At 37.4% G+C, this 57,402-nt stretch overlaps 1 protein-coding gene across 3 annotated transcripts; it reads right to left on the bottom strand.

Annotated features, from left to right (window-relative positions):
• Positions 1-12,916: 12,916 nt before the first annotated feature.
• On the bottom strand, positions 12,917-48,262 carry LOC104167339 (cAMP-dependent protein kinase catalytic subunit beta). Of its 3 annotated transcripts, none has more exons than XM_009707570.1 (10): positions 48,076-48,262; positions 31,089-31,150; positions 30,000-30,128; positions 26,159-26,257; positions 25,066-25,148; positions 24,404-24,530; positions 22,039-22,134; positions 20,627-20,749; positions 18,119-18,283; positions 12,917-13,975 (listed from the first exon to the last, which is right to left on the bottom strand). In XM_009707570.1, exons 1-10 carry the CDS (start codon positions 48,260-48,262, stop codon positions 13,850-13,852), a joined length of 1,197 nt encoding a protein of 398 aa, XP_009705872.1. In that variant the 3' UTR covers positions 12,917-13,849. The 3 variants fall into 3 exon arrangements, with proteins under 3 accessions (XP_009705872.1, XP_009705874.1, XP_009705873.1); XM_009707572.1 differs by lacking the exon at positions 48,076-48,262 and adding an exon at positions 39,522-39,531; XM_009707571.1 differs by lacking the exon at positions 48,076-48,262 and adding an exon at positions 36,111-36,120.
• Positions 48,263-57,402: the final 9,140 nt, after the last annotated feature.

The following is a 57,402-nucleotide window of genomic DNA, read 5'->3' as shown; positions in this document are numbered from 1 at the left end:
TGGCCCCAGGAGAAGAGAGGAGATGGAGACGGCGATTCCCGGGGACAGCTACTTCTCTTACTCTTTTAAGCACCATACCTTACTTCACAAGGAAACCCACAGCCTGGCCCACTGGCAATAAAATCTCGGCCACAGAGATTAATAAATACATTGGCAAGTTTCTCCAGCAATTGCACTTTTTTTCTTTATTACACTAATTTTTAATTTCTTTTTCTAAAATTCCCTTGATTCAGGATGTTTTCTCATGCCATAGAAGCATTATGTGGATGCCACACCGTCAGCGCTAGGGAAATTAAGCAAGCAACACCAACCAACCAACATACCCTGCCTTCCCCATGTACGGGCTTTGCAGGCTTCCCCTCAGCACCAGGGCTGCGTCCCAACCACAACTCAGATGCTGTGACCTTTTGACCATCCTTAACAGTCTGGCTTAGTAGAAATTTGTGGGATGTTTTACTTGCAGAATTTCCTTCTGAGTCAAACCACCCCAGTTACACCCTCGCTGTTCACTGCGAGGCAAGGGGGACATTACAAGATACCTGGGGATTCAACAGAACCAACTGGTGACTTCTTAATAACAAGACATGGCTCTGCGACAGAAGTGCCCCAGCGGGCACTGACAGACAGAGTGGGTGCGAGGGCCTGTCCCAGGCACCATGCATCTGTCTCACTCCCAGAAGGAGCTTACTGCATCCTGGCTGCACGTGTGAACAGAGATCCGAGCCACCAAACTGCTAACCGGACACAGTTACAAGCACTAACATCACAGGAAAAGTGCGTTTTTGTGCAGAGGACTGTAGATGTGACTTCCCCAGCCATTTCATTTTGCCTGACTTACATGCTGCCAAATAAATAAACAAAGCTCGCAAAAACTATGCAAATAATGGGACTCGGGTATCGATAGGAGTGTTGAGAACGGGGAGCAGTGGGAGTCCTCACTGCTTTGCATTTTACATAAACATGGATAAAGTATTAAACATACTGCACCCTAAAGAAAACCCTCTTTACTTCACATCCCAAAGCGTACTGTAAAATGTGGCATATTTGTGCTGGACAAGTAAGCCGCACAAGGCAATTCATTTTTGTCTCTCAAGAAATAAGCATTCTAAATGAGGCCATAATGACTTTTCTGCATCAGCTGGTTTCTAACTTTGGTAATGAACTGACATTTGAGGATACAAATATAAACCAGCTATTTTACTCACACTCTCTCCTTCCTTCCATCATATTCTTCAATTAATCCTTAGAGTATTTGAAGTGAGGCTCAGACAGTGTGTGTGTTCCGTCTAAAAGACCTTGAACAGCAGAGAGAGGAATTTTAAGAAAACGGGCTGTGGAAAAATTCAGTGTGGAATATGTTCTGTGGTTCGTATTTTCATTCATTGGGGTAAAGTAATTTAATTAAAATGAGATTATGTCTGCAGGGAGACAAAGCAGGAGAGTGAATTAGACTTTTGTTTGACTATTTGCATCCTGCTTCTGGCAAAAAAAAAAAACGTTTCCAGGCCTTGTAGGGAACAAAGTGAGACGAGGGTTGGTAGGTCCGGGTTAAGGGGTCAAACCTGCCTGTTTCTGAACTTCTGCTGTTACACAAAGAGAAACACGCAGAAGTCCGTGTAGGTACTGGACACCAACAGACCCTGTTTTCTGGCTATTAGAAAACTCCAGTTTTCTACTGAAAAGCTATTTTTTTTTTTGTCCCTGGAAGCGATAGCAGTACATGAAGACAAAATACATCACACGCGTGGCAAAGGAGACCATAGCACCTTGTTAGCTGTGCAGTGGGTACTGAATTTCAGCTCCCCAAGAGCAAAATAAAGCCCTTTAAACCTTTGAAATTCCAGTGTCCTGAGTAAAAAACATGGTTAGACATGTTCATAGGGAAAGTGAAGTGAGAAGACAATGTAGGACTTCTGTGGTTTCCTGTTGAGGGAAGCTAGGAAAGCTCCTCTGTGCAAACTAGTCTTACGCAGAGTAGAATGGATTATAGCCCTGTATAAAATACATATTTCTTTGTCAGCAATGACTGAACGTTTTAGAGTTACCCCCGGGCACAAAGGCAAGCGCTAGGTGCCCAGACGGCGGGCTGTGGAGGGCAGGCCCCACGCAGGACCGGCCGCCTGTCACCCGCCCTGGCCGCGAGGCGGCAGTAATGGCCGGCGGGACGGGGACCGTTACCAAGCGCCGGCAGCCGCGAGGCCTGCTGGGAACTGAAGTCCCGCAGGGGGCCGCCCCGCAGCGCTGCCGGAGGCCTGCGCCTTCCTCTCACCGGCGCCGGTGGTGAAGAGCCTGGCATGTGGCTTTCAGAGCGGCTAGTTGCCGTTGCTAACAGAACTATAGCGTGGAATAAACGTATAGCATGGGAAGGTGCTATGCTTTTCCTCTGGGTGCTCAAGGAGACACTTCGGGGCTGGCACTGATCATTTGTGGTTCCTGGCGGCCAGACTGGAAATGCTGATCACTGTGAGGAAGAAACTAAACCAGAGATAGCCAAAATGACTGGAGATTTCACGCAAGTGTGACTCACGGCCAAAGATCATCAACTCCTTGTAATGTGCACCACTGGGGGCAGGGGAAACGAACAGGGGGCACAGGCTGTTTTTAAGTAATTCTTGTCACTTGGAAGTGACACAGGTTTAAGATGACTGCTTAGCACCTGAACTGAATTAATTTGTAGCTGTTTCCAGTCTATTAATAACAGTAGTCTAAAAATCCCTTTTGCATCATTTCCTTCCTGGCAAAACAGGCCTAAAAAGGGACCTTCCAGGCCATGGAGTCTGATCTCCTGCCGCCACAGGCAAACCCTCACATCCGCATCTCGTGTTGCCTTTGAGCCCACAGGAATCTCACCCCACTCCACCAGTCAGAAAGCCTGTGTCAAGGTCCACTTTACTGGTGGTTCAGAACTTTTAATTTACAACTTGAAAGACATGAACATTTTATACCAATTTGTTCCTGTAGTAATATTGTTTAGTTTAATAGTTGACTTCTCTGTTTCTCTGGTATTTACTTGCTTATAAAGACTCAGCTGTCTGAATGACTACAGCCCTTTCAGGCTCTCCGTAATAAGCTCTGCATTTTCTGAGCTCGTTCCTCTTTCTCTTTGTGTACGTCCGCCTTCCAGGAGCAGACATTTGGAGCTGCACCCTGGGGTGCAGTAGGGTCTCAGCAGTAGCTTCTACCTTCCCTGTCTGCTCTGAATAACCCCTAGCTCCGCACTATGCTTGTGGAGGTCTTTTATCACAGGTATATGGCACTGGTGATTTTAGATGTCCTAGGACTGGAAAGTACCTCAGGGTCTTTTCCACAGTCCCTGGCAATTACTATACACCCAGAAAGAGGCAAAATCCTTGTTACTGATCCAGGTGGCACCTTTCCAACACTTTTCTCTACTCTCAGAAAACTGTCTTTCCTCAGTTAAGGTCTTTTCCACTCCAGTCCATATTCTTGAATGGAATTTTGCCACTTACCTCGCTCCACAGCATCGACAGCTTAATACCTGTTGTCCTGATCTCCCTTGCCTACTTTGGCACAGCATAGAGGAATGAGGGACAGTTCCCAGCCTGGTGCTCCAGCCCGCCCACGGAGTCCAGCAGTGAAGCACCTCTCTTTGATTCCTGCCTTGGCCAGGAAGGTCATCCAAGAGCCTTGCTGTGCCTTCTTCACAGTCCCCTTCTGACCTGCCAGGGTTTTCTGCATGGCTGAGCATTGTCATGTTGCTCTGAAGTTCTGCATAAAGCCTAAACAAAAGGCCAAAGATAGCATTAGCGTAAAGCAAGTGTGGAGGGAAGGAAGACAGAAAACCCATGGCAAGAATACAGCAGGGTGACTTGTACCAACCTGGCATGCCTTTCTAAGGCAATTAGGTTGAAGTGCATGTTTAAGTAACTATGTCAGAGCACAAGAGCCAGTCAGCCTCAATTTATATTCCATGCAGCTACCTGGGTTCACTCTTACAAGGTAAAAACCAGGGTCCATAGATGTGCAAAAAGTTTTGTCAAAGCTCTGGGTTTCAGGATCAATGCATGGGTTAAGAGCTCTGCAGGTGCACAGCACCGAATCAGCAGCACAGCTCCCTTGCTGCAAGCCTGGAGGGGAGGAGCGCTACTCAGCTTGACTGACAAGGCAGTAATTAACAGGATGGCAAAGACTCTCAGTTTTGTCCTGATGGGGAGTCCCTTAAATCTGTATTTTATTATGCTAAGGTCCTTTTTACACAATAAGCATTATCCAGCCTTTTGGTTTTTTGTAATCATATGAATCTCCAATAAGATGACTAGAGTTGCACCCTCTTCACACCAGGCCAAAACTGGATGTGTACAGCAGCTGACTACAATGCAAGGCCAGTGGTACCTTTCTGCTTTTGCTTCCTCTGGTTTCCAAGACTGAATTGCTTAAATAAATCTTCCTGCATGTGAATTATATCCACTTCACTGAGAATTTCCCGCCCTACTTATTTTGTTGTGATCCTTCTTATTCTGGTAGCTGCTCATATTTAATAAAGCTACTGTCCAGACTTAAACCCTTGTTATTTTAAAGCTTATACTTTATATCGAAAAATCGTTATCTAAAACACAACTCATTCTGCCCATCCTATCAGTAGTACTTGCCATATTTTGCCTAGCTTGTGATAATGTAGCAAGCAGCTTATAAAAAGTATTCCTATGAAATACCAACATTGTAAAATGGAATCCAGCCTAATGAAAATATTTTTATAAACATAGCTTAGACGTATCAGTGAAATAGCTGTTAAGCCTATGGGAAATCGGAAAGGTAGCACTTTGGTTGTATGAAGTGAGACAAATGAAAAAGCACAACATGCTGATGCGCACAAAACCAGAAGAACACAGTTATAGACAGAAAAATGTCGATAAAACACAAGCAGAAATCTCAACTATATTTCAAACACTACATTAAGAATTCAGTGCTAGGTTTTTTCCCACTTTGCTGGGAAGCTTTTTTTCCTCAGTAGCAAAGAACCTGCCTATCACTGAAAAACCATCAAAAGCCTGATTTCAGCACCTTGGCAGCCCAGTGACCCACTTGGTGTCTCGTGCCGACAGTGCGATTCACAGGTGTTTTTGCTGCAGGGGAGGCAGGAACCTGACTCCTGTCAGACAGCTTTCCCCTGCAGTGGTCTTGGGGTTGGCATGGTACACTTCTGCTCCTCCTCCTCCTCATTCTCCAGACAATATTTACAGGGGTAAGGCTGCCATCTTCTTAATAACAAGACAGTCCTGGCTGTAAAGCTGACTTTCGATACCTTGTCGGCCTCCTGTTTGAGCTTTTACTTCTCTGGACACTGTGCCTGGGAACTGGGCCCAGTACAGACCCCTGTGGAAGCCAGCATACCTATGAGTCCACACAACTCTCACACAACACCTTTTCAATAGACAGAGGAGAACTGCACCCAGACTGGGGGAACATCCATCATAGACACCTAGTCCACAAGCTGGAAAATATTTTCTGTAGGGACAACCCCACATACCTCTTCTGTTTCTACACATTATTTTTACAATAGCTAAGACTAACATCTAGTTTCCTCAGTAGCCACCTGACAGCAGCAATCAAAATGTTCCAATGCAGTTGTACTGAGCTCTCCGTTTTCAACGTGGGGACATTAAGAGCTTTCTCCACACCTGCCCATGAAGGTTTCTGCTCAATCCTACACAGACTTTCTGGAGTGTCGTGGATTGCCCCTTAAAAGCACTGTTGTAACATTCTTACATCACCTTCCCATCAAGAGGTTTTCTTAGAAGCCATGGTCAGTAAGATTCAGGTCCATGTATACACTCACTAAAGAAAAGAGGCACAGAGGCTTAGTCACAAACCCACCTTGGTATCAGGAGTCCAGCTGAACCAGTCTGTTCCTTTATGGTTTTCTTTCAAAGAAATATTCTGAGCATGCACAGAAGTCTACACAACACTTGGATAGCGGCAAGCTCTTGAAGGGTGTCTACCTTTGCTAACCATAGCCATTTTGAGGAATGATCATATTTCAGAGGTGTTTGGGCAGACCATTCAGTGAGTTTCTAGGGTGGTGAAGTTCTTCCACCAGATAATCCAGTAGGCAGGCAGAGTTAGCCAGCAGCCAGCAGTTTTAGCTTGCTTTAGAAACATGTAGATTTCTAAGATTTGTAAAGAACCCATGTTCTGGTAAATACTGGCATCTTCTTTACACGTTACAGGTAGAACTGCCAGAACTGATACCAGGTGTGGAAGACCAGAATATTGCATTTCTTCCATTGATCAGCCATAGACAATGTGGTTCCCCAGCCCACTGAAAGCACCACAGACCCAGAGAAGGGTGGTTTCTGCAGCTCTCAGTCACTGGTGCCGGGGGCGGGGAGGAGGGAGGGGTGCTTATAGCTTCTCTAGTTGCTCATAGGCACTGAACTATGAGGACACCAAAAGAAACCACGACAAGCCTATGCTTTGTGTATAAATATGAAAGATCAAAGGATGCCCATGTTGTTTGGCAGACAGCGGTTGCCAAAACTACCACTGACTGCAAGAAAGGAACCACTGTTACAGCAGGGTAAGTGTTCCAGATGCACATTGATGACCCTGTTTCCCCTCTCTACTCTCTCCTTTGATATAAAACATGTAAACATGAGCAGATGTGACATTCAAAAGTTATGCATTAAAGTTATAGCAGTTAAACTGACCTTTTAAAAATTTGCTCAGCTCTAAATTGTTTGATGAGGCTCTGATCAGAGATACTTTCAAGAACAGGTTTGCTGTAACATAACTTTCTCTCCAGCTACTCTGGGCATATAATTCAGAAAAATACTGAACAATTTTTTTTTTGCCTGTAAACATTGTAATTATGATCAGTAGAGGTACACCTAAATTTGATCAGCATCCAACTCTAAAAATGTATATCCCCTCTACTATAAATACTATGTATTTAATGAACCAGCTTAGAAGCACTTTTTTTTTTTTCTTTGTGACAATCTTTGGTTAAAAGCAGTCTATTTCTGAACTTTCAAGTGCACATAACACAGAAATGTGATTGTATGCTATTAAAATAGACCCACCAATTCTGGCCTCTAATGAAAATAGGATTTATCAGTCAGGGATTTTTAGTGGAATTTTCATACAGCTTGTGCAACAATACATATTATGAAAAAAATGCTTTTGTTCAAATCAGCATCAAAAACTCCGTTTTTGCTGATACTGATATGAAAAGCAGTAAAAAAAATATTGCAAGTATTAAATCCTTTTAGAGTTAATAATTAAGGCAAAATCTACTAATATATAAAAACCAAATACTCATAATTGGTATTGTGTATATTATCTGACATATTATGTGACTGGTACAGACCAAATTTCTCATTCCCTACTGCTCTTAAGTATTTTCTGAGTCTCTAGTTCTTACTATGCTCTGCAGCTGCCGTTTCTTACACACACTATTCCACACCATATAAATGTGCCATCTCCTGGCAAATGAATGCAACTAGAGCATTTTGTTACGGAGGAGCTAGCTGAAGGTGGAATCATGATTCATTTTAGTTTACAGGAGTTTGTAGTAATCTGGAACATAAAAAAAAGTTCAAGAAAAGTCAGAGTTGAGTTCTATTAGTCAATAAGTAGTTGCAGAATTAAGACCAGTTTAATAACTTCAGATATATTATAAGGAATGCCCTAAAGCATAGCTTTGGGTTGTACAAATCCCAAGCTAAAAAAGCATTTGTGTTGGTATTTTGTTTCCTTGTGTGGCTTTAAGAAAGACCAACTAATTTATGAGACTTTGGGGAATTACTGTTTCCCCCAGCATTCACTGCAATACTTTTCTTGGCAGAAAACGTACCTTGCAGCCAACTCAGTCCCGGTCTGAAATTCCGTTCCAGAATGAACAAACTATGGGTGCTTTGGCCATGGGAGGTGGCTCTCTGATGTGGATGTCCTTCTGGAGCCAAGTCTTCGGGTTATGTCCTAAACCACAGAGCACATACGTCTATAGAAGTAGAATCACACTCTTAACGTGAACAAACTTGCTAACATCAACAACCTGTATCACTACATTATACACGTTATATCATGTACCCCTTAGACTGACTGATTCTGCCACCACGATCTTGTTTCTGGTACAACATAATGTTTTTACTAAGTTTACCTGCTCAGCTCCTCTCTTGTTTTTTCCCCACTGGTAAGCAAGCCTGCCAGATGCATACTTCCAGATATACATGGTAAATGAATAAAGGGAAATAAAGATAATGTATTTACTGGGAACACGCATTATATATATATTTTTTTTTTTAGGTGGGCAGCTGAAAGTGAGATTATTTTATAAACTCTGGGCATTTATGAGTTAACTAAATATTGATTGCTTAACCTCAGTTAACACACCTTTGAGATAGGTGAATTACATTGTTTTACTCATCCAAGTTGTTATCTATTATTAATGGAGTCCTGATGCCTAGGTCCCTACTTCATGCAAATATCAAGTAGAAACATGACAGTAAAGATGGAAGAAATTGAAAGGACATCCCAACCAAGCATTCATTTTGTTGGAACTATTACTTAGATAACTATATATACATTCAAAGTAGCAATATAGATAAACAGTAAAGAACAATACTTCCAGTAGAAGACCATTCTTGTGATACTGCTGTGTAGACCAAAGCACTGATACACCAGTAAATGTAAATGAGAATGTGCTGTTTTTTTTTTTTTTAATTGAATCAAATTATCTTCATGGAAGAATCTCAGAAAGTTGTATCAGGCCTTCCCAGAAATCCAGTTTTCTTTTTATTGCCCTAATCACCAGCATTTTTTCCTGGAACTGACTGGAGACACTCAGAACCTACCATACTACATGTTAGGCTGCCGAGACCTTGCTCCATTTGTGTCAATACACCTACAGCTGTGTCCTTTCCAATCTTCCACAGCATCTTGGAAGCAAAGGCAAAGGAAGAAGTCTCTGACCTCTACCTCCGAGCAAAGGGAAACATCTGTTACTCCGGTTGTGTATGTATGGGAACAGATCACTGACCTCTGTCCTCAAACTTCTTCCAACTAGAACAACCTTTTCATCATAAAGAGCTTTTGTGCGGCAACCATGTCCGTGTGTTGCACCAAGTGTTTCTTGATCTTGTCCTTAGGAAAGACGCCTCATTCTCAGGCAGGCTGCTTCTCAACACAAAGAGCAGAATTTGCTGTTAGATACAAAATTGCTACTGTGTTATCTACCAAAATCTAAATGTTGTAAGCTGAGCAGTAATAAGGAATGTGCAAGTTTGTCACTGGGGCTTTCTTACGTGCTTCACTGACCACGAGCTGATGCAAATGAATACCACAAATATGTTGGTTTTAAAATTTAAAGCAGAGCCACATAAACACAATTTTTAGAAATACAGTTTTGCAAAGACATTTGTATTTGAGTCTCTGAGGGAGGGAACAGGACAACCAGAATGTAAGGATTCTAATGGAAATTCTGTTGGCTTTGAAACAGCCTATTGGAAACTCAGCCCAATGATTTCATGGAAACTTCAAGCTGCTGTCATCCCACTGAAGCAGGAACTTTTTGTAGTAGCTAATTATAAGAATAAACTACATTTTCAATACATGCAAGTTTCCTTCAGGCAGGCAGCCCTTTTTGTAGTATACAAAAAAACCCACAAAAACAAGGACAAAAGGTCAAAATGCAACTAGACCTCAGATTTAATTCAAACTTTTATTCATCATCAAATTCAAAAGTTAGGAAAGGAAGCTATCCTGAGATCCTATCTTGCCCCGAGATACCTGTCTTATCCTTCCAAAATACCCAACACTTTACATAATTTCTATGTAAGATGACAAATATTTACTATCTATGAGACATTTACACACCCTTGTGGAGCTCTAACCCATTTACTGGAAGTGATCACTGCCCAGCCTGACATTAGACACTCATATTTTACCCCTTCTGTCAGAGACCTCAAATCAGTTGATTCCTCAAGCTCTTGGTTAAAAACATTTTTAAAATGTGTGCAAGACCTACATTTGTAAAACTACACTGCTCATACAACTCTTTTTTTTTTTCATTTTTCTTCCTGTCAAACACATCCAGATCAGCTATACACACCCCAGCTGGCAAATGAAATTGTCCTTTTACCAGTTTCTTATGGAATGGTTCTCAAATTCTCATCTGGGATAAGTCCTCCTTATGTGCGGCAAATTAGAAGAGATTTGAATGACACCTTCAAACCTGCTGCTCAACATGCTGTTTGCATGGGAGCTGTAGTGAAAGCAGAAGAGAGTCTTTTTGCAGTTTCTTAGCTCAGCTTCAGAAAATGTACACGGGGTCTAAAATGTAATACAGGGTTTGTACTACGAAACCAAGAACACAAAACCAGTCAGTAGGCGTACAGCAGCAGAAGCAAAGAGCCCAAAGCTCCGCTCAGAAAGCAGGAAGAGGAGGAGCTGCGCTACAGAGAGCAGGGACCAGAGCCTCTCCGAACACCACTTGCAGAAAAAGCCTCAAGACAGACAATGCCAAGACCATGAACAGTCTTTACTTCTATCAGTTGTTTCACAGCACAAGAAGACACAGCACAAAGTCTGTACAGCGGGATCTGCAGACAGTTTAAAAACAGGCAATTATCTTTAATAAAAAGCATTGAATCTGATTGTGAAAATATGAAGACAAACAATATTGCAGCTAACGATCACCTTGCTTGCTTTTGATTAAGAAGTCCAACTCACTGACTTCTCATAGTGCCTTTAATGTTCTCTACACCATCTCCTCCAAACACCCTAGTTAAGTGTAAAGCTTAATGCATCCCAAATAGTAAGTGTGGTGTGTTTTATAAACTTTTCCTCTTGCTTTCAAACCCTGTTTGCAGTGTGTGGGGAGATGCAATGACTCTCACCATACAACATTCTGATTCACAAAGAAGCAGCACAAGTGTTGTACATAATTTAATTTGCACTTCTGTATATAAATGTTTACTATATTGCACACTATTGCAGCACTTAAAAACATCTAATTATTTGCAAAAATTAGTAAAATACTTTAAAGGATTTAAAAATAAGGGTTTTAATGCAACTGACAAGATAATAAAAAAAGCAATTTACTTAATGAGATACAATCCTTTATGTTGGAAATGAAAGTTACATACAACTAGAGTACAATTAAAATATACCATATAGTTCAACACTTAATTCCTCAAATGTGTAAAATTAACAAGCTTCTACTGTCATAGATATACAATTTTTCCATATTGTGAAAAGGATTTTTCAAATTAAATACAGGTAACATAATATTCTGTAGTTATATTTTATGACTGTGTTTAAATGAGAGGGTTGTATAATACTCACATTGTCAAATGTACTCACTAATGCCTTGGAAATTGCACACTTCCCCTCTTCCAAAATAGAATCTCATTTCCATACTGAAGTCTATTATGCCATATTGGAAAAAGTATTTTACTTTTTAACAGGTTTTTCATAAAATCAAAAAATAGCATAATATCATGGCATTAAGATGACTTTTCCACTTATGCCCATGTAGAATTTAATCTGGATATCAGACAGACATGTCAGAACCAATTTCCTAGACTTTTGTCTTACTGTACACGCAAGATGAATGATTACAGTATTTTACAAAACAGAAAAACCTCTGAATCTTACTAGAATTGTAAATGTAATGATTAAAAATTAAAATCATAACAGAATCAAATTGTGATCTCCAACATTTATTAAAATCTTTTAAAGTTCATAAACGACAACAAAGTTACTGTAGAATTTATCGCATACAGCTAGCATACAGCAGCATGTCCTTGGTCTAAATGAAATACAAAAGATTTTAACATTTTCATACAAAGGATTTCTTTAAATTTATTAATGTGACGATATATCTTTGTTACATAAAATTTGCTACAGCAAAGTATCTTATACTTTTCTTGCACTTATGTAAATATGGGTGGACAAAGACTGCATTCAGTGTCAGCCTCCTAATGACGTTGTGCAAAAATGCTCAACAACCTAAACATACAGAATGTTGGATGGTACGTTTCATACTTTTTTGTAAAATGTCTACAAAGGCTTTTCTTAAAGGAGTGTCATACAGATTAAAAGGAAGGAATGCCAGTGGTTTATTTGCACTGACATTCAACAAATACAATGGCTATGTATCAATATAGCTCATTTTTTAAAAAAAACAATTCATCCTTGTATGCCTGTAAATTTATCATAAAATGAGTCTAGTTTAAACTGTTTAGATGTGCTGTTTTAAGACAGGTCACTGAGACAGCCAGAATCAAGTGTACAAATAAAACTACTATGAATAAGTTTAAAAGCAACCCCCAAAAAAGTGCTGAGCCACTGATTATTAACATTGAAATAAATGTGTAAAAGTGCCCAAAGCTAGCACATGGTAGCAGTATCTTTTAAGTCAGTTGGTGAGAGTATACAAAACATAATTAAGCCCAAATACTTATATCTGTGTGACCATACATTCTGTTTGATTGAAAGAAAGTAGGTTAGAAATGAAGACACAATGCAACTAAAATAAACCCAGATGTTGCAGTTTTTAAACTTTGTCTCTTTTCTTCGTGAATGAAGTGCTGTAATTAAAAAGAAAATGATTGTAGCAGTACTCCATCCTCAGTTTACTAATATAGTATACCAGAATAAAAACTTGGCAATAACCTCTTATTCTTAACAGCTAACAAAAAATAACCGTGTTCATCCAGCGATGCATCTAGAACATTATTTTGCATTTGCTAAACCATTTGTTTTTCATAGCTAATGGCAGAGCGCATTTTGTTTTTTGTGGTGTGGTGGTTTTTATTTTAATGGATGCCTTTTTAATCAAAAAAGGCTCAAAACAAGGAATACTTTGGGAGCCCAAACACTGGCTTTTTAAAAAAAAAAAAAAAAACAACACACAAACAAAAAAAACCAAAAAAAAGAAAATGTGAATCAAAATGAATCATATTCTCTACAATACTGACCAAAACTTCCTTTAAGAGTTTAGGGTTCATGCTCTTAAAAAAGCCATTTCATACCTGCCAACTGAAATGCTGGTAAGTTGACTTGGTTAAATATGGTCCAAAATCCAGACCAGGTGGAATTACTCCCTCTCACGAGACTGTAAGCTTTCCATAGTACAGTCTGGTTATGGCAATTTACCTACTGCCTAGGTGGGAAATACAAAGGAAGGAGGCAGTGACGAAAACCGCAGGGATGTAGAAAACCAAGGCACGGGGTCTAGCTACTGTCCCCTACTCAAGCCATCCAATTGATTCTACTGAATTTTGGTCAGTCTCCAGGAAGAAATGTTTTTAAGTTAATTTAGCAGACATTTATATGGCGATAAATACTACCTTCAAAAATGCTAAAAATGTTGGCTAGGTTTAGTCTGAGCTACTAAAAAATTATTATAAATTGTAGCATCAGACACAAGACAGACAAGAATTATTGGCTGGCACAGACTAGAAGCAACATTTATCTTTCACTTCAGTCTAAATCACACTAGCCGCAACACCTTCCGTTTCACTCACACAAATAATACATTATTCAAAATAAAACGGAGCATTCTTGGGTAAAAAACTACTTCATTTTAAAGGGGGGAAATGAACAATACACAGAAACAAAGAACGACAGAAACCAAAGTTAAGTAGGAAAGTGGTCTATTATTCTGTGTTACTGCACAAACAGTGCTTGCTTAATTGTGCCTAGTTAGAAGGGTTGGTGCAAACTGCACACATGGAAGATGGCAATAAAGACCTCAGTCAGCTTTGTGGAATGAAGTAACTAGGTAACTGTTTTGACATATGATGGTCTCAGCTCCACCTCATCTGTTAACAGAGTGCAAAGATCCCAATGTGAGCCCTGATGTCATCTTGTCCTCTTACTCCTACTAAAAATCAGCAAATTCTTTTGCACATTTTTCTGTTAGAGACGCACGAATATCTTCTTCTTCATAGTCATCAAAGTTGCTGGTATCTCCAGGGCCTCTGCACTTTGGTATGAATGGAGCTTCTACCTGTATTTGGGGGGGAGGGGAAGCACATGAAATGTTATTGGCCTAATACCCTTAGATTTAACATTGTGATAACGAGCACAACAATATTCCCATTACTCGTAAAATCCTGCCAAGAAGCCACGTATTACAGCTTAAAGTCATGGCACATAAACAAAACCAGCCTAAGAAGGTGCAGGCCTAGATATATGAACGTAAGTTGAAAAACACTAATATCTCACTGACAAACATCAATAAAAAATTACTGCCACTTCAAAACAAAGTTTAATTCTCTTCTTGCAGAAGAGACCCTGCTCTCTTCAGCTCATCAGCTGATGGTGTGGCTCCCAGCATGGCAAGGGCTGCATGTAACAGTCGCACAGTCATGGCGGAAGTGGAGTAGATGGATTGCCATCAACACTACTCAAAAATCTTAGGGCAGTTTGAAACCCCTCTCCTCCTACTTAACAATCCTCTATTTCCAAATAAAAACTGACCTAATGCAAGTTTAAAACAACTTATTCTGCATCTCCTACAAAGTTCCTCCTAGGACCTAACTGTAAGTGAGAAGTGAAAGCTGCCTTGAAATTAGGCCACAACTGAGAGACAAGCAATGACTTGAAGGGATCACTATAAGACTGTACAGAAAGCCAGTGCAGCTCAAATTAATGATGGAAAAACCCTTCTGGTAAAGCCTACCTGCACATCCTCTCAGATCCACATATATACTCCATTACCCTTGAGATTCAGTGCATTTCATGTCAACTGTATGGTAGTAAGCCATACGCACTCAGGTATTGGAACCAGCTCTTTTCCAGGATGCTCTTAACTGCTGCTTCTTAAAGTTGAGGGAACCTACAGCTTTTTGAAGTTGACCTTACAATAAAATCCTTGGGTCTGGCTACAACTTAGCAGTCTCAATCTTCCTGTCCCTACTTTCAGCCTCTACTGATCTTGGAAGTTAAACTGAAGATGACACTAAATGAAGATATGGGTCTGCACAGGGACATACCTGCATTTTTACTGGCTAACAGCTTATGCTGTCCCTACATAGTCGGGGGGGCGGGCTGTGGAGAAAAAGGAATTGTTGCCAACTTGCAGATACTGAAATGCTATTTTAGGGATCAGACTACTAAACTCTACCTTCCCTCAGCTTGTATTAATTCAAATCTTAATCCTTCTAGTCTATCACATCTCATAAAGTTCAAAATTAAGCTTAATTACTTTTAAAAATAACTGAAATCTTAGAATCAACTGCATGCTGAAAGAAAGAACAGGCAGGGTTTGGGGTTGATGGGAGGCAATTATGAAGAATGGATGGTAAAGAAGGGACCAGAGAGAATGGAAGACCAGGGAGGAGGAGTGATGCTGTACTACAACAGGTCTAGCACAAAGTGGAGTGCAAGGCATGATTATCAGTACCGCATTCCTCTTTTTCATTTGACAGGTGCTTGACTTACATACTTTTACGGTAAGCAAAATTATTGAGGTGATGCAAATTTAAACCTGGAAATGCAAAGTAATCAAACAAGTATCTCCTTCTGGGATACCCCAAGGAGTATGTGTGCCAGAGGCAGCAAGTGGGGAGGCAGATAAGCAGGGCAGGCATGGCTCCAGCTGAGGCAGGGGATCAGATCACACTGCGCAACCACAAACTGCTCAGTGCCTCAGGTAGATTACTAATGGCACAGGGGTGCGTGTGTGGAAATCAGTAAGAGCTACAGCACAGACTAATACAAATTAAACTCTGCTGACTTTGGGCAATAACACTATGCACCCCCAAGAAATAACAGTAACTTTCTACAATCATAGACTGTGCTACAATTGTCATGTGTGTATCCTTTTGTTCCTAAACCAATATACGTGTTCAGGTGATTTATCCTGAGAGAATACACTGTCTATATATACCTAGCCTACAGAGCCACACATTTACCATTATCTGAATTCTGTCTCTGTGTTTTCTCAAACTGATTTTCAATTACTCTCTTACAACAAAGCTCAGAGCACAAGAAATATCTTACTCATGCTGGAATTTCAGAGCACATTCAAATGAGACAACTCAGACTTTTTCCTATTATCTCAACTAAGGAAATTGCTAAAAAGAGATTGCAGGGGATAACTCTGGTTTAGAGTAGAAATACTTGTTTGGCCCTAAATTCAACTATATTATCAGACAGAAGTTTAATAAACAGCTATGCAAGCACACAAAGAAAATAAGACTTGAACTTATCTGAAATATTAAGTAATTGACTGGTTCACTTATGACTGTAGCATACAAATTATTCACATTACATTAGTTGCCAAGGAACACCAGTTTTATTCAGGAAAATCCATGCTGTGGTAACAGCCAGTGTAAAAAGCTGGTATAAACCCAAAGTTTATTGCTGTATTTCTATGACTGTTTAAATGATACTACAATCCATACTGTTGTTTCGGACCCTTAGTATTACAGTATTTATTCTTTACAACTAGAAGCTTCAAATCTATTCAGCATCAGTTTTCACATCCTTTAAAACTAGCTGTTCTGACCGTATTACTAGTTCACATTTTAAAATATTTCTTGCTTCTGTGAAAGTAATTCTCTACAGCAGTGCACTAGCAATACTAAGAATGTTTCAGCACAGTATTAAAACATTTGATTTAATATTACGGGGCCTGGGTGTCCGCAAACAGCATACCAACAAATGAAACTCAGTACCTATAAATCTGCCTTGTAAATAGGCATTAAGAAAGCAAAGAACAGATAACTACAATTCTGCAATGGGTAATCTTTTTTTAAAACCACCTATACTTAATACAAAGAATACAAGATGTGTTAATTGTACCCTGTCTTCTAGTAATTAATACATTAGTGAATACTACAACTACTCTACTGTCAGTTTGTGTAGCCAAACAACCAGTTTCTTTTTATAAACTATTGTTAGTATTTAGGTTTGGCCTTTAAAATACTGCTGTTACAGCAATAAGTTCATGCCTCTATAGTCAAGACTGTTAGCATCTCAACAATGTAAATGAATTCCTTCAAATACTATCGCTTAACTCTAACCTTTTAACCAAAATCTATACACAAATTATTTCTCCACCTGAGTCTTCTGGGACAACACCAATGAAGTTATTTTAGTCTTTTATTGTTGTCTATTGAAGACACAGGAATTCAGAGATTGCATTTAAGAGAACAAATAATTTCTTAGGAATCTGTTTCTAGAAACTCACCAATCTACAGATATTTAACTTTGATGCTACCTTCAGGGGGAGAGCATGCTTTGGAGCTACTGGAAGACAGACCTAGACTGAATTGTCATCACTGTCATCCCTTTTCCCAGCCTCCTCTCCCAGCTCTGCTTCATTCACCCTGGCAGCCACTAATATGCTCCCCTCTAATCAATATGTTAATGGCTGCTTGTGCTCTAAAAATATTCCCAATTGTCTCTGTTGCTTTCATTCTTACACAGGTCCAAAACTCATACTGCAGACTGAGCACAGACCACATTTACAAGTCATGTTGGTCAGGCAGGTCTAGAAAACCATTCTAAAAATGACAGGAAAAAAGCATTCAGCAGGGCTCTTCACATTGCCGCAGCTTATGGAACTGCAGTCAATTAAAGTGTAGTGTCAGAAGACAGAAACTCCTCGGTAGATACTTAGGATTGAGTAGACACTCTCTGCATCTGATCCTGTCCCAATCACAGATAAACGAAGAGCAAGAAGTAGGGAGTATACTTCCTTAAGAGAAAAAGAAAAGCTCTAGCTTTGGCGAGAGCTTCTCCACACTGAAGCACAGTCTGACTGCTAAGAACTAGCTGGAAAGGAAAATAGATTCCTCTCTTCTGTGGAGGAGTATTTATAGATGCCACTATAGCAGGGGTTAAACAAAAAGCAAGAGGCAGCAGATTGCTCATTCTGAGATATTCCAGAAATAGACTAAAGCACAACACCTGTTAAGAGAACATGAATGTACACAGAGGTCCAGAATAAAATACCAACAAGAAACAAATATAATTCAATCTATATATAGCCTTCAGAGTCTTAGAGATTAAGCTACTTTCACCTTTTCTCAGTTTAATTAAAGGTGACAGATTTAGGAAAGCAAAAAAGAAACAAAATCATTAGAAATTTTACTTCAACCCCTTAAAGACTTGTAATAGTTTTGATCAGGAAGGGTCTTACCTTTCTCTGGTAAATGGCAATCCAATCTGTAGTTGCAAACCACTTGTGATTCTTTATGTCATTTACACCATTCTTGAGATTTCCATATCGTTTGGTCAAATCTACCTGGAGTAAATTTCTTAGAAGATCCTTTAGGTCTGAACTGAAGTGTGACGGGAACCTTACCTAAAATACATCCACAACATTAGAAAACAATGCATAGATTTAATTCTTTGCCCTGCGAAGTAAAACAATGTTCATACAAAAGGAAACATTTGGGCCATTTTCTCTTCTTCCTCTAAAACCAAATCAAGTAGGAATGCATGAAAAGAGAGACGATTATTGTTGCACATGTATTTCTGTTTCACGGAGTCTTTATCAATAGCGTTACCTTGTCCATCTAGCATTTTTTAAACTGCAAGTTTCTAGATTTGAGTTGTGGAAAAATATTAATTTAACGTAATAATGATGTAAAAGCTAAAGTTAATGGTATCTCACCAACACAACATAATCTCAAGGCATTCTCAACTATTTTCCAGGAATAAATTTTTAGATTATATTTTTATATATATGTGCACACACAGGAGATACAGTATAGTATAGCATATATACAGCATATAAATACATAGATATGCTCTGAAATAACTGAACATTCAGCAATCATATATGAAAATTCAATCTGGAACTTTATGCTGCACTATAATCCATTTCTGATAATTAAATACACCAAAATCAAAAGTCTTACATAAATAATACAGCATTATTGGAAGATGGCACACAAGTGACTTGCCAATATAATTAATTCAAACGTGGCTAAGAAATATTTGAAGATGATTCATGGGATGTAATTACATTGGGTTTTACTAGCAAAAAAAAAAAATAATCTACTGACACCAGATGAGATGGCAAAGAAGAAAACGGAAAAGAATAGGCAGAAAGTTGTATTTGTCATGCCTATAGTCTCACACACGACACTCCCTACACTCAGTGAATATTGACACTTCCTGGGTTCAGCTGATCAGTTGTGATGTACATGCAGAACATGGAATTATTTAACATAAAAACACGTTGCAATATTCAAGGACACTATTTCAGTTTACCTGTCAATATGGCTCTGTTGTAGTACATGAGAAATTCAAGGGTTTTAATGAATGTAATACCTAGACTGCTGAGAAGTAAGGAACTAAGTCCATGAGGTAGATTAAATGAAAGACTTAAGTTTATAAAGGAAACACATTGCTAGCTGAGAAGTGAATGTTAAGGGTTTCCAGAGTTCACACTCAGTGCTGTTTCTGTAACCATCCGTCCATGGACTCAGTAAAAAAGGTAGATGATCAACAGTACAAACGTCGGGCAAATTAGATACAACTGCAAAAAATGCCCAAGATTTTTAGTTTACAAGATAAATATTTCTTTAAAAATGTATCTTTGTAAATGAATTCCCATCTATTCATGGAGACAGCTGAAGGGTTTTACAGCCTTTCAAAGAGCAACCACGTTCTTGATTTAAATAAGGTCCTAGACAGGAATCATTCTCATTGCAGTGTACCACAGGGCCTATTGAGGCACATCCCTAGATTAGAATTACGGAAATATGTTAAGATAGAATCATAGAATATCTCCAGTTGGAAGGGACTCATAAGGATTATCAAGTGCAACTCCTTGCTCCTCACAGGAGCATACAACTAAGAGCATCGTCCAGATGCTTCTTGAACTCTGACAGGCTTGGTGCCACGACTGGTTCCCTGGAGAGCCTGTTCCAGTGACCAGCCACCCCCTCAGTGAAGACCCTTTTTGTAATGTCCAATCTGAACTTCCCCTGATGCATTCATTCCATTTCCTCATGTCCTATTGCTGGTTACCAGAGAGAGGAAATCAGCACATGTTTATGTAGGGATAAGGAAGAGAAGAACTGTAACAAATCACAAAGAAACATGAAGAGACAACACTGGCTGGCAGAAGAAACAACAGAATGATCACATTTTTGTGCTATGTGGCATACTATGAGACATTCGTGAAAAATTAGAAGGGAAAAGTTGGAAACATTTTTTAAAAATTTTATATAATAATGAAAGCTGAACAGAACATCAGATTCATTGAACTACAGAACTGCAGAAGTAAAAAAAATCTACTTTGAATTATGGAAATGCTTTAGAGCTTCTCAAAAGCTGCAAAAATACTTCTAGAAAAGAAAATAGCTAGGCAAATTAAGCATACAGCTAAATAGCCGTTAATAGTAATTGGGTAATTTTTATCCAAGCATAAAAGGATATAATACCACAACGTCTGTAAATTTAATAACTGGCATTTTAAATTTGAAGGCAGGGAACAGATTTTTAGAACTCTGATTTTCAATATTACTGTAACAAAGTCTGTACTTAAGAAGTCTACATTACAAACTTTTCCCATATTCTTTCCAAATTGCTCACTGTCTAGCAGTCAGTAAATTCTGCATCTACTCCACACAAAAAACAGTATCTGCAAAGACAAACAACTGCATTTGCAAAAATACACAGAACCTTCACTCACCTTGCCAGACACAATCTTCTCATAAATCTGAATGGGCTGATCTGCAAAGAACGGGGGATATCCAGCTGCCATTTCATAGATTAACACTCCTAATGCCCACCAATCCACTGCCTTGTTGTAACCCTGAAGAAAATGAGAAACACCACTGTTAGTACCATTTCTAACACAGTTCAGGATTTTCAATATATATCTATGGAATACAAAGAAAGCCAATGCATTATTGCTTGTTTAACGCAGAACTTACAACCTAGTTCAAACCAAAGTGAAGCTCACAAATTCCAACAACAATACATTTAAAACCTAATACAGTGATGACAGTGAAACAGTGATGGAAGTGAAACATTTTGCACACATTCCTCTGCTGAGTTTCACTGATGTCTTTACACTGATGTAACAAGACTCCCTAAGTGACAGAAATGGGCACAATCTATTTATTTATTTAAAACCAAAATAATCTTGCTACTGAATGACAAACTTCTTTGAAAGCTTAGGGAAGTTTCACTAAATATAACAATACTTCCTATATTGTATACTATCACCTTTTTGCTTGATTATACTAATTTCAGAACATTTTCATATTTAGTAAACTAGTTAAAAGAGCTTACAAGTTTAATTCATTAGGTGTTATAGGATCATTTATGATCTGATCTTTAAAGCCTGAACATAAAATCATTAGCAAATTCTATTTAATATTAAAAAAAAAAGACAGAAAATCCCACCAACCCCATCAAATGAGATCTTCTACAAAGCTCAGGGCTAAGACTCAGTCTTTCCTGAAAAATCCACTATGGAGAATTTAATACTATGCATTATGACTGTTTACATATATGTAAGGATATTTTTCCTTTGCAAAACAGGAAGGGCTACAGTTGAACAGCTATACGAAAAATAGTATTTCTTCTATGTTCAAACACTCAGTGCAAGTACTAGACACAAACTGATCAGCAGTAAGCTTAGACTGCAAGTACTTTATGTGTAAAACCAGTGGTTTGTCATGTTTGATTTCATGTAAAGTGCCTTAAACCTGAAACACTCTGCAACTAGTTATCTAATGACTCCTATTCTAGTCTGTTAACACTTCAGAATGTAATCATTCAGATCTGCTGTTCTGATAAGGATGCTAGTTAAATAACCTAATTACAGATTCTATAAATCCCTTTTTCCGCCCTCACAAGTTACATGGCAAGCATATGTAGAAAGTTCTGTACAGTTATGTGAAAATACCTGCTTTAGAGTAAGTTTTAGTACACTAAAATAGTATTTATAATGCAATGATTGCATTTTGTGTAATTCATAAAGAGCAGACTAGTCAAGATTTGATTTTTGGAAGTATCAGCAATTGCTTATCCCTCAGAGTTCAATAATTGGGTGATAAGTTTTAACTGCGTCAAAATGGCTGAATAACAAAGTACCTTGCTGAGAATTATTTCAGGTGCCAGGTATTCTGGAGTCCCACATAACGTCCAAGTTCTTCCTTTTACTCTTTTTGCAAAGCCAAAGTCCGTGACCTGTCATCAGAAGAATTAAATTGACTGTAAGTGCATTTCTACAAAGAAATTTAAAATTAAGTACTTTTGAAATATTTTGGAAAGCTATTTTACACAGAGAAAAAATTTGTTTCTCACAAATGACAATGTATTGTATTGCTAGATGTACCTTTAGTAGCCAGTCCTTCTGATACTTCTAATTCAGATAGACAGAAGGTTTCTCGTGATAAAATTAGTAAGTAACACAATACATATTTTCCTCCTGACACAAGTGTCTATTTATAATTTTAAAAAATCAGTGGGAACTATGGCTTACTAATCTTCTACATGTGTTGCAATTACATTAATAGTTTTTCTTATACTTTTCACATCAGACTGTTTATACTGCTGAAAGTTTAAAGAACATGAATATGGACAAGATATTTATCTTTTCCTTTAGTTAACAAATAAATGAATCACAAAAAGGGTCAAGATATCCACCAGTCTTGTAAATTTAGACTTTTATTGCATAAGTGTACAAAGGTTATATGTAAAATTAGTGTGGGAATTAGACAACATAAAAAAGGTCTTCTAGTAGCTTCTGATTCTGAGTATCTTTGAAAGCATCACCAGAGTCAAGCTTGTTTATTTGAGGACTGGGGGAGGGAATGTAGCAATAACTGTATTCACAAATTACAAGTTCTTGGCCATTATAAATTCTTCATTCCACTTGCCATGTTTTCTGCAGTAAGTTTTCAGAACTCTGTATGCAATACCATCCTCTCTGATTTTTCCTGGACCATATTGTGGAACACATATGGAAGCCAGGGAGTTACATGTGAAATTCTGGGATTAGCTTCAAGCTATTAAGCCTATGCTTGTCTGGGGATCCGTTTCTTTTATTTCCTCCTTCTTGATATCATCTTCAACCCATTCCCCGAGAAAACATACCGTACCACAATGATAATCATTACTGATTATACAATAACCTATGCTGATATTTCTGATACATCAGTGTCACAATTAAACAAGCCAAACTCCAAACTATCAAGGCAACTTTTGCTTCATTTTTGGTAGAAACAGCAGCAATCACTGCTGCAACTGAACGGAGAGGGTGATGTGCTGACTAGACAGACCTGCTTCAGTCAGCAAAGAGTAACTTCTGTGTTGGTGAATGCACATCAGTCTACGCAAGAAGAATATACTGCAAACATGGTGCAAACAGTAATGGCTTTAAAATTAAAAAAGAGAATGAATGGAGTTTCTAAACAAAATTTAGGTGGAGCATATGAACACAAGCCCTGCTCCGTTCAGAAGTGGAAGCAAACCAGCCTCACATGAGAAGAGTGACTGCTGGACTCATTATCATTTGCAGTTTGCCCACCATCACAAAAACGTACTGTTGCATATAGAGAGTTGCCAATTCTGCAGTAAGCTGTTCATAGCTTTACATTAACGGTGTTCCCCAACCACATTAATAGAACTTGTATTTCTCTTCTCCCTACAGTGTTATTTTATTCTCCATGGAAAATTATTCTACAGTTATAAACAACAGAAAATAGGAATCCTTTCCACTTCTCTCAAACATTTTTATTATGCATTTTCCTGTTAGATTCTGCTGTGGCAAAAGGTGACAAAATGAGGAAAGAAGGGCTTCTGTAGTTTAAGGACTGCAAAGCATTGCGGAGTGCTTGTTGCTCTATACCACCTTCCCATTTGCCATTTAGATCAAAAACATAAAAGCTAAAAGGAAGATGAGGAGGTGCTATGAGAGGCTGTTGTAAAACCAAATTCATCATTTGCAGCACTGCAATTCTGATCTGATCTCAGCTCTTATTCCAGATGTGCTGAGAAGGTTAGGACTCTCCAAGGGTGGGATTCATCTGACTGAAATTAAGTACTATACTGTCGGTGTTGACATCGAAGCTGGTTACCCTAAACTACTTATATAGACAATGCAGAGAATCAGACATTTTAGGGCACCTTTCATCTTGTTCTAGGGCATACTTATAAAATAGGTCAGATGAACAGAGCCATGTAATTGCCTACTTCTCACCACAGACCCCAGGAAAACCCTGACAACTCGCTCAACTGCAGACAGTTCCATTGTGCATACTTAATTTTAGTCAGAGGAAGTATAATCCAATGGTTTTAACCATCACTAAGCAGTAGGGCATTTTAATGCTCCCTCAATACATGCTAACATGCCAACCAGCTTCAGACCATTTATTTTAAACACATCTGTTAGAATTAGCTAACCCTACACTGTAAGACAAGACTCCGCTCCCTAAATATATGAAGAATATCATACCTGGATGTATCCTTGCTGATCAATTAAAAGATTTTCAGGCTTTAGATCTCTGTAGATGAGGTCTAATGAATGGAGGTACTCAAATGTTAGCACTATCTGAGCTGCATAAAACCGTGCATGTGGTTCACTGTGAAGAATTAAAAGAATATTAAGTACCCCAATGCTATGCTAAGATACTGAAGCAACCATGTAACTGCTACGGATAGACAAATTAAGTATCTTTTAACCAGTTCTTTTACTGTGTAACAAGGAAAAAAAAAAAAGCAAAGAGCAAACGTTTTAGAATTGATAGATTCATTCCCTACATTTAAGTCTTGCAGCTAAAATACACATGCAAATCAAGATGAATGTATCCCACAATACAGAGCTTAGATTTTAAATTTTACTTTTAGAAACTATCATCAATTTCAGTGACAATATGCATAGGAATTCCAAGATTCTATTGTGCATAGATCATGAACGCCTGCATTAACTAACTGAAAAATAAGAAATAATTACAAGTTTTTCATTGCTGACTAGCTTAAGTCCACTGAAAGAGGGGTAAATTAAATGCACTTACCCCTTCAGAATTTTTTCTTCAATACTAACAAATTTTATAAAACCCTTGTCCCAAATTAGCAACATAAGCCTTTTTAAAGGAATGATGTCATTAATGCTCTTACCTGAACCTTCCAATTCTTCTTAGATGTGAAAACATTTCACCACCAGGAACATACTCCATTACCATGTATAAATTAGAATTGTCCTAAGGAAGGAAGTAAACACATACAAACATATATTAGGCATGCTATAGTCTCTCTAATTCCTACATACAATATATTTAAGAATGAAAATGAAAAATTGTAGCCATCCAGTGACCTTAAATATAAAAGCAACACAGGTAGAAATTCTCAGAAAAGTGCAGACACACGTGACAAAAGGAGCATCATATATTTCAAGACATCTATTTTAAAGTAAATCTGAGTGAAGATAATTAGCAAGTTCCTGACAGAGTGGTGTGTAAACAATCTGAAGGAAAAGAGGATAAGATGCCGACCGCAAGACAAGACCTTGCACTCTTAAACGTTCAGAATTGACAGCCTGAAGGTATTCTCATCTCCTACAGACCCAGCCTCAAATCTCAAAACTGTAAAGATTAAGGTAGAATATGTTTGTTCATTTTAAATGGTATTAAAAAAGAAAACAAAAAAAAAAAGAAGGAAATAGAGGACACATATCACTCTATAAACTAGGAAAACACTCAATTTCTTTACAGACTGACTAGCACATACTGTCATGATATTAGAAGCTAACCTCAAATTTCTTTCCTTCATGGTTAAGACTGTCATTAAGACTGCCTCAGGTATAAATCTCAATCAAAAAAATCTGCAGAACAATTACAAATTTACCATTCCATATACTGGTGCAGAAATACATCCTTTGATCTCTCTCAAAGATAGAATGATGCCTAAAAGCTTCCTGCTGTACAAAAGCCAGTCTCCCTCCAAAATAAGGGAAATCTCTAAGAGTTTAATTTAACTTTATTTATTTATTTGGAGATACCCTTTCAATCATCACTTGGTGAACTGGGCTATGTGGAAGTCTGCACAGAAGTGCAGGAACTCCTGCTCAAGACCTGGCAACAGTGCCAAGTGAAACATCTTTGAAAATAAGAATACTTAAATTATTGTACTGTAAAATTAAATGTTTTAATATCTAAAGCTTGAGCACACACTTCCCTAAAATCCAAACAACTACTTTCAAGATAATTATTACCTTAAAAGAATACTCCAGTTTTACAAGGAAAGGAAAGTTCACCGCTTGTAATATTCTCTTCTCATTCAGTGTGTGTTCTATTTGCTTCAGTTTGACGACCTAGGAGAGAAAAAAAAAAAAAAATCTTCAGTTTAACTATGACATTTTATAGTTGTTGAAAAATTTTTCAATGTAAAACAATTAGTTGAAAGCAAGCTTGCAACTTTACAGATAATGAAAAGTCTTATGTAGTACTAGTATAGTAACAGTGCTGAGAAAGGATTAAAAAGTCTAATAACATTTTAAAGAGTAATACTCATGCAATATGGTTTGCAGACAACTCTAGAAATAGTGTTTCTTACTACATACTGAGTACAGGAATCAGTAAGGAAAACATGTCTTTACATTTTCTTAAGAATTGCTTGTGTTTGTAATGGAGATACTTCTGCAGCAAGATGACAGTTCAATAAAATCCATTTGATCTTTGGACCCTTTGCTAAGAAAAGCAGGAAATTGTGTCAGACACATTTAATTATGAATTTTGTTATGTGTGAACAGGAGTAAACTGACTAATTTTACATAGCTTACACACTAGCAAGGAGAAGATTAAGGAGAATACAAATTCAAAACTTCCATTCTTATAAACAATAGTTACTTCTGCCAGACCTTTTAATGGGTTTTGCTTTTCTGCTTAGCAAACCGCTTAGCAAAACTATTAAAAAAATTAAATGCTACCTTCTTGGAATCCATTTTAATGTTAAGCTTCTAACAAGACAGAAAGTGGCAGATTTCTGATCATTGCTCTTTCTCAGTAATTAACAATTGGTTTCCTTGTGTTAAAGCCCAACATTGCATAATTAATTATTTCCATTTTACTTAATCCCTATTACACAGTTTATCTGTATCTCATTTTAAGAATGGCATGATTTCCAAGTAAATTTTTTTTCCCTTAGGAAACAAGGAGAAAATGTACAAGAGTGATCAAAACAAGTCTGTTTTTATGTGTTCGGAAATCAAATCTAACTGGTATAAGTAACAGATAAGCAAGATATTCTAACCCTGACTGAAACTGTGTTAAAATTTAACTTTCAGATGAAAAAGGTGGTACCTATAAAAAAAAAAAAGAGCACACACTACTGTTTTGAAATAAATGTCACACAAAAGAAATAACAATTTAAAAATATTAAATCTCTTTCGAATCACAGATCTTTAGGGACCAAATAAAAATTTTGCTCAAATCAGCTCATCTGTAGCAAGTGTCCCCTTCATCACTAAAAAGCTGTAGTACTGGAATTATCTTGGCCATCAAAGTGAGTAAGCTAAGGTTTTAGTTTGAAATTGTGAAGTGTTCAGCTGCTAGACAAGACTTTACCACCCTTCCTGCATCTTCTGCTGGTTAGATACTGGAGGGTGATGGCAGCAATACCACAGGCTGAAGCTGCCGTTTAACACTTCATAATATCAAACTGGTGCCTCAGATAACACAGCTTTGCTCACATTGAAGCTCAGGCTCAGGGCATGTCCAATGACAGCTTCCTGTAGATCAAATGATATCTGGTAATGGCAGATTCTCCGACAGCTTGTTTATGTCAGAGCTTTTGTTAACAGTATTTTCTTTCCAAAAACCATTACATAATGAAACTAGTCAAGCAATGGTATGTTACAGTTGTCCTAAATCAAGGCAGACAAATAAAGGAATAACAACCCTATACGCAAAACTACTGGCTACAACAACATCTATTACTTTTTTTTTTCTTCATATCCTGATGAACCAAGCATAAGATTGGATAAAAAAGGGACACACAATGCTTTCTCTTGTTTCAAGTAAAATGCAAAAGAAGAATTTTATGCAGCCTACACATCATCTTATTTCAGACATCTGTATGTCTTCTATAATATATGAAGTGATAGAAATGTGTTGTCCCTAAACCATCTCCACTTTTTGATCAATTAATAGAAGTTACTAATATAACACTAATATATTTCTAATAGAATACCTAAATATATAATTATATATGCTATCTAAGTTGAGTTCAAAAAGCATGTATTTCACAAAGGAACACTTCAAGACTTCTGATTATAGACAAAACTATCTAATTTACTAATAGAAGACCAATGCCTAGATGCAAATAACTTTAATCCTGTGAATCCTTTACTGCAAATCCACTGCAATCATTAAAAATGTGATCTTTCGCTTTTACCAGGTAATTTTATAGCTACAGCTTTCCAATTTATTTTAGATCGAGAGGTAGCAATGAGTTTAATTAGCTTTTTTTTTTTTTTTAAAATCCTGACTATATTTATGGCAGCCTTCTGAAGTAAGATGCAATTTCCTAAATTGCTCCAGTGACAAGGACTCAGCCATTCATGAAAAGGGCTCAAAGAAAAAAAAAACAGTTGAAAATCTGAAATTTGACGATGGGCTCTCCATGCAGCAGTGGGATGCTCATCCCACCTCCTGCTACAGCAACACTCCCTGCAGGATGCCACCAGCCACACTGAGGTAATGATGAGGTAAATTTCCACATGGGTGGAAATGGTCTGGGCTGTCTTTCAGTTGTACCATGTTGGAATGTCTTTTTAATTTAATTGGATTTTTTTTAAAAATAAAAGTTAGAAACCATTGTTATAGGAGAATACTGAAGTTGCAAAAAATTGAGCTTTTCCAAGTAAAAAAAAATAATGCCAGAATTGACACTAAAAGGTAAATTTATTTTAGCTTCTTCTTGTCTGACCATTATAAAGCAGGCTTTAATTAAATGACACATTATTCAAGGTTCACGACCCCAAATCACATGTAAAGAACACCAGAACTGCAACTCGGGGAAAACGGTTTGATTATGTCTCTGCCATAGTTCCATTATATAAAATTACTCAGGAACGTAATAATGTCTAAGTGCAAGAGTCCACACTGAGGCAACACTAACTTTCATTTTGTCAGTTTATTAAATTCTTGCTAGATTAGTATTTTCTTAATATGATTTTAGTTATACAGCAGCAAAGTTATGTATAGTGCCTTACAAAGTAAGAAGAGCTCTTATATTGAGGACCTTCGAATCTACTGATCTAAACAACGTGCTTCTGAAAAACTTGCCAAAACCATTAAAAACTAATTGTATTGATAAATTCCTTTAAAATACTTCTTAGCATTCTGGAATCCTATTTTACTTAAAATTTAAAGTTTATCAAATTACACTGCTTACTTAATCTAAGAGTAATAAGCTGCTAAAAAAATGAGGCTGGAGTAACAATACAGATTCAGACTACAGCACTTAAGTTTTCAACATAGAAAATGTCAATTGTGTGACAGCTGTTCTGAGAGACAGACTACTGTTCTATCTATGCAGTTACTATAGATGCAACAGGATTATTACATAATTATGCATACAAAAAGTAATATCTCATGGGATCAAGAATGGAAAAGAAATTATTCGTGCAAGCAATTTGTTAAATTGAGAATTTCTGATCCAAAGAGTCTTTCAGAATTTTAAGCCACCCTGCAAAAAAAGTGTTTATGTATTTATTTAACTACAGCACTACATTTGGCTTTTGACAAAGAATATATAGGCCACTTTACAAAAGCTAAGCATGGAATTTAACAGGTAACATTTTATTAATGCCTCGGACACTACTTAGAGCCTCTTTAGCCTGCCATTAATGTTATTGGCCATTGTAAGAATTCTACACAATCCCAACAACTGAATCGGCTGGCTAAAAAAGTAAGTCAAGTGTTTAAAGTACCCAGTGTCCAAGTGTACTAAGTAAAAGCACAGGAAGTTGAACACAGTTTAGCCACAGTTATGAGATCTTTGTCTACAGCAAACTCTTCTGTACCTCAAAAAACACTATAAATGACACCAACCTTCTGTTTGTCCAGTATCTTCATAGCATAATACTGTTCTGTGGATTTATGTTTCACCATCATCACTCTCCCGAATGATCCTGTTCCAAGGGTTTTTTGCCTCTCAAAATCATCTAGGCCAGCAGTATTCTACATGGACAAGGATATAATGACACTACTTACAATCTAATACCCAAAGACAATTTTAACTGTATGAATTGAATTCATTTATGAAAGAAAATTGAGTAAAATTACATTTATCAAAGACAACTATAGCCAACTATACTGTTGTTATAATTTCATGCCTGTTAAATTTTAATAACAGATTTTACATCGCAGTCATTGAAACAGAAAGAGACTTAACTGAATTGTATCAACATTTCTGTAATTTGTCCACACAGATGACACATGCTTAGTAAGAAACATTTAGCAGTAAACAGATCATGAATTTAACACCCAGATAAATAACCCCCATCATGCTTCACAAACAAGAACATTAGAACATGCAAAAAACCCCAAGCTCTAGAGACAGTTCTACATGAGAATTGTCAGAAGAGTGTATCACTGAGTAAATTTTCTCAGATATTCGTTACCATAGCATTTCAAATGCTGCTTTAAAAACAACAATGACCCTCCCCCCAAAACCCAAACCCCCAAGTTCAACTTTTAAAAGATTTCTCTTAACAAGCTCCTTAACCTGCCCACAAGCCCTATGCAGTAGACTTAATACCCTTAATTCCCTTTAATACCATGGGGGAAATTATTAAGAGGATAAATTACAGTTGTGCCAATACTTATTGTTGTAAAAAGCCAGCTAAAACATGTCAATAGATTTTGAGTCTTGACATGTTGATGGGGAGCATCACTCTCAGTAAGGGAAAGTTGTTGTTTAGTATGAGCATTTCATCAGTTCGAATCTGAAGAACTGAAGAGTCTTTTCTGATGAACTTCAATGACAAAAGTGACATTAAAAATGGAAACTCCTTTAAAAATTACATTAAACTTATTTCTGTTTTCTGCACAGCTCATTACAGACTGATAACACACTGATAACATTATATAAAAAAAATGCAACAGAGAAAATTACTGAATGTTTAAATGACTTGATACCTGAGGGGGGCTTTCCCATTTCCTTAAAAAGTCTTCTTTGGCTTTGGCTAAGAACTCTTTCACTGAAAACACACAAAAAAGTACATTTTAATCAGCGTAATTCATTGTGGATGCAATGGAGATGCTTTGTTAACAAAATATGTAAACTTTATTACCAACTCTTTCTTCAACTGGTAAAATGCTATTTTGACCATGTATGAAAGCAAGCACCAATGCCTCTAGAACTTCTACAATAACTCCAGGTGATCTCTAGGCTTTCTGGACTAATTACATCATTCTACACAAATTACTTCAACTACACCAGCTCTAATAACTTCACAATACCATATATGCAAGCAGGCTTTAAGGTGATGTAAGACTTTCTTAATTTGACTGGGAAAAAAAACCACAAACACCTGACATTAATAAACAGCCGTTCCACAAAGACAGACATTTTATCTAGTTTTGTTAAATACAAGTTATATTTTCTTTCAGCTGATTAAGCGTTATGTCAATCTCATTGCTTTTTCCCCTCATCACCTTTATTTAAAGGCTGTTTGCAAGCTCCAGTATCAAATGGACAGCATTACTGCAAGCAAAGACAAAGCACACGGCTACAATGACACGGCACATTAGGCATGCCCATAGTCAGAGAATATGTATATTTAATATTAGATTTTCCACTGAAATTGAAGAAATGTATAATAGTAAAATTCTGGATGATTGTTTAAAATGTGCACCAACATATTTTGTTCAGATCATCTTTCAGGATGTTCTGGTTTTCTGAATATCAATTATCAGCCAGATCAATGCAGATTACTTAATGCACAGTCATAAACGGGAGGTGTTTCAGACAGTGCTGTGGCTCTGAAAGAGTCATAGAATCAAGAAGAAAATATCATACTGTTTCTGTGTTCTCTGAATCATTTCACATAATACAATGTTAATAACAGTGGATATTCTGTACTGTAATGTTCTGCCACAAGGAATTTCTAAAAATACTCAGCAATGTGCCAAGATTATTCGGGTCAATATCTAAAAATACATGTTTTAGCAACCATATTTTACCTCCTGATGGTCATAAAAAATTAGGTTTATAAGGGGTTGTAAACAATCATCTGATGAATCAGAACTTTTTTTGTACTTTCCAGAGAACACTAGTGTTTACACAGAGAACTTTTAAAAAAAGTCTCTTCTATTACCATGTTATAGCAGCAGTAAAAACAATTGCAGCTCTGGAGAAGGCTGGTCATGAATTTTTTTGTTTTCCTCCCCCTCCGTTCTCAAGTGTGCTGTGGGACTCAACTATCACAAAATACTCAAGGGAAGTTTATGGCTCCCACCATCACTGGCTCTGATGGAGCAGCAAATATAATGGAAATTTTAGAAATACTGTCAAAAGTTCTGCCAGACCTCAAGTTTAGGAAAGTGTTCAAAGCAGGATATCCACTCAGTAATTTTATTTTAAGAGAAACAAGTAATATCAGAGAGGAGTAAAATAGTTATTACTCTAAACTTACAGTTAAGTACAGTAAGAAAAACATAGGAACTACTTTAAACTGGTATTAAAACTCACTGAGAGTTAAAAATATTTTAGTGGGCAATCCGTAAAAATGTTTGACATATTTATCCTGTGTGGGGAAACATATTTCCATTGTTTTTAAATTATGTGGATTACTCATGTAATGACTTTTAATGATCCTAATTTGAGAAAAGGACAGGATTTCCTGTGGCATGAAATAATTTCTCAACATAAAAAGAGGGAAGCTAACAATATCCAAATTCATGCTTGATGATCCTTCTTCTATTAGGATAACAGAGATGACTTTATCAAGTAGTAACTACTGATAAAGTTTTTAAAAAAATCAATTTATGTCAAAGTAGCATGAACATTCTTTTCTCTTAATGACAAGAAAAAAAACCTAAAGATGATCATTAAGATTACCAAAAAGCTGAGTCTTCAAACTTAAGTGGCTATAGCTTAGAAACAAACATTAACACTATATAGTACAACCAAAACATGAAATAATTGGTCTCATTTTTTTCATGTTATTACAGAACATATGTCTTAAATATCCCTCATGCTATCTCCATTGTTCATATAAATTAATATTTTAAGTTTCCACATATTTTGTGCTCAAATATAATTATTCAGTATTTATAAAAATATACAATGACATTTATACGCAGTCATCTGTGTCTCTGTTCTACTTATGGAATAAAGAGTGCTGTTTATGAAAAAAATGTGATCCAGCTGGAAATATTCAAGTGGTGGAAGCATGAGAAAAATCTCTCATTTCTAGAATACTGATACGCCGCAAGCTCTCTTTCAGCAAAACTTCTACCTTATTCTACTATATTTTCGCTCTCTTTTCTTGGAAAGCAGCATTGAATATGTATTTTCAAAATAAAGCTATCTAATGGCACTCACTTATCTTAAAATCAGTATCTTTTAAAAAACAATTTCATACTCTGTAGTGTGTTTTAATAGAATTACATTTTCTGCCTAATGAGAAATTGGGTCAAATTGTGCCTGGTTCTCATTTTCAGAGGTCATGTGGGCTCCTATACCACAACACAATTCAGCAGGTGATTTCAAATAGAATTTAGGCAACTTAAGTGCATACCCTTCAGTCATTTCTGAAAATAGGACTTAGAATTTGAAACAGGATGGGCACTTTCAAAAATTATATCTCAATCACAAAACATTAGCTCTGGCTACAAGAGAACACATTTCATTTCTACTTTTCAAGTGCACAATCAAAATTTATGCCAACTGGATAGTAGCAGGCATTGGTATTATTGTGATGATGCAAACAAATAGGTTTATTAGATGATGACTTAGAAGTTTTCCTCAAGTGCACATTTTTAGCCACCTTACATCGTGATGATGCGACTCTTGTTTGCTTTTCTAGTCTTTGAACTGTTCCTAGTATCTGTGACTTTGGGCACTAATGAAGGAATGAGCATACCAAAAGTCTCTATAGGTTCCCCAAGGGTTTGCAGGAACATTCACCCACACAGATGAGATGATGAAGAGAGGAAAGAGAGAGAAGAAAAAAAAAAGTTTTATGCATTTCCACAACAAACACATAGAAAACACAAATACATTCCACCCTTTCCCCTCCCCACTCAAGAATGGACCCTGTAATAAACCAGCCCTTTCCCACACAGACAGAATGACTCATGCTAAATCACAGAATGTTTGAGCAAAGAAAAGAGAAAAAACCCAAAGGCAGCTAAATTCAGTATGAAAAAAAGATGATGCATCACAGAAATAAGCACAGTTTACAAAACTTCAGGAGCTTAAGTTGGCATGGTTAATAATTAACCTATTCCAAGACACATACAACCAAGGAACTGTTGCTAACAAAAGTGTATCCATCTTCATCGCAGCATGCTGGATCACAATAAAACCTGTAATCGGGTGATCTTCCCACTACTTAGCACTTTGTTCCAGAAGACAGCATGTGTGAATTGCATGGCATGTGGTGGATAGCACAGAAATGGCAAGCAGTCTCCAAAAAAAAAAAAAAAAAATCACAATCAAATTTCAGTCCTGTTACCCAACAGCAGCAACAAAACCCCCTGGAAAGTCTAAAATGCACAGCTGAAGTTGCTGTATGCAAATTGGAATGCATATGGCAATCCTGTATGGTCAACATACAAGTATGATTTATTTTTGGAAGACTGTCAAAAAAAAAGAACCCAGGAAAGAGATGTTGATATACAGGCTCCCATAAACACTGACAAGCAAGGATCACTCATTTATGGCTGGGTGAAGTAAAGACAAGGATGCAAGGAGTGTATGCAAAGACCAGCAAACAGACCCTGTTCAGACTGATTTCACTGGTACAGCAGAAGTCAGAGTGAAGAAGACTGAAACTAAAGGAGGAAAAGCTGTTGCTGAAAAAAAGGAACGTGCTGGGAGGAGAGAGCAAAGTACGAGTAACAGCACTGGCACAATGAGGGCCGCAGCAGTGGTCAAAACAACCGGGCGCATCAGGAAGGACACCAGTTGGAACTGGAGAGAATGCACCAGTGGTCCAGGGTTTAGGTAAGCACAAAGACACAGTGCAGACCTAGCTCTTCATGACCAGCAAGAGCAATCGTAAGCAGGAGAGGCAAGTTTTACGCAACGCAAACACCCAAAGCACGTAGTAGGAAATCTGGGGAGATTCAGAGAAAGGTAGTAAGAAATAGGGTAATGGTTGAGGAGTCACAACTGAAAGACTTCAGAAAGAGCTGTAACTTCTGCCTGTTTCAGTTCAAACCCTGGTCAGAAGAAATGCTACAGGTACACACACAGACAAGACAGAAGTTATCCCCTTGTGTACCACAGGTGGTGTGAAACTTGGCCTGCGGAGAGTCGTTCCCAGAACCAAAACAACACGCTGACAAGCAGGAAAGTCTGCTGGAAGAGATTTCTAAGGGAACTGGAATTCAACATCCAGAGGTTCCTAGGTAATACTGGCATACAAGGAGGTATTAAAAAAAACAAACAAGCAAAATCACACGAATGAAAAAAATGACCAGACACAAAACCAAAACACCCCTGAATCTTCCCCCAAACAGCAGGAGATTGTTATCTAACAGTATATTCACACAATGCACAATATTTTTGTTTATTAATTAACTTTTGTATGAAAAGTTAGCAGGCTTATAAAACAAAATTGTTAACAAAGAGTATGAGTACTATAAAGAGTACTCTGGCCTAAAACACAGTTTAAGAGCGAATGAATTGGAGGAAATCTCCTGAAAAAAATTAAAAGGGTTAGGACCTCTCAGTTGCAGGGGTGCAATGACAGCAGACGGAAAGGGGTCACAGATGGAGCAGTCCTGAGGAGTTACTGTGAATTACTTTGCCTTTCTCCCACCTCCCACGTGCACTGTATTTGTTATTCTCAAGCACATCTCCCAGAAGAGCCAGCAAGCCAGATTTTTTTTTTTTTCTTTTTTTGAGGTGGGGGGGAAATTTGGATAGGATTCATGGCAAGAACGCAAGAACTAAACTGATTAAGACTAAACATTGGGCACTGCTACAAACCCCCATCTGCTGTGCTAAATGCCAATCTCTGCCTGGTATTTAAATTGCCCTTTATCAAAATACAATTCAATTTTTGTTCCAAAATCGTAATATAATCACTTGAATTCTGGAATTAAATGAGCTATTTAATTAAATTTCCAAATTTCATTTAATGGAAAAATTAATATGTATGAAGAGATTCTGGTAAATATATATATATGTATATTTTTTTTATTAAAACAGTATTTATAGCATTAAAGATTATTGAGTTGTATACAGATACCTCAGTGAATCCTGTGGTTATGGTACCACATTTCAGAAGTGAGAAGCATATAATTCAAGTTCTAAGTCCCATTCTTACACTATTAACCTGTCATCTTAAATTTCTTTAAATTTCTCTTTTGATTAGTAGGAAATTTATCACAAGGCTTACAACAAGATTTCTCTTCCCTGGTAAGTGACTGAAAGCGAACATGACTAGAGTGTTAAATATTATTATACGCTCAGAGGAAGTAGTGTGAGCACCAGTTAACATTTTAATAGCTGGGAAACACTTCGAATCACAAATTTAAGTTGTATCATTGAAACAGACCATCAACAAGAACGTTTTGTTTCTCACAATATGAAAATGGTGGGGAAAAAGAGTCCAACGTGATAGAAGCCTGGTACAGGGCAAGTCAATCTTGTTTTAACACTGCCGCGAGACACCCTTACTGGCCTTCTTATGAAAAACTGACCAGCTATGATTTTGTCTTGTTTCTGCTCTAAGAGTTGCAAAGTCAGTAAGGCTAGATTAAATTGATGTAGAGTTATTAATATCTCATTTATCAAGTTTTTGACTTCGAGAGCAAGGTTTTCATCTTGTATTTGTTTCAACGCTAATTATGATAAAAACAGGCGATGCAGAGCAAACTAACTTATCGGCTGCAAAGGATAAGAACCTTCCTTCAGTCAAAAAAACAACCCCAAAACAAAAAAAACACCCAAAAGAAAAAAAACCACAAAACCCAAACATATGGAGCAGTCCTGAAAGAGCCCATTTGCTGGAATACAAAACCTGGAAGTTCTTAATAAATGAATGATCACATCAGAATTATTAACTGCATACAAGTTTGCTATTAAAATGGAAGCACTAAAGATCTAACTGCACGCTGTACACATTTCTATGGAATACTGGGAAGGACTGGTAAGAAGCGGAGAAGAGAAGAGCATGGACAAACCATAGAGAAAAAAGGAGAGGAACAGGAAAAACAGTAAATTAAGTCCAATTACAGCTGCAGTGCCCAAAGATTAGAAGAGAGTACTAGAATCTGATTTTTGGGGGAGCATATTCAGGAATTAATTTACAATGCGCAGCTATTGTAAAATAAAAACTGTTCTTATCCACTTCAACTCAAAATCTGGAACACAGGCAAAATCTTATTTTAATCCTGTCTGCGATTTTGAAGTCTTGAGCTAGACAGTATTTTGTCATTTTTATAAAAGCAAATTTGCAACAGTTAAGAGCTCTGTAAAGAGCCCAGCTTTACTGCTGCTTTTTTTTTTTTCAATTTTATTTTAGTTTTCAGTGCTACAGGCTGTAATTTTAAACTGTAAATTAAAGCTGAAGTCTTACTTAACGTTCACCTCTTTACTTGGCTGGCTAGACAGCAACAGCCTGCACAAGAGATGTGACAGATTTAGACAAACCAAAACAGGAGCTAGGTTTTCAGCTATGAGAGATAATACCTATCTTTGTCAAATTCTGAGCAGTAGATACTCTACTGCACACTACTGCCACAGTCAGACTGACTTCCCTCTTCTATTTTTATTAGAGATAATAAAATAAATTTTATTTCCAAATCCAATTTTCAGTCTTTCCGCCTTATTCTTTTTCTTAAATCATGAAGTACTGGTCCAAACAGAGGTGGTGAACCCTGCTAACACCAATTACAATATAACAGAGACCACTCCAGGGAGACAGGACCAAACCCAACTAATAGTCACTTAAAACGTGCATCCCTGAAATTCTGGTTAAAAATTTACTGTTTAAAATCGTTAAATTTATTCAGTCAAACACAAGCAAGTCTTGTAGTAGCTCTGCTCAAAGTTGTATATGCATATACGTCCCAATTCAATAATCTTCCACCAAAAAAATGCCAGATAAAAATCTCTGCTTTCTTAATCTAAAAGAGAATCCAGATCCAATGCTTATCAAAATTTATAAATGAATACACTTCATTAAAAAAAAGTGACTCCTCCCTCAAGACACACACAGATAAATGCCAAAACGCCCCAAACCCACAACCAAAACCTATGAACCAAGCTGGGACTTACTATTTAGGTCCTAAATTATTGATTATATGCAAGACTTCCTCAATGCAGACAAGCAGAATAGCTTCATCTGAACATCCAAGCATGGGATATGACCGTAAAGTCTCCTGCAGATTCCTGGTGGGTGAGAACTGTTTCATCCCTCCCTGCATTTTGGTCCTTCATGGTGGCACCTCTCTTTCTTACACAAGCTCTCCTTTCAAATTAAAGCATTATTAGCAACCTTTTGCTGATTATGATTAGAGCTGATTTTTTGTTCCAGTTCTCTAAATGAACCAGTCAGAACTGGCATCCAGTTAGTTCTAGAATATGTTAAAAATAAGTTTTGGCCTAAGGAAAGGAGTCTCATACCTTCTTCCTCCCTTGAAGTGTTCTTTGGAGGGAATTATTCCAGACTGCTGGAGTAGACACATTTGTAAATCTGCCTCCTCTCTTGCAACAATCCACATGCTTTGAGGCTTAAAAGTCCAAGAAATAGCAGTTTGGTTTGTTAGGTTGCAGTTCAGTGTTCAGTACGGACCGGTATAAATACAAAGAACCCCAGTCCTGTCCTTCCATAGTCACTCGTCTCTGCCTCTACCATGACCTTCCTTGAAAGAGCAAAAGCATCCTTGTGGCTGACTGCCAACCTAGGTCAGGGAATTAGGCCAGATTAAAAAGTAATGGACAGAAGGCAGAGAAGGACAAGGGAAGCTAATTTTAATCCGCAGCAGCTCCCAGTTCTTTTCATCACATGAATGCTTCTCCTGGGGTAAGGGAAGAGAGAAGTGGGGAGGAAATGGGCAAGTACGTGGGCAGAACTGCTTCTTTTCTGAAAAAGTGCCAGTTTGTGCTAGTGTAACGAGACCACGAAAGTATGGCATTGGACTACTGAAAAGGCTTCTGAGAAATAACTCTAATTTTAAGTTATTAATTTTCAATTACTGTATTAGTTAATGAAATTAACTTAAAATTTCAACTTAATAAATTGTAAGCTTAATACAATTACTTTCAAATGCAGTACTTAACACTCCCTACATATAGAATTAGTTCATACAAAAAAGGTTATGCAAAGAAATCTTAAACATGTAAAACCCTCAATTATCATACATTGATGTGCTTTGTGAATTAGGAACTAAGCTTCATCTGTGCAGTACCACCCTCTGTAGTTGTAGCTGAACTTTATCCAGCAGGTAATCTAAAATGTTGCAACTACCACAGGATGTAAAGATTGCCTTCCTGTGTGAAATGTAACAGGTACTACTTTACAAAGAAAATTGAAAACTGTGTGAAAATTGTGAAAATTCTAACACCCCTTGTTTCTGCACTGCACATATTTCCATGGTTACCCGGGGGGGGTGGGGTGGGGTGGGAAGTACATTTTAAGAATGAGTTCCAAGAACAGAATTTTCTAGGGCACTGCTATAAAGTATCTTATAAATTTCTCACATTCTTGAGTAGAGTTTTAAACCAAATTCTAGTAGTTAAATACAAATATACAAAATAATCAGATATGTGTCTTATAGTCAAAACCACATATCAAGCAAAATGTTTACAGCACCTGCTGCAGTTTTCCTCTAGCTAAGCTATCCACCCCTCTGCACCATTAAGATACTGGCTAAGTGGCTGGCACCAGCTGTCCTCTCCACATTACTGCCCCACCTTCCCTCTCTGTAAAAGTTCAGTGACTAAGAAGGATACATCTTATCAGACAACTATCACTGACAGTATGTTTTATGGTTAGATTATTAGAAACAGTAAGCATAAATCTGCAGTTACTTGATTTGATCTGCATATCGACTAATAAATGCCCTGCCAGCAGGCCATGCCTCACATAACACTAGATACACTCATGCACAAATACCCTGTTTAGAAGTAACCCATATTTTACTAAACTTGTTTCTTCCTTACACTCCAAACCAAACAACTGCAGGGGCTGTTCACTGTATGGATGTATTTTACAAGTTACTTGAAGAGAGCAATTCCTGTGTTGCTTTTTCTTTTTTCAAATATTTCATAAGGCAATAAAATAACAGTAGATACACCAATCTTGGTTTAACTGCACTCGAGTCTAAATACACTTCTCACAAAGCTACTTCATCCCAGCCATCGCATTAACAAAACTACACATATTCTCATATACGTGTGGTGGGATCAGTAAGACACATCCTCACAGCTGTCAGGATAAATCAGCAAAATAGCTCTCCATCTCTTCGCAAGATTTGAGCTTCTGAGATACTGCTATACTGTTGCATCTCCTGCAGAACACACTTTCAGTATTTACAGGAAAGGGTTGCCTGCAGCAACTAGCCAAGCAGGAGAAGTTCATTTATAGCCTTAAATAGCAGAGAGACTGACTTCCTGAATAAGGAAGTCTTATGTAAATAAACACATTTCACAATTCAACACATCAAGCAAACAACAAGTTTTTGTTTGCCTCAAGATTAGGGCAGGCAAAAAGTAGGTAAGAGTGTTTACTATCCATTCTGATAAAGAACGGGACTAGAGATAAACTGGTTAAAGTCAGTTCTTATTTGGACAAAAGGCAGGCATAAAACTTGCACAGAACTGAGTTACAAACCTTAAAAAAAAAATTAGGTAAAAAGCCCTAAACTACATGATTCTTAATGGGCTGGAGCATCTGTCAGCAACTATGCAAACTTTGGCCTGCAACAGCAGTACCAACAGCAACTCTTAGAGGAACCAGCACCAAATAATTATATAAACAATTAGAGATGTGGACTAGAAACCAAGGAAAGAAGAAAATCTATCTGGTAACAAAATATACTCAGAAATGTAACAGCAGGGACTACAGGAAGTCACAATTCAAGAGACACAAGATTACAACACACCAAATGCCCTTTGGAAGAAACCTCAATTTTATTACACTAACTTTTTCCTTGTACCCCAAACCAAGCACCCTGAGGTTGCTGTTCGCTGTATGGATGCACTTTAAGAACTACGTCAACACAGCAACTCTTGTGTTGCCTTTTCTTTTGCCAAATATTTCATTCAAGAATCATAACAAAACATGAACCCAGGTCAACACCTAAGAAATTTTCCTAGCATGCTGTCAGAGGTTAACAGGCAACATTGGGGAATTTTTGAAAGGAAGAAGCCATTAGAGACACGCATAGGAAGATGTATAGTTCTGGCACCTGGAAATTCCATGGCATCCTTCCATTTTCTGTAGTCTTTTCAGCAGTGGGAACAATTCATTGCTACTTGTTGTCCCTTGCCCTTAAAAGATATTCCCAATGCACATAACTAAGATATTTACACTACCTCCCTTCACCCTCACTCCTGAAACATTCCTATTCTCCACTGTACACAAAGCTGGACAATAATTCAACAGTCTATCAGCATTGCTCACGCTCTTTCCTCATACTGCTCCATCTGTCTCCACACACATTTGGTAACTACCATCTTCTGAGTGTAAACGTCTGTATCAGCAACTACCTCTATTTGCAGTATTTGAAAGTACTAGCCCAATCACGTGCTTGGTGATACTTGGAAGTATTAAGCCTATTCCTAGTGAAACAGGAGATCTGACAGAGTAGCACCTTTCAGAACTGGGAGCCGGGGCTATTAAAGTTACTTGGCCTTCCAGTTTTATCTGTTCAAGAATGTTCTGCTGTTCAAAACAAAAACCCTAAACCAAAGAAATAAAAGGACAGTTTTTCTTTCAAGTCTTTCCAGGAGAAAAAAAAATAAAAATCATGTAACTGGAGCTCTCCTGGAAAAAAAAAAAAACAAAAACAAAAAACAAAAAACACACAAAACCAAACAAAAACCCCACAAAACAAAAAAATAAAACCAAAAAACCCACAACCCTAAGCCAACTGTACTTGCAGTTGAAGAAAAATGTATCACTTTTTCATCGAGATTTCACTTGCATCTTGGCAATCTTTCACAAGGAGAGCATCTGATTTTATCCACTGACAGGGTGTAATGTAACACCGCTGCAGTGAAGACAGCCACAAAGGAGCATCGAAAAGCAAAAGTGGTTTAAATAGGGAAATGTTTACAGCAAAGACTTAATCTAATCCTCACCTGATGGAGCAGGAGATAGTCACCTTTCCCTTGTTAAAATTAGACTTCTCATTTATAGATCTTTTTGCTTGGGAACTGACACTTGGTAAAAGCTGCAGCTATTTATTTCTATTTTTAATGGAACTGGGAGCCTGGATGTCAAGATGAATGAAATCCATAGATGAAAATTGCAGAATAAAGCCCCAGGGAAAAGAAAAGGAAACAAAACAATCATACACCCCTCCACCCACTCCCACCCCTCCCAAAACAAAAAACCAACCCCAAAACAACCAACAAAACACCTGTAAACTCTTTTGTTCACCTAGTTTGTAAGAAATTGTTCCCTTAAAATTACTCAATCATAACAGAATACTAAAAATAAATTAAAAAAAACCCCACCACCCAAGCAGCAAAAGTCAAAATTAAGAGAGCTGATTTCCACAAACCTTAATTCCTCTGGAAGCTACAACCTAACTGCAAGAGAAACAGAACAAGGTGATAGAAAACCCAGCCCACTAACTGGTGAAAAGCAGAGACTTTCTGACCCAACGAGAGACCTCTCCATCAGCAGACGAACGTGGCCGTATGACGTAGAGGAAGCGCAGCGAGGCTGTAGGGGCACCCTCGCTTTCCAGAGAGGCTGAGCAGGGGTAGGTGTCGGCGGGGAGGTTGGGTTGGCGCTGTGTCCCTGCGGTGCGAGCACAGCACACAGGCAGGCCGTGAGCCTGTGAGGCCACATCAGGTCCCCACCAGCTCACGCTCCCACCTGCCAGCATCCCCACAGGGCTGTGGGGAGCACACGAGGGAGGCTGGGCTGCCTCTTTCGGGGACAGCCCGCGTTTAGGTTTACTTGAACAGCCATGATGTCGTAACATAAATCTCCTTAATGTACGGACAAAGTTCTGAAACCCTGCCTTATAGATGTACGAGTTTTGACATTTGTATATTGTACTTTGTACACCAAGGAAACGACAGTCACACGTTTCTTTCCAGGGAAGATGACCTCAACACATTTGTACGAGATAAGTATATATAAGCTGATATTAAATAAGACAGTGGGATGACTCCTCCCACTCTATCTCATGCCATGCACAGAAGTGAAACCTTTGTAAAAATGGTCCTTTAAATTTGTAGGATAAAGCAAAACCACACAGATGCACACACAGAGAGATACACACAAACCCCATATACGTGATTAACTATTTTCTCTTTTGAAGCAATCTCTAACCATTTCAAATCATTTTCCAAAGCTCCAGACTATCTGCTTGAAACAAAAAGGCATAATTTCAGAAACTAACATGTTTGGGCTTTTTGCAAACGATTTTCAAAGGATATCTGTTTCTAAGGAAATAAATGTACAGAGTTTATATATTTAGATACAAATTTCAGTAATATTCCAATATTCGTAATTCCATTAAATTCAAAGTACCTTATAATAAGTAGTCACAATAGTTTTGGAAAGCAAATACCTGCCTGATAAGTTTACTGGATCTATTACAGTATCTCAGTTCAAATAAGACTCCCCTCCCCTGCCTCCATGAATGACCTCAACTATTCTGCTATCCCATCATTTAGAAAGAATAAAAACCATAGAAGAACAAGCTGGTTCAGATGAAAAACAAAAGCCAGTTTAGAATTTTTAGGTGATGATTATAATAATTTCAGAAGCCTCTCCGATTTCTATCAATTCACATAAAATTATTTATTATGAGTGGCACAGAAAATTAAGTGAACCTACATGTATATAATTCAATTATAATTTTTTCCAAATCAGATTCTGTGCCTTCCTTAATGATTTGTAACAGTTATTTCTAAAAGAAAGCTTTAAAATAGGATTTCAAATACTAAATACCAGTTACGCAAAGCAAAATATTTAGTAAAAACTGCAAGTCTTTAAGACTAGTAATTTTTAATAGAAACCTACAGTGACTCGATTGCAAAAACAAAGAGATCAGTAGTCGATGCAGCTATGCAGACAAGAAAGGGAAACCTGGTAGATTTTTCCTGATTGTGAAGACGGAACAAAAAAATAGTGTCAAAGGTAATAGAAAAGACTTACCATTCATGCTGAAAAGCTAGTTTTCAGAAACATATTGCTCCTAAGATTAATCCAACAGTTGATGAAGTATGCTAATCTCTACCAAATCAGTGCTTCAATCTCTAAACACACTTAGACACTAACTGGAAAGAGAGAGCACACAGAATCCAGAGAGCTCCTTATGATGCAAAAAAACCTATGAAGCACAAGATACCAGTAGTAAACCAAAATCAATATTCAGGACACAGGTATTTGGTTTTGCTCATTAACTACTACTGTTCTGACCAATGCTACCTATTCATGTCTATAGCAACTCAAAATGGCAGGGGGAAAAAAAAGCATGCAAACACCAGGAGGTTTTAAGATGTTCTCAATTATATCAAGCACTGGTTGTTTCCATGGCAACCTTAGACCAGAATTATCTGTTGACTTGTACCCAACTAGTAGTTATTCTAAAGCTTTAATCAATTCACACAACGTATTCTGTACATTATTTCATATTTCACATGTATTTTTCTCTCTACACACACACATATATATAGTAATTATTCAGCTAAATGTCTATAAGTCATTCCATGGTATTTGAAATTTGAATCAGTTAGAGACCAAATAATATTCCTTTGACTATTCATCACCCACCCATTGGCAATTTAAAGACTACGACGATGACAGAAAGATGCACTAGTGACTCTCCTGACCACTTAATTATCCAAGTTGTTAATATGTTCCCTTATAATGCACAGATTTGGAAAATACTCTTATCAGTTCAAGAATAAAAGATTCACACTGATCTTACTGTCTCTACACTCAAAACCAAGCAGTCTCATTCTCCTTTCCTTTCCCATTTCTATCTTTCAAAGAGCAACAAGCAACTAAGAAAACAAAACAAAAATCAAATCATAGGTTCCATATAGTTTCAAGTGGTCACATTCAAGACATCTAAACTAAGAATGAAACGTACCATTCTGAGGACTAACGTATCACATCCCTTCCATCTTTTGGCTGTGCAGCACAAGTGGCTTGGCTCCCAGTTCAGGCTGTACAGTCACACGTGTGTTCAGTCAGTTTTTTAAAAACAGACTCTGAGGCCCATGGTGCCCTGAGCCACCTCTGAGGATTTTACAAGACACATTCGTATCATGCAACAACCAAGAATCCAACGAACGTCAGAAAAACTGTATGTTTTACATACCAAAATAACAAAGCAAAGATGTTAAATTTCAAAATCAACCACTGAAAAACCCCTAAGGCCATAGACCACATGGCAAAATTACTCAAACCCACAACACTAGAAGACTGACAACATGAACAAAAAGTCCACCCAACAAGGAGCAGCTCCTTCCCCTTCAGCAAAGCCACAGCTTCAGCAGTAACTGCTTCTAAAAGGACACACATAGAAACAGACTTGTTACAGTACTTCATTACAGCAGAAGGTATAAATGTATTAACTTCCTTTTCAAATGGATTCTACCTCAAACCTAAAGCAACAAAAATTCTGTGAATTTACTTTCCAAACTTTTTCCAGAAATTAAAAAGGCTGCTTTTGCCTTGAACTTCAAGAGTAATTCATGCAAACTATCTGCTACGTAGCTTCACTTAAAACCTTACACCAACATTTCTAAGTTGCAGTGATATGGGCAGAATAGTTGAGAATATTCAAACATCCTTAGAAGACAAACACCAGTATGCTGCTAAAACACTACTTATTCATTAAACTTGCTGTGAAATTAATCTATGACCTGAATGCAGGGACCCTATGCAATTCTATGACATTAAACTCTCAGCTAAAAAAAACAAAACCAAAAAAACAAAACAAAAACCCTACTCCCCAGCCTCCCCCCCCCGTTTCTCTTTCATTTTCCACATAGAATGTTCACAGATGATGTATCTTTCTGATGATATAATTAGGAGTCAGTAGTAGACAGAAATACTCCCTCCACTGTACTCTTATCTTCTCTATCACTCCTTCAGCTACAGTGGTAGTGAAATGAGAATCTTGAAATGTAGACTTAGTCCATGTGCACCTACAGTATTTTTATTTATTATTTTTTAAAAATAATCTACAAATTGAGAGTAGAGGTTCAGGATAAAGATTCAGAATTTTACCCCAAAACCAAAGCTACATATTCAACCACCACTCAGTTACCAGCTCAGTACCTTTGGCTCAGAAAAACTGCATGCAACCACTGTGCTTAATTATGACTTAAAATAGCATTCACAGAACAGCCATTTTCACCATGTTTATCATCAAGAGACACCACAGTCTATTTCCTCATCAAGCATGTCACATGAGGAAGCCTGCCTTAAATAGAGGGGAGGAAAAAAAAACCAGTAGGGACTTGTACACAAACAGGTCATAATTTGTAAGTGTCAGTAGGTCAATACCATTTTTTCCTTCATGCTATATAAACAAAAATGCTTCAGTGTTATTTTTTCAAATAGCTATTTACACAAAAAAGAGCTTCTACATAAACACAAGTATGTGTCTATTTTTACCAAGATGAACATTCTTTGGAGAAGTGGAAGCTCAGGATTTATGCACTTTCATCATTTATCTTCCCAACAAAACTAGTCAATCCTTTCCCATCTCATTTGGGAGACCTAGATTTAATCTATTTTAGGTCAACGCATTAATACCTTTTTGTTTCCATGTTTACTGCTTATCCTCTGAGAACAGATTCACTCCCTACTCATATAATATTTTAAATTGCAAGCAGGGAGATGTATAAACACTAATTTTCTTCATAGTAGCACTGTGATACTAAGCATTTCCAATAAGCCCTATTTTCAACTGAAGTAATTGTGGTATCTCAAATCCATCAATGAATTTGAAATCTGGAACAAAATTATCACCAATCACCACATTGTAACATTTTAAAATGAGTATTTAACCACAGAGACAATAATTGCTTTGCAAAATAATGTATGGCTTTATAAGAAAAAAATTAAAATCAAATGTCAATTTATGCAGATTGTGATATTTTTTGAAATCTCTCACTTTTATTAACCAAAATGCAATCATAAAAAGTTTTCATCCATACAATACTGTAAACTGTTCACTAATTAAGAAATTAAAGCTAATGATAGTCAGCATTCCCACTCTAAAATAACATGCAATAAAACCAAACACAATTTTATATTGTTTACCACTGTATAAGTGTTCTGATCCCTTAAAATAAAATGATGAATGATAAAAAGCCCTACAATTAGAAGTTTAATCTGTGCAGCAATGTCTGCCTATTTCAAAGTTTAATCATTAAAATCTTTAATGAGTTTTCTATTTCTGCTGAACTAGCTGATTTAATTTTAAAATAAAGGAAGTAATTTAGAAGTAAAAATTGAAGGGGGCTTGCCAAGACAAGCCAACTGTACTTTAAGAGAAAAGAAGGGATGAGGGATAAATTCTCCTGCCAGCCCCCAGTCCATGAACCTGCTCCCCATCTCCCCCTGCTTGATGCAATATGCTATTCTTCAAATTAATACCTTTAGGTAATAAATTGTAAAATCACCCTCAGATCGTATCACAGATCAGTGTTCATATCTAAGTACAAACATGCAAGTTCTTCACTTGCTAGGCAAACTGAAGAGTGAGTATCTATAAAACAAAACCCCCTACTTACTTGATTTGTCCCATAGGACAGCGAGTTCAGAGCAATGTTGGCTCTCATTTTCCAGAGCTGCTCTCTGTTCATGCGCACCACTCTTTGAATGCCTATGGAAAAGGCGATTAGCAAAACCTTCCAGTCTCTGCAGCGCTGTGGCTGTCCCTGTGCACTGGTTACAAGGTACCTCCTTCTGAGCTGCCATCTATACACACTGGAGACTTTTACAAAAGCAAAAGAGAAAATATCTAAAGAGAACTGGACAACCCAGAGCCACTAAGAGCTATGCGTGTGTCAAGCTTCCTGTATGCAGTGTTTTCTAACCACTACTCTCTTCTACTTCCTGTTAAGAAAAGCTCTATAATGTACTGGTTTACACTGCTACAAGTTTCTTGCCATGTCAATTGAAAAGTGGTTGTTTAAAAAAAATAATTGCAATAATTGCTCTGGCACATGTCTTTACAGCTTTTTCATGCATCACACGTTATACACTTTATGTTAAAATACAATTAACAACTTGTTCAGAAGTCAAGATCAGAAGGTAGATTTTTTTTTTTTTAAATTTACCACAACCACGCGTGAAAAAAATAAAAGTGACTATTCTGCAGTTCCTTCCATTATTAAGAAGATGGAGTACTACAATCATCGTAGCAAACATAACCAGCTGTAATCTAATCATTAGTAATCTCATGTTTTCAACTAAACAGCTTCCTAAGCAAGAAGGTTACTTGTAAAAACTACTGAATAAACTGTTATTTTATGGGGGGGTGGGGGTGGGGGTGGAGAGAGTCTTATTTTCCTCCTCTGAGAAAAATCAGACTGAAGAAGTTGAATTCTAACGTACATATAAACACAACTGCATTATACTTATCCAAACTAGGTTCTACTTACTCCAAGAAGGAACCAAATGCATTTAACTTTTTCAGGAATAAAGTACCAGAACAACCAGCGCTGGCAGATGCTTATGTACTAGCAGCATGCTCACTCTCCCAGCCTGAGGCAGTTGGAAGGAGAGTCACAAAGTCACAGTCACCAGCTCCCAACATTGCTTATGGGAAAGCTTTGCATGCAAGTGTCCTGGAATTGCACAAGAAAGTTCTTTCATTCACAAGAAATTCAAGTAGTTTCAACTGTACAGTAAGTCTAGAAAGCCTAATTTTTCATGGCGCAAAACATAGGGAAAATACATTGAAAGCTGTATTTAACATAAGTTATATTAATTTGCAAATTATGTAATTTTGCATGCTAATACTAAACATTTTTGTGAAAATGGAAATACATACATTAGGCAGGTTTCCCAGTATATCCTCTGCATGTAGAAGACGTGACTTCTTTAAAATTTAGGCTATTCTTAAGAAAGATTGAAATAACTTTTCCACAATCTGTCTCCTGTCTTACAGTCAACACGTGTTAAAGACATACCTCTTATTTTTCACCACCATACTTCTCACTGAATAGTTTTCAAATGTCAGCAGATATCCTTCCCTGGACATTACATAACTATTTCATAACAGCTCTGTGCTTCAGAAAAAATATCCATGATGACAAACCGCCTATGATGATGATACAACAATAAAAATACCAAGGGACAGACTTTACAGATTTGGCTACATTCCTCCTAAGGGGCACTTCCAGACTTCTTGTAATTGGCCTCAGTGAACACAACAGTTTAAATTTTGACTCCACACAAAGCAGAGAGACACACTTTCCCTTTGCTTTCAGGTTCCAGATACATTCTGGAAATGTAATTTTTTTTCTCCAGCATCTGTTCAAAATTTGGAACCAACCCTGGAGGCCAGCCCATTACAGGCCCTTTTCCACCTTCCAGCCTTTCACCTGCTTTATCACAAGATCCATGCTGACTTCCATGACATCCCATTGGTTCAAGGCTCTGCTGCCAGAAGCAAGAGCTAGTGAAGATCATGGGGATCAATTTGCCTTATCAGGGGTCACAACTAGGCAGACAGGATATATTCTGTGCCACATATAACCAAACTTTATGACAGAGTAACGCTATGCCACCTTCCACACAGCAGTATAAGAACTACTTAGACAATAAGAAGATGCTTATTTCCCTGCCTGGTGAACTTTCTGGGGCTGGAAGAGCCCCTCTGGAATTGTACAGCCGTGGTGCCTTGTAGCTCACTGCCAAGTCTCTGGGCATCCAGGGAATCCTTCCAAGAGACTATTCTTTTCTTTAACCTTGGCTGTTTTCCCCAGTAAACAAAGCCACCTGCTAGGATGGTGTGCTTGTCTTGTCTCTCCTCTCCCATGGTTCTGAACCTTTACTAAACTATTTCGTTTCCAAGATCTGAAAGAGGGTAATTTACAAAATTCACATTGCTTCACATTACATAAGTTAGAGTCTGCCAATCTTCTAAAGTCAATGGAGAGATGCAGGAACTGTCAGAGAGCAACTCTGCCCACCAAAATTCAGAGTTCTGAATGCACCCAAGTGACTAACCTGGACGCTTGAATTAAGTCCAAAAATAGTAAGCAGAAATATCCATCCTCTGAGATCACAGAAGTGAACTGGTTTAAGTGAAAACACATTATCAAAAAGGGACTGTTAGAAGATATCCTAAGAGAAAACCTGGATTTGCCAGGATTTTACAAACTACTGTCAGTGAACACTGTTACAAAAGTTCTCCACATGCAAAACGTGAAAAGAAAGTACTGGTCGTATTTTTACACAGATAGTAATACACTTCCCTAATCTAGGAAATTTTTGACATTGATTGGCATTGCACATGATAATACAAAATACTACCACACTGACTTTCTGTGAAGCCCACATCCCATATGGACTTCAATGTCTTCAAACGAAGTCCACAGTTTTTAAAGGTGGAACCTCCTATTTCCTTTCACTTAATCGTTCATCTTATTGACATACTAATCTTCCAATTCTATGCAACGTTGATTTATCCACACCAAGCAGTTTATACATTATATATGAAGCACAGAATCCACAAGCTCCAACATAGTATTTTACCACTCCGAAGCTCATTAATCAGCAATGGATGATGCTTTATCAAAGGCAAAATTCTGTGGCTCTGCTTGTCTTAGGATTTCCACTTGCTAGCCAGTATTGCTTTTCCTTAGAACAGTTTGTAAATTTTTAAATACAATTAAATGCTTATAAAGGCATGTGCAAACAGACTTGAGGCAAACAGCCTGGAGCTGGAAGAACCACCTGAGCCAGCTCTGACCTAAAGCTCTGCAGTGCTTGTGGTTAAGCTCGTACACCCTTCCAAAAGAGCAAAAGGTGGCTGTACTCCAGCCAGACCATGAACATCCAAGATGTTCTACCCACTCAATGCTACAAAAGTCAGATCAGGTGTGTGTCAACCTCTATGCACAGGTATGACCCATATAATATCAGGTCTGATAAGGATGCATTTAACTATCACTGAATAACTTCTACTCTACAGACAGTCTCTTTGGCCTAGGAAACTTTTCTGTTAAAAAAAAAAAAAAAGGCTTACTTTAGGTCAGTTATTAAAAAAAACATTACTGTTTGAAGACATTAAGACTAGTCAGTTGCCATCCAGGCCTCCTATTAGTTTCTACAGCCAGGTAGTGTTGAAAATCCCCTTTTTATTCCTGTTTATTGCAAAATAACCCCAAGCTGCCCAGGCTACAGAGTGTATGTGCTACCTGGTGGACACCAGGCAGCTCAGAACCCCGGCGCCTGATTGTGCAACATCGGCAGAGGGGCTCCGTGCCGCCGTGGTGATGCCCTTTGCCTGCAGAGTCTCATCTCTTTCAAAGTGCTCCCAAACACACTCAGGTCAAAACAGTCAGGCATACAATTTAAGGAAAGGTTCTACAAAAGATAACGAAGTTCCAACTACTCCTTGCAGCCAAAGTCAATACTGAAATATCAAGAATTTCCTTTAGGCAGAAATTTTATTTTCACTAAACTGTAACCACTAAATCTTGGCAATATTTTAAAATGCATTCAAAAACCCAGAGCAGTGGGTAAGAGATTCAGCTATGAATGTGAATGTTGCATGTTTAAGCTATAGCATATTCATAAATACTATTTCAGTAAAAATTTTTAAGGTACTCTCCCACAAATCTATAAAAACCAACATAATGACGATCGCCATAGAAAAGGGCTAACATTGTGGTACTCTAATTCGATAAAGGCAAGAACACTATTTATATTTTTCCTGATAGCCAACCCACAACCTTGTGTGCATTTCCCAGTGGCTAGTGCCCCATGTGTAACTCTCAACCACAGGTGACACCACACAGCACTATACCCCAGCCACTATAACCCATCTTTCAAATTCTTGCTGAAAAAGAATCAGGAACAATGTAGCTATTTGGACAATTTATTTTTCATAGTCTCACCTAAAACATCATTTCTCAATTTCTAAGAAGCAATTCTACCCTACCAGTCAAGCCTGAAAAATTAAGGATTAAGAAAGACACCACCTTCCTTTCCTCAAAGAACCTAGATGGTTGAGTAATGGCATGACTTGCACAGTCCTGCTTTAACTGAATACAGAAAAATGCACACATTATAATTTTAAAATAGTTAAAATGTTTCCCAAGTAAAGTTACCATGAAATTCCTGAATTTTAAAGAAGTACAAAATAGAAAAACATTTAAAAATACAGCACACCTATGTATCTTTGAAATGCATTTAATTTATTCCTAGGATCTAATGCCATACTACTTAGTTTCAAACACAGAACTGAAATACCATCACACTATGTCAAAACTGGGAGTGTCTTCTCTAGTGCTTAATGAAGGTTAACCATTAATATCCTGCAATCAAAAACATACAGGAGTTTTAAAGACAATTAACAGCATTCCTTGACAAGACCTTGAAGAATGGATCCATGATGCAAAATAAATTTCAGATCACCTAAATTTAGGTCTGAATTCCAAATTCTGAAACCTAGTATTTTCCTGGTTACCTACAAAGCTGGGTCTCAATCGTCCTGTTCACACATGTTCTACTTCTCTTTAAGGGCTACATAAAAATATTCTTTTCCATCTTCTTACTTTAAATATTTAAAATTAAAATTTCTCTGTTTCAGCACTGGCCTTCATCCACAAATAAAAAAGACATACTGTGACATTTTCTGCATTTTCCCACAGATTACAAACAAAATAAATATAACTTAAAGAAACCTTATAAATGAATAATAAAGAACATTTTTCTAGAGGTTAAAGAAAGTTTATTTATTTGCTTTAAAAATTGATGGTTTGATAAAGCACATATTTTCCTTTATGCATCAGTTATTTCAAGAATGGAAGTTCAATTTTAAGTATTTATTATTTATTACAAAAGGAGTGAACAATTATTTGATACAAAGTGTTAGTGAGGGTTCTTCCATTTTTAAGAGCTTGAAGATCTTGCTGAATTTAGCAGGTCTCTTAGTGACCAATAAAATCTTTGTAAGTTTTAAGATGCAGCCAACACATTTAATAAAAAGAAAATAATTGTCTAAATTTGAATTAGAAAATATAGAAGTCTGTAAACATTTACTAACTCTAAAATTTGTTAAGTAATACATACTAAAGAACCTAGAGTGTTCTGTACTATAAGCCTGAGGAAATATGTATGATATTTTTCTAGCTGTTATATAAAGCCTGAGAGAAAAGGATGTAAAACAAAGTATAGAGATAGGCATTTCATAACTGAAAAAAATAGAAGAACATTTTCATCGGAAATTACGTAATTAAACACAATCCATTTTGAGTCTTGCCAGGCATGCATATTTCAGAAAGAATTATGAGTAGAAACAGAGGCAGAAAAAGGCTTCTTGAAAAGGCAGATGTATTTTGATTTTTCACTATACACCCAGCACTATGCCACTAGCTTGCATTTCTTTTTAAATACACAGAAGTAGTATTTGCTAATATCGTATAGATTTAATGGTATTTTGAAACAAAAATTTTTCAAAATGTATATAAACAACAAACACAACCAGTAACTTTCACTGTTAAATAAAGCACAAGGAGGTAAACCCCTGCAGTCTTAGTGTACCTTTTATGGGTACATTTTTTCTAAAAAGGTTAACCCTTACTAGACAGCCCCTCCAAGAGCTGTGCTAAGGCTGGGACTGCAGCACTTCTATAAATAGGACTGCCAAGAGGAAGTTGTTGCTATGGAAATGCTGGTCACAGCTGTATTTTGACTCAGCAGACCTCTACTGGCATCTACTGTACACAAGCTTAATTGCAGCAGACATCTAATACCTTCATCTCTCATCAGGAAGCATAAATTAAGGCTCGCATGTTTCAACAGCATCATTTATTCTTTATCCATGATGATATAAAAGGAATAAAAAGAAAAAAAACTAAGAACTTAGGGAAAAAAAAAAGTCAAATTTAGCATCTGGTTTCTCATATGCAAGCTAAAAGCCCTAACTCTTTCCATCCGTTTTCTTGTCAAAATTTGACAAATTCATCATTGAAGACGATACAATTTTCCACATACACATACCATGGCACCAGATCAAGTGTCTTCATTTCTATCAACACATTATCTGGTTATTTTGAAGTCAAATAGCTTGTAGTCATAGCCCCAAATCTAGTGCTGAAGAAAAAGGGACAGAGAACTCTTTCATTACAAGCCAAATCTTCCACAAAACTGTCCAATTCGCTAAAGAGAACTGGATTTCTCTTCTTTTTAACACGGTTCCTTCCTCCTTGGTTTTCTCACAGCTTGCTTCAAGATGATGTGCTCACTGGTGCTTACAGGCTGGACTAACTGTCACCCAATCGCTCCATAATAAAACAAAGTTTAGCGAAGATACATCTTTGAAACAGCTGCCTTCACAAAAGTACAAGAAATCTTCTGAAAGTCCTTGTAGAAATCTGCATGGTTCAGCCCCTTTCAGATCATAAGCTACTCAAATAACCCTCTGCAGTTACTTCCTAGCACAATTTAAGATACGTCTGATATACAACCAGAAGTTTTGTACAAACCCTTTACTTTTCAGGAAAAGACAAAGTACCCCAAGACCCGCATAAGTGGCTTTTGTTATACTTGCATAAAATACTTGCCTGCCAAGACTAAGTAAAATGTTCTTGCTTTTGGACCAATGAGGTCTAGAAAAAAATAGGTAGGTGTATGGACCTATTTAAATTAAAATCCAAGGTTAAATTTTGAAGAAATTTAGCATATGACCTCAGTAACTCACTCTCTGAAAAAACTAATAACAGACAAAGGTTTTGGTCCACTTAATTTACATCAAAATAATGCCTACTGTTGATTAATAACAAGCATTAATGTGTTATCCAACAAAATGAGTAAGATGAAGTCCCGAATTAGAAGAACCACCTGGACTTTTTACTCAATATCTGACTGGATTGAAGGAGAAGCTACCTGCTTGAATTCTGGCTGATCTCCCATCAGAACAATGATGCTGAAGATCTGGCTCTCACAGAAAGAGTAAGGGCTCCTGCAGGTAAGCAGCTGCTGTGGAAGGTTATCTTGGCCACAGAAAGCTTTGGGTAGAGGAGTTCTACTTTTTCTAGGATCTGCAGGCTTGGTCTATCCTTCCTTGGTTTAGCCACTTAGCTATACTAAGGAACTACCCCATACGAGCTACATTTATGTTTGAGAACACCTGCTCAGAACAAATTAAACATTACAGGTCCCGAGTCAAGCGTGCCTCACATAACAAATGATGATTAAACCTGACAGGTCTGGGGTCACATTTAGAGCTCATTCTTGATATGGGATGATGGGAGGAAGTAAGAGAAGGGACAGTAGTAAAATGCTCACCAAAGCTAAAGTCTTGTAGATAAAAATTCTTTACTGTATTAGTAGCTACACTCTGCTATCAGATTCTGTATTGTACAGTAAAAGACCAGAATGATAAATACTAGAGTAACTAGAACCATTTTAGTAACTCTTTCAGGAAGCCTGTCTGCATTTTAAATCACCAGCACATTCCACAGAGGAAACAAACAAAACAAAACCAACTGATTCCACTTTCAGCTAAGTATTTTAAATTCAAACATTTGTATTCCTCCAAAACTGCAGTGTTCCTCAATTGTATGACATTTAGGTTCAATTAGGAAAATATCCAAGTAAGAAAGAAAGCAAACCCAAAGTTACTTCATCAGAAGGGACAGTACTTTTTCAGGGAATGAAAGAGTACAGGCTGCAAATTAGAATACAGTAGTGGCTTTCATAAAGTATGGTCTAAAGTACAAAACGTTTGGTCGTGTGATGTGGAGATGGGTGCATCTGCTTGTATTAGGAACAGATCCTGTATTCCTGCACCTTATCGCTAGACTACAGACTGCCCCGGAGAGTGTCCTGATCCCTCCACTCCTACTGGTCTGCTCAGCTTCAGATATTCTACGAAACAGGGAACAGACAGAATTAGTATAGATCTAGCACTATCCCCCACAGCAGCTGGAGTGGAAAACTGGCATTAAATCCCTGAAAAATAGAGGGGATGCTGCTTGCCCTAAGACAAGAGGTTGCAGAATGTGTAAAAGGATATTTCAAAGTCTTTACACAAATGCTCCTAATACACATTGTGTTAAGTAAGCAGTACCCCAGTTACAGAACTTGCATGAATACAGAGGCATCAGAAGTACAGCTCAGACAACAGGATTTCTCTATATACTGAAGTTAATTACACTGGGTTTACAAAATTTATGTTAGTCTGCACTTCAATGGAGTAATAAATGCCATCTCCTGGTTTAAGATCAAAGAAAGTGTGAGGTATGAAAACTGTAATACCGAACAGTAAGTTTTAAAAGTACTCAGTCAGTCATCTGTAATCTGTTGTATAAACACAATTAAATATCTCAGATTTTTTAGAGAGGAAATAATTCACACACCAGCTTTCTAATTACTCGCTATTTTTCTTAGTGAGGTAGCAGCAAAGTGCAGAGATCTTACTTTTTTCCTTATCTGTGATGGGCTTTCATTTATAAATTATAATTTATACCCAGTTTGTTTCATGTAAGGCAAATTTATTTATTAGCAGTCTGGATATATTCTTAAATATTATTTGCATTTGGATATAACAGAAATTATTTACCAAGTTAAAAAAACAAACAAACTTAAAATTAAACATTTCCCTTTTGCCAATTATAAAATGTGTTTTTCAGCTTCTGGTAAGCACACATGCACTTTTCTTCTCAGTTCATAGTATCCTCTGGCATTCCTAAGTGTTACTTGACAATAAAGGCCAAAACAACTAAAGCTCAGCTTTATCTTGAAATGGAGAAAATCGTTTATTGCAAGATGTGATTGCCAGCAGGCAGAATGGTCAGAAGATCTATCTTTCACTCTCACACTTACTAAGAATGAGAGAAATACGTGACTACAAATATATTTATTTTATTCTAATATAT

The sequence above is a fragment of the Cariama cristata genome, unplaced genomic scaffold (genome assembly GCF_000690535.1).
Source record: "Cariama cristata isolate BGI_N322 unplaced genomic scaffold, ASM69053v1 scaffold18969, whole genome shotgun sequence".
Taxonomy (NCBI): Eukaryota; Metazoa; Chordata; class Aves; order Cariamiformes; family Cariamidae; genus Cariama; species Cariama cristata.
Note: the sequence above shows the minus strand (reverse complement) of the source record. Positions and strands in the feature narration are given on the sequence as shown.

What these genes read in the sequence shown, in the direction of transcription:
- LOC104167339 (XM_009707570.1), bottom strand. Translation starts at nt 48,262, where the DNA reads ATGGCAGCTCAGAAGGAGGTACCTTGTAACCAGTGCACAGGGACAGCC. An exon ending in AGATACTGGACAAACAGAAG is followed by an intron (nt 26,258 to 29,999) that starts GTTGGTGTCATT and finishes TTTCTCTCCTAG; the next exon opens with GTCGTCAAACTGAAGCAAAT. An exon ending in ATCAGCAAGGATACATCCAG is followed by an intron (nt 22,135 to 24,403) that starts GTATGATATTCT and finishes TTCTGATGACAG; the next exon opens with GTCACGGACTTTGGCTTTGC.